The sequence below is a fragment of the Canis lupus genome, chromosome X (genome assembly GCF_048164855.1).
Source record: "Canis lupus baileyi chromosome X, mCanLup2.hap1, whole genome shotgun sequence".
In the NCBI taxonomy this organism is placed as follows: Eukaryota; Metazoa; Chordata; class Mammalia; order Carnivora; family Canidae; genus Canis; species Canis lupus.
In genome coordinates, this window is record NC_132876.1 from 122,065,297 (window position 1) to 122,137,385 (window position 72,089).

The 72,089-nt window shown below is 39.5% G+C and overlaps 1 long non-coding RNA gene across 1 annotated transcript; it reads left to right on the forward strand.

Annotated features, from left to right (window-relative positions):
- Positions 1 to 451: 451 nt before the first annotated feature.
- LOC140627395 (uncharacterized) lies at positions 452 to 39,393 on the forward strand. Its single transcript, XR_012026167.1, has 2 exons — positions 452 to 766; positions 38,351 to 39,393. It is a non-coding gene; the product is annotated as an uncharacterized lncRNA (long non-coding RNA).
- The last annotated feature ends 32,696 nt before the right edge of the window (positions 39,394 to 72,089 follow it).

Here is a 72,089-nt window from a genome sequence, read left to right on the forward strand (position 1 = left end):
TTATACAGTATTAATATTAATGAATTCTGATAACCAGAATGATTCTTTTTTAATAAACTGACATTCAATTAATCCGAGAAAAATGACTGTCATTTTTTAGCTGTGCAAGGCAGCACCTACCAAAGTTTTGCAGACATCAATCTCATGAATCTCAAGCCACTCTGAGGAAGAGGGCCCTGGTAAAATATTACTATTTACTGCAGACGTTCAATCTTCATTTGATGAGATGAAACTTGCGAGTCCATCGGTGAAAACCCCAGAGGCTGTAGGGACTAAGTATTCCCTTGTAAAGCGAAAGCAATGTCGCATTTGAAAGATAGTGTAACACCAGATTTCAAAGAGAGACATTCAGGGGAATGAAACGTATGGTATTCTTCAAAAATACCTTCTGTATTTTTTTTTTATTCAAATTAGCATCTGGCTAGCAGAACCTAACACTGCCTCCTACAACGTCAGATGGAAATTTTGTGGGGTCTTACGAAACAGGAGAAACAGGTGGAAGATGAAGGCAATCCTTGGTGAAGATCTCTTAGAATTCTTAAACCCCTCCCACGCCCCAACGCTGGGTGCGAGACAAGAGCCATGAGAAGATATGGGGCAGAGGGAGACCGTCTCTCAGAAGGTCTTCACTTCCAGGAAATCAACCCACCATGAATCCCCAGAAAAAGCAGAAGGGATGCTTTGTATTCCCATCTTGCAGAAAATGGAAATGGCTGAAGGCAGAGATAGGGCGCTGCAATTTCTCCCATCTTCGTGTCTGCGTCAAGTAAGTGGAATAATTATCGTAAAGCATAATCCCAACCCTCATGCAAACAAGATGCTATTATTGTCAAGAAGAAGATTGTATTGGGATGTGCTGTGCATTCTCTTTAAAGCGAATACATGGTTTTGGATACTATTTTTTGGGAAATCATTGCCTATAACGCGATCGGATTTGAAACTATGAATGAAAATAATATGATGTTATATACCTAAGAGAAGTGTCAACTTTTTAGCTTTAATTGCGTGTCACCCGAATCACCTTTGTAAGGCTCACAGGAAAGTTAAAATCTTTGTACAAAATGTGGAGGGGTTGACCCTAAAAATAGACTGATTTTGTTTCAGTGTGCCTCTGATAAGGTGAAATGTCGGGTATTATCCAATTATTTAAACATCTCACTGAACTGTTTATCTTCTGACTTCATGAGTTTCTTTCATGCGTGTCTGGGCTCCACCAAATTGAGGTCCATAGAGCAGTTACACTCTGCAAAATTCTGGACAAGCATTATCAATGTACTTTTTAGGGTGGGGGAGAAGGGTTCAAGCTCAGAACGCATTTTACTGCCAAAGAAATTAAGATAAAAGACTTTTCTAATCATCATCATGCTGTTGTCTGAGGATAAAGAATGACATTTAACCCTTTGAGCTTTTTGCAAGAAAGAAACTCACATTACTTAAATACAAGTAGAAGTAGCACCGAGTAGTGGCCCAAGTATTTTTCATATTTTCATATTTTTCATATCCCATGCATGGCAGCTCGGCCAACCTCATTACAAGAGGTTAGAAAGACTCCAAGCTATGTGCGTGTGGAAAAAACCTGCGGCAGGTTAGTTCCATTTGAGAATTTTAGGAGTCCCTCACAGGTAAAAATAATAATAATAATTCATTCATAAAAATAATAATAATAATAATTCATTCATAATCCATTGGCACATATGCTACGACAAAAGCCTTCTAAGTCCATGGAGATGATGTGTCGAGGCTTTTAATGGACAGAGGCAATCAGTGTGACACGACACGTCTGTGTATTTTTATAAAGGTATCAGATTGCAATGATTACATCTTGCGTTGCCTTTGCAGACATTTTAATCCACGTCACCTCGTCTAATATAATCACAGGTTACCACACATTTTAGCATACGTTTTAGTACATCGATAATATGTTATTTGCTTCACTGCAGATTCAGGCTCCAGGTAATAAAATTCTCATTACAACCAACAGTGCTCCTATAGCATAATTGCAGGTCCTGCAACTTGGTAAAGGGATCGTGGGGATAAATAAAGCAGCATAGAGAAGAGTGAGCTGCTTTTAGGTAGTCCTCACCGAAGCTTTCAGTCAACACTTCAGGAGAAAACAAACATACACTGGAGACGTTCCCTTGTCAGCTCCGAGAACCAAGGTTCAAATCAGACCTCTTATTTTCTAACCCGGCCTCTCTCAGGAGGGTACAACAACAGAGATAAAAGCACCATTTCATGTTTGTCATCACTGACCCTATTTCTACGGAGAGAATAGGCATGAAATGAAAAGGCCAGGAGATGAAGGAATTCTGGAATTCCTGGCTTGCCACGTCGTTAAAGAACATCCCCCAAAGTGGAACAGGTCTTTTTTTTTTTTTTTTAAAGATTTTATTTATTTATTCATGAGAGACACACACACACACACACACACACACACACAGAGAAGAACAGACACAGGCAGAGGGAGAAGCAGGCTCCATGCAGGGAGCCTGACGGGGGACTCGATCCCGGATTCCCAGGATCACACCCTGGGCTGAAGGCGGTGCTAAACTGCTGAGCCACCCGGGCTGCCCAGGAGCAGGTCTTCTATCTTGTTCTACCCTATGTATTCAGTTCTATTTAATCTATGTTTGTAACATCCTTAAGCATGAGGGAAAACTCGACGCATTTCCCCCTTTGTATCAGTCACTATTGGTGAGGCTAGCTGCTGTAACAAACAGCACCAACAGTGTCTTTGGCTTCACACAATCTCCTTTGCTCAAGCAAATTCCCATGTGGAAGTGTTTGTCGGATGGCTTACTTCTAAGCTGTGGCTCAAGGATGCAAGAGGTTCCCATCTGTCTTCCACAACACGTGGCCTCCAAGGACCCTGACATGGGCAAAGTACACAGAATGGAGGACCACACAAGGTGAAGGTATAAGATCCACCAGGTCTAATGGGGCATCTTCACATCCACCCCAGTTCCTTGGGCCAGAACCATCACATGGTCTCAAATCTTCAAGGAATGCTGGAGAATCTATGTCAGGAAGGAAAGTATTTGGGGAGCACAAGGCAATATCTCTTATTTCCACAAAATCTCTCCATCACCCAGGCTTTATATACATCTCAGGGGAGAACTTTGTTTCTGAAGAGGAGGTAACACATGCTTAATTCTTCTGTCAATCCCAACCATAGACTCTGCAGACCAGCATTCACAGCATCAGTCAGAACATATTTTTTTTTCCCCCGCATCAGTCAGAACCTATTAAGTAGAAATTGAAGTTCATTGTTATTGAAAAAGGATATCTGATAGAAATTAGGAATAAGAAGAATGGGAGGCCTTAGGAATTTGGAACCATGAGACGAACTATCTTTGGTGTATGGTTGCTGCGTCTCTTACAAGTGTCTTGGCTCTATTATCTCTTCTTTCTCCTCTTCCTCTTTTTCTTTTCCTTCCTCCTCCTCCTCCCTCTCCCCCTTCTTCCCTCCCCCCTCCTCATTGTCCTCTCTCTCCCTTTCTCTCTCCCTTTCCCCTTTCACTCAAATTCCTGACTCCATTCAGGCTATGTGGGAAATTTATTCTGGCCACGTATCTTGCAACATGACACTTGTAAAAGGACACTGGTGACACTCAGCTAAGGTCTGTGGTCCACTCCTGGCCGACGTACAAGTTCAAATTGTATTGACCATGAACTTATGGGCAGATCCATGGAGTAAAGCAATATAGATAATTCCGTGGCTGCCCCATTGCACATTATCCACAAATTGGACGGGAGCCGAGAGGTAAGGATTGGTTCTCTCATCTCCACGGATTGTTTGTACTAGTGGTAACTACATGGGGGGGAGTTCTCATGGAATATTCAGCTCCAGTTAGGGACACCTGTCCATTTCCTTGTCAAGCCATCTATGCCCACAAGTAAATGACATTTTATTTTATTTTTTTAGTTAGTTTTTTTTTTTTTTTGTAAATGACATTTTAATGTTTTATCACTTCACACGGAGTAGAACTGTTCTGCCATTTAGGAGAGCTCATGGATTTAACTGTATGCAGAGATAGTAGCGACTGAGCACAAATTCCACCCTGATGCCAAGAAATAAGTTTCACTCAAAGAACACAAGTAATTGATGGATATGTGGGTTTGTGTGCCATTTAGATGAGTCAGAGGGAAAGAATTCTATCATCAGTTAGCAGCCCAGCTTTGAGCTCAGGGAATATACTGCATGATGTGATTCTGGTAGGAATACAGACAAGAACTCATGGAGGCACACATTGCAGGAAAAGATCTCGTGTCATTTTCACTTGCCTTAGATACGAAGCATGCATGGAATGCAAAAATTCGTTTTTTCATAAGTTACTTTTTGGCTTGTAGACTTTCTTGTATGTACTTCTGTTTCAGGAATGTACCTAATTAAGGTCACCACAGTAGGAAAAGATCCTAACATTTGTCTTAGCGAAGGAAGACATACAAGATTGAGTTCTGTTGCCATCAAAGCAAACTGCTTTGTGAAGATTGTGAACCCTTTAGATGTGGAAATTGCTACTGGATAAGAGGAAGTTAAATTCAGAAATCCTGAAGACGCAGACCCATTTATCAAATACGCGGTCACAGACCTAGGCTGTACACTGTCACTCGAGAAAGGTTCAATACCGTGGAACAGATGCACGTTGGCTATCTGAATGTTTCCATAGCTTTGCAAAGCATTGACAAGATAATTCCTACCTTGGTAAATTATGCAGAATAGACCATATGGCTTTATGTAAGAAAGAGGAGAAAGGGTGATAGTCGTGGACAGAACACAGGAAACAGATCATTGATTCTCCAACTATAGTCCGCAGGCCAGCAGCATAGCATCCTATGAGAACTTGCTAAAAATGAGAGCTTCAAGCTCCATTCCAGAAGGTGGAGGTTCAATCCAACCATATATAATGTAGTGAATGCTACCGGTGATGAAGATGTACAGTCAAGTTTGAGAACCATTGCGTCAGAAGAAACAAGTAACCCTTGGCTTGTATTAGGAGAGAGAGAGAGACAATGAGTGAAAAAGAGAGAACACTACGGACTCCTAACTCTTCTCCTGGGGATATCGCAGCTATTCTGTGGTCTCCCACCTCCTGTCACTAACTATGAGGAATAAAGAACCATTCATCAGCGCCCAAGAAGGAAAAAAATCAAGGTTTCTTGTTGCAAAGCCTGGCCATGCTTTGAATGAAAAGACAAGTTGGAGCTGAGGCATCCCATCCTTGCCATTGAGGGTCAAACATGACTTCACTGATTCTGGGAAAGTGCCAAGCCAGGAGATTCAATGGCATCACACAATCAAGATGGCCCTCACTTATGGAACTGCACAAGCAGAGACAGGTTGGACGTGATTAACAGTTATGAAGAAACCTGGGAAGCCTCAGCTTGTTAGGAAGCCCCGGTCCTCTGATTACACCAAGATTGGAAGCCATTTTGATGCGATACCTTTGAGTATTATTTATGGACTCGTGAAGGCTGAATAATGGCAAATGGGAAAGTAAAAATCTTGGCCCGCTTCCAAATCCCCATTAAAGTGGAATGCTTAGTTCTGCCTAGACTGTTCTATTAAGGAGTAATCGTTCTTTCTCTCCTACTCTGCCAGACAGAGGAACCTTCCTCGGCTTTTCACAATACCTAAGATCATCGCTCCGTTCTACTGTTAAGGAGAATGACGGCTGCCTACAACGTAGGATGAACTCTGTGATGCTGAGGCAGCCGGGTCAGTCTGAGACCAGAAAGGAGCTCCGATGCTCACCGTGACTTCCATCGGCCAACGTTCTCCTGACAACTGTCCGTCTTTCCCCTCCAGCCACAAAGATCCAGGAGCAAGAAGTGCCTCGATTAAAGGAAGGAGTGCCCCACCACATAAGGTGCATGTTGGGGGAACAGGCAGAAGGGTACAAATAATGCCAGTTGTATGGGGGTGTTCACAGTAGAAATTTGAAGGAAACGAAATGACCAGGCAAGAAGAGCCCTAAATGGAGGTAATGAACTTGGTTGGTGGTCTTTGTGAGTTTTGTGAAAGGACAGAGGTCAAAGCCAGGTAGCTGTGAGCTGAGGAATGAAGATGGGGTGAAGGACAGGAGACAGTGCCTCAGACTCCAGATTCTAGACAAGTTCACCTCAATTATACATAAAGAGACCAGTCACTTGCTACAGGAACGTCACTATGCACCCTTTAAAGGATCAGAGGAAGTCAGGACAATGACTCTCACCTGTTGACGCTCTACAATGGATTGGGGACAACTGGGGCTTGCTAACCCATTTTAACTTCACAGCGCTGCCGGGTGGGTACTGTCATTGCTATTCCCAAATGGGGAACAAAATGAAGAGGAGGAGGAGGAAGACCAAGGCGAAGCAAACAGTTGAAATTCAGTGCATTGTGAAAACTGTCCACGTTCACAGGATTGTGAAGCACAAAAGTCTCCCTAAGCCCTGCTTTTACATTTGGAGACTCTATATGACAAAGACCATCATGTTAGTAAGGAAAATGTTCAAATTGGAAAAAAAAAAAAAAAGGTTAACTTTACCAGCGATTAATTTTCAGACAATGGATTTATAGGTACAACAGAGAACTGACTCTGGGGAAATTAGAAATATATTTTCTTTCTCATTCAAATCTCCAAGTGGATTAAATATATATCTAGATGCAAAATCGCGCTTGGGCATGGAGCAGTCAGATTGCCCCTGGACTGGAGGCATTTGCAGTGAGATGATAGAACCTGTCCCTGAGCTGCCTGGTGGGCCAGACGCAGAGGAAGCGGGGACCAGGAGTAGCCATGGCGGGCGATGCCTCAAGAGCGGCCCGGCCATGCAAGTTGATGCTCAGGGCGTCTATCCTGTCCCTGACGCCCAGTCTCCCACACAGCTGGTCTGATACAGATGACCTTTCACGACTCCTGAACCAAGAAAAAGTCCAACAGAACGATTCCCAGTGTTGACTGTACGTGTGCATCGCCTGGAATGGTTTACAACCTACAAGCTCGGTTAATGCAGGGAAAGTGGGTGAGCCCACCTCCGTGGTAGTTTTTACAGGTTCTTCTGTTGAGTAGTCAAGACCGAAAACCCCTGCTCTGGGCCTTTCAGTGGTCCTCCACATGTGGGCTTGGAGATGCAGATTCTTAGGCCCTTTCCCAGAGTGTTGATTCAACAACTCAGGGAAGAGAGCGGAGCTTGAACACGCCTTCTAGGCAACTCTGACACCAGGCGCATTTTACAATGCTGCTTCCTCTCCTTGCTGGGGTGCAAAGTGGGGTGCAAAGAACCTCAGCATCCCGTGGGATGTGACACAGCCGAGTGTGAAGGTCCATCCTAGACACCCTAGATTTGAACCTGGACTTCGCCAAGTACCTCAGGTGATTGCATATTACAGTTTGAGAAGCATGGCTCCCTCCTCCTCCTCAAGGGACTGGTACCTCACCCTCTGACTAAGCTGTGGGCTCCCAATAAGCTCATCCTACAGGGCAAGAGAGTAATGCCTGACATGTCGTTGGCTTTCTGCTACGATGGACGAGAGGTGAGGGTGTGCATGCACGTGGTGGTTCAACGGGGCGGCCTCTGCATGTTCACGCCTCCTTGCAGTATGTAGCGTGGGGCCCGCTACACAACAGCACCTGCTGCCTTCCTGCCTGACGGTGATGCCCGCAGGCAGCTGTGGTCGTAAGGAAGGGAGAAGCCCAGAACCTCTGATATCCTGCAGGTGGAGGGGGAATGGGACAGAAGCCGGACATGACAGGGTGGCCTCTCTCTCCTTCCGCTCAGGAGTCTAACTTCCTCCTACCACCTGGTCCAGACCCCTTGCAGACCCTGATTCCTTTTCTCTTTGAGGCTGCTCTTGGACTACATCCTTTAAGGCATCAGCGACATGTGATTTGCTTTAGAATAACCTGGAAATCCTTGTTTCCTCCCTTACCCTTGCCCTGACTGCCGTCCTTGACCTTCTCCTCCTCATCCTCCCCAGACAGCAGAACTCTAAGAGGCAGGTGACGACAGACGCAGTGAGCTGAAATAATAAAACCTGTCCTATAGTCCCCAGTGCCCGGATCCCGCTTCTGACTGGGCTTTGATCACACAGCTGACTCCACACAAGAAGCAGAAGTTAGACCAGGAATCCAGGTCTCCCAGCAAGCTGCGGGAGGAGACCTTAGCCTCCCTTTGGGGTGAGCACTTGAGCCCACGTCCTCAGGCAGCTCCCTGAGGGTCAGTAAGGCATTGCATGCTTTTACCGTAAGGAGATTTTTTGTGACTGGTGAGCTCTGTGAGATGGTTTGACACTCAACTTAGACTCAAATCTTGGAGACACTCATCTCCTGTCTCTCAATAGCTGGTGTTTTCTGTTGTGTGAAATGTCACCTGCACCCAGACCATGGGATCTCTGGTACCTTCCAGCACCTGTCAGATCCGCTGGAGCAGTTCTAGCCAGGGTGCACCTGGGATATGGTGCTGGCTCCTCTTGTCCACCCTCTTCGTTGTGGGGTTACAGAGGTCTCATTATGCCCGAGGCTGGGGCACCTTTCTGGGGCTCATATTCTCAATAGTTGGTGACCTCTTTTAATTTTCTGTGGCTCCCATATTGGGTATGTTTTAAGAGCACAGAGTCCTTACCGAGGTACCTTTTGTTTTGTGTTTATAGGATGAATATTCACTGGATACACTTAGTCTGAACTGTAGGGTTGTTTGCTGGGATTTCCTCCATAACCCATTTTTAGGAGGTCATTAAGAGCTTGTGGTTCATGTTTCTGAGAGTACGCTTTGGGGTGCTTGCGGAACCTGCCATCGTTATCTAGTGTCTGGGAAATCAGGGGGTCGCAAGATTGCTGTTTGTCCCATTTTCTCACGTGTTGGGAGGAGAGTTAGCTGTCACTTGCTGGGACTGTAGGTATCTCCTGGGCCAGTGGGATTAGAGTCCTTCTAAGTGGCTGGTGGTCTTGGCTAGTAGGCTGGTTAGGTTTCCATGCTAGTAGCCAAGCCATTTCCTCTGCAAAGTGGGACGTTTGGGCAGGGAATGTGACATTTAGGACAAAATGAGCTCTGTGACATGGCAACTTGCTCTAGGTGAATCTGATATTACAGCAAGTGTGGGTGGGTACCCTTGATTGTTCAGCTTCCACTTGTGTTGTTAGCTTCAGGAATAATAATAATAATTATTATTATTATTATCCTCTCTACATATCAAGAGGTACATGCTTAGAGCACCATGTCCTGGGATACTTAAACTGTTTGACATCTCTTGTACCTTTCCATGCCTATCTCTATAGAACATCTTTCCAGAGTTGGAAAGTCCCCCTGCAGGAACCCTGAGGTGTTAGATGTTGTTTTCAATCAGCTACACAGTTGTTCACAGAGACACACTCCTGACAGAGAGAGGAGAGTCTCCATCCAGAAAACAAGAAGACAAAACCATACAGAAATCATAACTCTTGCCCCTGTTACTCTTCCTCCAGAGAAATTCCAGCTCTTTGAAAACCTTTCCTCCTCCATCTCTACTTCAGGCACTTTAAACCCAAGCACAGCAATGTGTGTAATTATCGTGAAACTCGAAACTGGTATAGTTGAGCCAACCCTGAAGAAAGCAAAGACAAAAGCAGAAGAAAAAAAAAAAAGAACTGGTGTAGAAAAAAAATAATAATGTAGGACCTAGTGAATCCCAAATGTAATTTTTGGAGAAAACATAGATGTTCTCACTATATATTTAAAAATAAAAAAAGAAGAAGGGCAAAAGCCACAGTGACAGTTAAGAAATGACAAGGGGGAAATAGAAATATAAGAAATTCAGTGACATGTTCCAGAGCAAGCAAACAATACATTTAAAAGAAATAACTATGCTGGGGTAATAAAACTGGTTTAAATCAATCCAAAATCACATATAATCTGTAACTCCTTTTGTTTGAATAATATAAAGGATGGTTGAAAGGATCTCCACCACTTCAAAGATGCAGTTTACCCAGACGACTTCACAGGAAACAGTCTACCAAGCATTTACAGTAAACATGACTCCAGTGCTTTTTAGGCAGTAGTAGAAACTTTAAGAGAACTCGGAAATTTTAGGGAGTATAAATGATAAAATCACCTGAACAGATAGCACACACATGCATGTCACATTTAACATCATCTCGCCTGTGAAAGTGAACTTATTTCCTGACAATGTGACCTTGAAATCCCCAACTAGGGTTTGAATCTCTGTTTCTTCCCCTCCCTCCCTCCCTTGAATGCAACCAGGCCTGCTTCATATGCACTGAAGCTCTGTAAATAGGTCCATACGTGTTTAAAAATCATTACGCCTTCCTGATCATTCATTTCGCTCTTTTTTTCCCTCCAATAAGACCCAGTCTATCTCTGACAAGAGTCCTTATCTTTATATTCACTGGTTAGGAGATTCCAAGAGCCACCCCAATTCCTTATATTGTGTTGTTAGGCATTTTTCCCACCTTAATACTTTTCAACCTGTGTCTTGTAATTTTTGTGTGTGTTTGTCTTATTATTTAAACACATTTTAAAATAAAGAGCATATAGCAGGGTCTTGCTTCTTTATCATTCTGACAATCGGTCTTTTAAATGGGCTGTTTATTTCATTTCACACAATGTAATTAAAGTCTGATCTGGTTGTATTTCAGTGGGTCAGCTTGACTTCATTGTCTCTTCTGTGATTTGTCTCTCTGTTACTTCTTTTCTCATTCTTCTGAGCTTTTTGCTATTCCATTTTCATAGTTTATTATTTAAAAATAATATTTTTATTTGCTATTTCTATTTTTTTCAGGAGTCAATCCAGTGATGGCAATATCAGTCTTAGATGGTGAAGCTTGATTAAAAAAAAAAAAAAAGATATTATGTGATTTATTATGCAAGTTAAGAAACCTGTAAGAGTATAATTCTATTTACTTCCCTCAAGTCATTCCTGGTGCACTTGTGAAATACACTTGTGCAAATGTCACAGACCTTACAATATATTTTACGTTGTTTGGTCATGGTCTTAAAGCAAGGCTGTGTTTATTTAAATAGTGTGTGCTTTTACCCACATATCTACATTTCTGGTGATTTTCATTCCGTTCTGCAGAGCTACACCTCATTTTCTATAATTGACCTCCAGCTAGCCAGCTTCTTCCAGCTAGGTCTGCGGACAAATTCCACATTTATTAGAAGATGCCTTTATTTCACCTTATTTATGAAAGTAATTTGGTTATAGAGTCCTATATTTAGCTCTTTTCGGTTTTACTGTTTTCTTTATGCTTTTCAATTTCATTGATCCTTCTGTTGTATAGAGTCTCCTGTGATTTCTAGATAGTAAATTGACTTCACATAATTTTTTTCACTTTTAGAATATTTTCTTTTTTTTTTTAATTTTATTTATTTAGGATAGTCACACACAGAGAGAGAGAGAGGCAGAGACACAGGCAGAGGGAGAAGCAGGCTCCATGCACTGGGAGCCCGATGTGGGATTCGATCCTGGGTCTCCAGGATCGCGCCCCGGGCCAAAGGCAGGTGCCAAACCGCTGCGCCACCCAGGGATCCCAAGAATATTTTCTTTTCTATGATGCCCTAGATTCTCCTGAAATTCCCCTAGTTTTCACTCATAATTACCTTTTTCTGTTGCACTTTTATTTATAATAATTATCTTAAGCTCCTTTTCGTAATTCCAAAAGATGAGTAATCTATAGCTCTGTTTTTGGACTGATTTCTTTCTTTAATTCATTCATTTCAAGATTCTTTGATCATTGTATATATATATATTTTTTTTCCTAATATAGTTTCTAAAAAAATACTGGGACATGAAGTGTGTGTGTGCATGTGCACACGTACATGCTTGAGAAGGACTCTAACCTTTTCTTAGGGCACCAAAATGAGGGTGCAAGTGTTGAGACATTTTTAGGGATGGTTGTCTTTGTTTTTATTTTTTTAAAGATTTATTTGTTTGTTTTAGAGAGTGAGAAAGTGGGGAAAGAGAGAGGGAATGAAAGGGACAAGCAGACTCCACACTGAGTGCAGAGCCCCACACAGGGCTCGATCTTATGACCCTGAGATCATGACCAGAGTCAAAATCAAGAACTGGATGCTTAACTGACTGGGCCACCCAGGTGCCCCAGGAATGGTTGTCTTTATTTCTTCAAGAAGGCCTTGGGTTGGAAGCATAGGAGTCTAGGACTTCTCTTTGCTTTTATAACACTACCTCCAAGCATCTAATGCACATTGCACCTCCTCACAGGCTTTGAAATGTCCTGTCCACAATGAAGGAGGGATAGGACGTAAAAGACTCAAACCTAGCCTTACAACGATGAACACATCAAAACTGGTTAATGATTGAAACAAGAGTTAATGAGGTGATTCATATGCCCTGTAAACGGTAAAAAGATGTTCAGTCACATGCCTAAAAAACAAATTAAGATGTGTCAAGGTTCTCTTTAATGAATCACCTGTGTAACAATCAAAATTTCTTGTGAAAGAAGTCTCAATGAGCTGCCCAGTTTGCCCTTCCTAGTTGTTATGAGAATGTCCATTTCCCCTGGTGCTTTAGCAGGAGCTAAGCAGCTTTAGTGTTTTCTTAAACCTACACATTTCATTTTTAATAATTTTCCTACAGATGTATAGATATGAGACAATTATATAAACATTCATATTTTGCATTTTTTCCATAAAATAAAATGTTTTGAATCAGTACAAATGTATACAAAATGACTGGCTAAAATAATTATTAGTGGGAAACAGACAGAGTCTAAAATAATTGTATTAATAATAAGTTAAAGGGGCACCTGGGTGGCCCAGTCATTGAGCATCTGCCTTGGGGCTCAAGTGTTGATCCCGGAGTCCTGGGATCAAGTCTCACATCAGGGAGCCTGCATCTCCCTCTGCCTATGTCTCTGCCTCTGTCTGTGTCTCTCATTATTAAATAAATAAAATCTCTCTTAAAAAAGTAAGTTAAACTGATGGCCAAGTATCTACTGAGATAGTAGAGCAGACAAAGTAGAAATCATAAATCGGTGGTATAGGACTCAAGCATGCAATTTAGAGAATTAACAAGAATGTGACGACAAAGAATTCTTTGGTTTTTTTTTTTTAAGCTTATTTATTTTTTTGTAATCCCTACACCCAGTGTGGGGCTTGAACTCACAACCCTGAGATCAAAGGTTACATGCTGTTCCAACTGAGCCAGCCAGGCACTGCAAAGAATCCTTCATAAAGCCTGGAGAATATTGATGAAACTGCCAAAAAATGATGAATGGAAAATAGAAACCATAAATATGCATATATACATACACAAATGGCAGGATGATGTTAATGACAATTAGATATTAAGGGTTCTGAACATTTCAGTTGAGTCAAGAGCCTCAGGAAGAGAGAACATCCACTAAAAACATCGATATGGCTGTATAACTGTGCTGGACAAAGACAACAAAAAGGAAGATTGTGCAAAGGTTGCACATTTATATTTGAGGACATGCAACTGCTTTTCAATGTCTTGAAGTCAAGAAGAGCTAAATTGTGTTTTTGTCTTTTTATTTTTTAAAAGATTTTCTTTATTTATTCATGAGAGACACAGAGAGGCTCTCTCCCCGCAGGGAGCCTGCTTTTCTCCCTCTGCCTATGTCTCTACCTCTCTCTCTGTGTCTTTCATGAATAAGCTTTTAAAAAAATAATAAGGTCTTTTAATAATAAGGATAATTAAAAAATAATAATAATAAATAATGAAATAAATAATAAATAATAAGGTCTTAAATAATACGGTCTTTTAACCCTAAGCATAATTAAATATCCATTAATCCATACTGATAGAAATACACGATTGATAAAATAATGAATGAGAGAATAGACACATGTACTTTACAGAAGAATTCCACATAATTTATGTAGATACACCCTCAAGGAGGTGGATTACTCTCTACCCCTTACATGTGAGCCATGTGGGGACTTCCTTCAAAAGAACACTGTATAGAAAGTAGGGGAAATCAGTGACTTTGTAGTGGAGAATCCTGACATACACAACTTCAGCCAGCTGACAAAAGCCAACAGTACCAAGTAGTCAGGTTTAGGGTCTTGTACCCTTGACGTGATGGAATGGAAATGGAATTTAACCTCGACAGTCTTCCCTGAAACCTATAACCTTAGTCTAATCATGAGAAACACACCAGACAAATCCCATTAGAAGGACCTGCCATAAAACACCTGACTTGGACTCTTTAAGGTCCTTGATGATGTCAAGGTCATCACAAACACATGCCATCTGAGAGACTGTCAAGAGCAATAGAAGGATACATGACAACCGAATGTAATGTGAGGTCCTAAAACTCACACAAAATGGGTCATTATGTACAGACCTTAGTTAAGAATAATGTATCAAAGTTATTTTGTTCATTGTAACAAATATTCTATATTACCAAAATGGCAGAAACTGGGTTTAGGGTAGATAAGCCTATCTGTACTATTTTCCTCTCTCCCTCTCTCTCTCTCTCTCTCTTTTGTAAATCTAAAACCATTCTCAAATGATAATAATAAAATTTATTTTAAAACAATGGTAGGATGATAATGGGGCAAAAATTACAGAAGCCACAGGAAGAGGGAATTCAAGGAGGAGAGAAGTCACCTTTAAACATCATTCCAGATAAATCAAGCCAAAATGGGACAGATTTTAGGTTTTAGTAAAAGGAAAATCATTAAGGACCACTGTGAGACCAATTAAAAGCGATTCTGAGGTCTTTTTTAAAGCAATATATTACTATAAGGTAGAACTGAAAACCCATTTTTCCTCCCTTAATTGTTATCAATAATATTTTAAATGTCTTAGGTGCTTAAATTCTCCTTGAGGAATCTATTATGACATTTCTGAGTTTTGAAATTTTTTCATATGGATGGTTGTTATCCGACTTTCCAAAACCTCATTTTCCATTCAAATCTTTCCCCAAAATTGAGTCATCATGGGTCGCTAAGGCTCCTTTTGTCACAAAGACTGTTTCTTTCCAAGTGACTGTTAATAACTCCATCTACCGAGATTATTTTTAAATATCACAGTCCTTAAGGCTTAGTATTACCCACACCTACTTTTTCATTTGCATGATGTTACAGAGATTGGGAAATGTCAGGAGCTGCCAAATTAGCAGTAGATGCCTTGATCTTGAATTTAAGGGTCGCAGATCCAATTTATTACTCAGTCTGTCTGTGGGCAATTAGGTTAGTACATTTAAGCTGATATTAGCGGCCAGACGTGATTTCATTCTGCGTTTTTGAATTGCAGGTAGTGCGGTATCTGAGAAGGATGGATGGTGTAATGGGTGAAGAGGTGTGAATGGATCCAGGTATGGTTCACACTCATCCCCCCTCTGCTCCTAGAGATTTACTGCTCTTTCAGTGTGAACAAACAATATATCCAAGGACTGGTTTCTCCATCAACCCCGAGGGAATAAATAGGGATTAAATAAAAATAGATCAAAATAACATGGGTGTATTTTGTACTCCAGGCTGGAAATGCTGATTATTGGCATTCTTGTTTTTTGTTGTTTTTTTAATAAACACACACACAGACCCATGCACGTCTACACCTGGATTCAAACCTACCGCTGCCAGGATCCTGAGTAATATGGGAAGAGCAGGTGCATGGAGAGCCAGTTCATGGTCACTTGTTGCCAAAGTGTGTAGGGATGGATTTAGCATCACTGGCCAGCTAAATCACTTCTGGGAAATAAGCGTTTGGGGAAAATGAAGTTTATCTGGAATAAACTTTCGCTGGGAAAGCACCGCGTGTTGAAAGAAGTAGAGCTTCCATTATCTATTTGGGCTGGTTGGAGAGTTGGCCAAGTATGAATGGCATGTGGCTTCCCGTTGTGAGGTAGGATAGCGTGGCTCGGTTCTGTTCTCCTTTTCCCACGTGGTCCTCAGCCTTGCTCAATGCCAATATCCTAAGATGTGAGGATACATGTGAGAAGAGCAAATAAAGTACTTGCACACTCGCATCTGTCTGGACCTGGAGTCACACGTATTTCAAGGCAACTTCTAAGAACAAAGATCCTCAGTGCCTGGAATCCTGCTCTTGCCCGGTCGGTCGGTCTCAGAAACAGCCTTGTCCTTAGTGGTCATCTTGGGAATTCACAGATTTTTATTTAGAAGAGATTCTTGATGGCGGCAAACAAAATTTTTTTTATCACCAGGTAGGTCCAAAACCTCTTAGGGAAAATACTCTATACCTAACCCTTCTTTCTGTAGGGGTCAACTACGTAATAACCTACATAGTGAGCCAGGAGGGGTCACTATCTGTGATGTGCCCTTTCCCAAAATCAAGAGGGTGCCTGGGAATCGGGATTCCCACAGTCCCTTCCAGCACCAAATTTCACAGATGTAAATGCCTTGTATGGGTCTGAAATACATCGTTTTAGGTTGGGAATACTTATTTTGATTTTTTACTAATTTCCATGAACCGCTTGGTGTCAAAACAGAGTAACTGTTAGATCCTGCTGATAGGTGCTGCTGTAAACCTTTCAATTTATCATCCCTCACAAACCAAGCTATAATCAGTCCGGACCTCTACACCGATGCTCTGAAAACATACAATACATTCAGCAATTAAAAAAAAAAAAAGTGAGTGCAGAAGTAGAGAAAACTATCCTCAGCCTAAAATGTTAAGAATTATCTTGAGCCTTCCACATTTCCATGAAGGTTGCGGGATTCATACACAGGCTTTATGCTTTGTAGGCTATGGAAATAGTTAGGACATTTTGTGCTTCTATCGTGGCAGTATTCCTGCAAGTCATTTGGAAGTATTTCAAGATTATTCGGAACAATTTGCACACTTTTCAGGACAAGAGAAAGTCAGATAAATTTTGTCAATTGTGGTCGTATCAAGTAATGGAGACTTGATGCCTGGCCAGTTATGGGAATATATATTCAAGCTCCAACCCTATGCAATGGGCACCCGGTTAGTGTCTTTCCACTGCCTTGTGCCCATCTGTAGAAAGAAGTGACTATCACACTTCAAGATTATTATATAAATGAAATACGAAAGCTCTTGTGATCACATTTAAGAAATAGAGGTTAAAATAAAATTTAAAAAAACATCTTTTTTACCCTCTATCCCTCAGCCTTGATGAAAAAAAAAATGACGCTCTTTGCATTGTCAGGGGAGAAGTGTGTCAAATATTTACCTATCACAAAAGATAGCAGAAACAGGAAAAGATGGGAAATAAATAAGATATAATGTTGAATACGTGCAAAAATCCTACTTTATGAATTTTTGCCTCTTCTTTTTGAGAGAAATGCATTTTCATTTTAGAAAATTTGGACTACGAAGGATAAACACAAGGTGATAAACCAGCGCCCCAAAAGTACAGCCTAAATCAACCACAAACAGACAAAGATCATTTGTGATCATTTGTGATCTTATTCTTGACTTATTCTCTTATATTGCTTTTTCTGTGCATGGGGAAATAAAGAAAAATGGGCTATAGTATCATTCATAAGAATTTCAGGGGACTTTTTTTTTATTTACTTATGTTTCATTTTAATTCCAGTGTAGTTAACATACAGTGTTATATTAGTTTCAAGTGTACGATATTCAAGGCTTCCATACATCACCCAGTGCTCATCACAGCAGGTGCACCTCTTCGTCTTCATCACCTGCTTAACCCATCCCCACTCCCCTCCCCTCAGGTGACCATCATCTTGTTCTTTATAGTTGACTCTGGTTTTTTGTTTTTTCCTTTTTTTTCCCTTTGTTGATTGGTTTTGTTTCTTAAATTTGACATGAGTGAAATCATATGATATTCATCTTTCCAGACTGGCTTATTTCGCTGAGCATTAGACTCTCTCCATCCATCCATTTGTGTTGTTGCAAATGGCAGGATTTCATTTTTTATGGCTGGATAATACTCCAGAGTGAGTGTGTGTGTGTGTGTGTGTACACACCACATCTTTATCCATTCATTAATCAATGGAACTCGGGCTGCTTCTATAATTTGGCTATTGTAAATAATGCTGCAGTGAACAAGGGGTGCATATATCTTTCGGGGGACATTTTAAGCTCACAGTTTATTTTGAAGTAAATACAGATTCAGGCACACTTGTAAGAAATGATAGAGCTCCCGCACGCCCTTTATCCGGTCTTCGAAGTTTTTTGACTCCAGCACCCCACCCAGAGAATTAATGTCAATACAGTCGAGCACACCAGGATCCTTCCTGTTCCCCAGTGACAGTAACACCCGCACCCCTTCTCCCCAACCACCTTCTGAATCCCTGAAAACCACTCATCTGTTCTCTATTCTCATAATTCTGACATTTCAAAAATATTATCTAAATACAATGCATTTGGGTGGCAGTGGTTTCTCATTGCCAACCGGGAGGGCTGGTTCCTCACTCAGGCTCTGCTGGTGTGGGTGAGGGTGAAGCCACCAATTTTCATGGGCTGCTTGATTGGAGTGGAGTGATAATTTTCTTTAAGTATTGTCTTGCTCTGCTCCTTCTTTCCTGGTCCTCTGACTAGAGAGAAGCTCGTGGAGGACTTTTTTTTTTTTTTTAATCGGGTACTATTTCCTTTTCTGAATTGCTATTGCTTCAGCTCCCAGTGTGGGACATATGAGGGAAGGAAAAGGAAGTAAGAAAGGAGAAGGGAGAAAGCAGAAGGAATGATGGAAGGTAAAAGGAAGAAAAAGGAAGGAAAGAGGAAGGAGGGATGGAGGAGCAAGACACACACTCACCTCATTATTAGTCCTTGGGTTCCAGATCCCCTAGATGATCTGCCTTCCTTGTGAATTTCAGCATCTTTGTATATTTTATATGATGTCTGGTAGTTTCAGTAGCATTTAGTGACAGAGAAGGGAATGCTCCAATTCCCCCATCTTCCTGGAGGCAGATGTCCTCTTCAATATAGTCGAATGCAAAGAGAAATGTCCTTATTTTTCTTTGGACCTTTAATATAGACACACAGGCCCTTCAGAGGCCACCCATAGACTATTGTGCTTTCCTGAGATTGTAATGAGCACGTGCTTTGAAATGTAAAGATATTGTCATCCCATATTCCTATCAGATGATCTGATAGCCTGAGCTTGGATTAGTTCACAGGAGAACTCCAGGGAATCTTCCATGAAAATGGCTAGAGATGGACTATAATTATGATCTGTGCAAGATCACAACTGACTAGTGAGATGATGGTACACATAGTAGAGATACTGGAGCAAAAAAAAAAAAATATATATATATATATAAACCTACAGGTGCAGCGGGAAAATCGAAATTTATGATGAAATGATGGGATTTTGTGTGTAATTATTGTCTCTAAAAACAGTAATAGAGAACACAAAGAAACCAATGAAACATGAAAAACAGGAGATGGTAGGGCGCAGTGGGAATGGTGCATTAGAAATTCTGGAGAGCCACCCAGAAAAGTGACCAACAGGAGACACAACCTTGACACCTCTCAGGTAGCACACAAAATTCTCCAGGAGTAGGAAAAAGTGGCTCTAACGTGTACACGGTGACTTCTATTATCCTGACTTATGTTATCAATGTCTGGCATCTTCTGGACAAGCTTCTGGATTTTCCTCGGTACTCCACAGCAGCATACAAGAGAAGGTGCAGTTGTAAAGGAAATGCAAAAACTAGGCTTCGAGGTGCCAAGGTTGAAGACTTTATTCTATCCTTGCTCACCGTAACACAAGCGACAATCCAACGCTTCATTGCTCCATCAAAAATCCAGGCAATCCGTCTCCCTGATGGGAACAGGAATAGAAAGGATATAAAAATCACATAAAGAAAACACCTTGGAAAAAAAAATTATTACTAAAAGAAACACCATAGTCAAATACCGTAGCAAAATAATTACACAGTGTCCCCTGGGAGCAGGAATGGGAAGACAGTTATCTGAGGAAAACGCGAGCCACCTGGAAAGATATTTTAAAAGATAAATACAGTTGATCCTTGAACAACACGTATTTGAACTGTGCGGGTCCACTTACATGCAGTAAATAGGAAACCGTCCTGTAAATGTATTTTGTCTTCCTATGGTTTTATTTTTTAAAGATTTATTATTTATTTATTTATTTATTTATTTATTTATTTATTTATTAGAGAGAGAGAACAAGTAGGAGGGGGCCAGAGAGAGAGGGAATCTCTTTATACATATATCTAATGTATTACATATTTATTGGAGTTCAATTTGCCAACATATAGCATAACACCCAATGATCATTCGTCAAGTGTCCCCCTCAGTGCCTGTCACCCAGTCACCCCACCCCCCACCCACCTCCCCTTCCATTAGCCCTTGTTCATTTCCCAGAGTTAGGAGTCTCTCATGTTTTGTCACCTTCTCTGATTTTGAGGGAGAGGGAATCTCAAGCAGACTCCTCTCTGAGCCCAGAGCCAGACATGGGGCTCGATCTCCCAAACCTGAGGTCATGACCTGAGCTGAAACCAAGAATCACATGTGTTACCAACTGAGCCACCCAAGTGTCCCCTTCCCTATGGTTTCCTTAATCACATTTGTTTTCTCCAGTTCACTTTATTGTAAGAATACAGCATGTAACGCATAGAACATGCAGTGTGTGTTAATCAATGTAATTAAGTTATAAGCCTTCTGGTAAACAGTAGGCTCTTGTTAGTGAAGATTTCAGGAGGAGTTATACACAGATTTCCAACCATGGTGGGGGAGGGGGTAGTCAATGCCCAACTGTAGACTAAAGACATGAAAAACATCTAGCTATAGAAAAGGTATTCTGGAAAATACAGGCATGTGAAAAAATTGATCAGCAAATATAGCAAAAGCTCATTTGTATAAAGTTAAAATATTTTAAAAGTAACACATTTTATTCACACGTACTTTTTACACATTTCATGGAACAAAGAGAAACTTGAATCTCTATATTGATTTACGACATACTTTTAAGGGACGTTCCATTGTTATACAGATTTGCCCAATGGCCCTTTAGGTTTTACAAATCATCATCTATTAAAAGTTATTTTAATTAATTAATTTTTTTAGAGATGAAGAGCTGAAGGAGACTCCCCACTGAGCACAGAGCCTGATGTGGGGCTTGATGCCAGGACCCTGAGATCATGACCTGAGCTGAAATCAAGAGTCACCTGCTTCACCGACCAAGCCACCCAGATGCCCCATTTTCTATTAAGTTGTTTTAAAAGGGGCACCTGTGGGGCTGAATTGGTGAAGCATCGGGCTCCCTGCTCTGTGGGGACCCTGCTTCTCCCTCTCTTTCTGCTCCTTCCCCTGCTCAGGCTCTGTCTCTCAAAAGACCTTTATATGGCACAGACTGAATAGAACACCAAAAAGGAGCACATTTTATTCATGTATCATTTTCTAAACTTTTCATGGAACGAAAAAGAAACTTGAATCCCTCTTGATGATTTATAGATTTCAAAGGATATTCAATTATCACAGAGATCTATCAGTTGATCACAGAGATCAATTATCAGAGAATGTTTCCCTCTTTTATTCTTTACAGTATTTGTTTTATTTTATGTACACTAATGCTGTGGTATTTTGTGTCCAGATACTCACAATTAAAACTCTATTGTGGAATCATTTTTGGTCATTAGAAACTACCATTCTTTGTCTTGTTTGCTAATGCTTGTTTTATTTTTTCACTCAATTAACCTTTTTTCAATGTTCACAAAAGAAGCTTCTTTCTCTCTCCTTCCTTCCTTCCCCCATTGTTCTTATTGGATTTTGCCCATTCTTTTGTTTTCATTATTTGAGTCCCTTTGGGTTTTTTGCTTTTTATTTTGGAATACTTCTTTTGTGACAATAGATAAAACCGGACACCTCACATGTGTTGATGCGATGAGCATATTCTACATCAAAGACTTTTATTTCTGTAACGTGCATCAGTGTATATTTATATTTTACTTAATCCTCTATTTTCAGCATGCTTTGAATCACTGCCATCAAAAATGGTGAAATAAAGAAAATTCTACTTCCTCTGCCTTTTCAGACACCTCACCATCTGATTTTCATTGATTGTATTATTTTCCTAATTGAACTTAAGTCGCATATTTGAACCCTAACACCGCCAAGCATGTCTAATATATGCTGATCCTATATAAATAATCATGATCCTCAGCTGTTAAGAAAAAAGAGGAAGTCATCTTACTTGCATATTTATATACATCTTTGTATTTTAGCTGAAGATGTTTTCAAGCAAAAGGTGAAAGATACCACCTGTTTTCTTTCTCCTGCTAATAGTAAAATGTACAGAAAGAGACAAATTAAGAAGCATTACACAAAATGCAGCCACATATCTAAAATGTGTGCAATTTTCTGGAAGGAAGGAGGTCACAAAAGGCTAAGTTTTTACACAAAACATCCTTTGAGGCGATTAAGGGTTAGACTCTAAGATTCCCCCAAATGAAACTAAAGAGTACCCAGAAAACATAAGAGCATTATTTCATTGTGCTCTCAGTAGAAGCCAAAAATAGACAAAATCATCTCGGAAAGACGTGGTATGACGAGCCTCAGGGTTGATGGAGTCCATCCTTAGACACTGGAGACCCACGAAGTTCTCGAGAATTTGGTATCAGTAGAAATGCCAGTTTGGGCTATTAGGATGGTGGGAAGATGGTGGCCTAGAGGCTAGAGCTGAGGACCACAACGTTATGTCCAGGTCTTGCAACCTAATGGAATTTACTTGGTTAGATTTCTAAACAGCACTGGGACCAGCAACTCCACCCCCATTAATTGAACTAGAATGTCTACAATTGTTATTCTACGCATACCCAATCATTGTAGGTTAGGCATAAACACATTTTTCTCTTTCCATGGGACCATGGATCTGTGGAATTGTGCACCGGGATGTATTATTATATGTAGAGATTTCCTCTATCTCTGAATTAGATGGTAAGATTTGAGAGTTCTGAGCTGATGGGCTATACAAGAGATTTTGGGGTTTTTGGTTGTTGTTGTTTTTTTTTTTTTTTTTTTACAAGAGATTTTGGACTCTGGAGTTGGTAAAATAGGATAAGACTTCTAAGGATCTTCAGATGGGGTGAATATATTTTGCTCTTGAGAGGGCCTTGAATCCTTGGGGCCAGAAGATAAACTGTGATAGAAATCTAAAGATGTACCCACAAGATGGGTGCCCCCTATTATTCAGCCAAACACCAATCTAGGAATAACCTTGATGTTCTAATTATGTATATTAATCAACTGGTCTTACGATAGGGAGATTTTATCTGTGTTACCTAGGTGGAACCAATGTAAAAAAACAAAACAAAACAGCCTCTGGAAGCTGAGATTCATACATTCACCCCAGACTAATTGCCAACGAGTGAGCAGAATTTACTCTTCCAATTCTGCCCATAACCTGAAGGAGCCTGGAAATGGAATCTTCCCTAGAGCCTCTGGAAAGGAATCCAATACTACCCAAAATTTGATTTTGTTCTTATGAGACTCTATGAAGAAAACCAGCTAAGACACACTACATTCATCTATCTGACCCACGGGAATGCATGGATATGTGTAAAGCTGATAAAATTTTAGTCGTTTGTGATGGCAGCAATAGAAAATAATATAACCCTCTATAAATATTTTGTCCAGAAGAATTCACAAAATCTACAATGCCTAACCCATAAATATGTCTGTATTTCTTCCCATGTTGACGTTCTGCATGTCTATCTGTAAGCTGATTGGACCATATGTGTTCCTTCAGTTCTTTCCACACATCATTACACTGTCTTCCAATGTCGAACATTTTTTAGTTGAAAATTAAAGTCTACCTTTAATTTTTTGTACATATTGTACATATGTCATATTATTTTTAGAATTCTTTCTATCTTTGGAATGTATGGAACTTTCAGAAAATATTTCAGGTTCACGTTTTTCTGGCAGCAATACGATTTATCAGTCTGAAGAAGAAAGTCTTATTTCTGGGAAGTTTTCTCAATATAATTTTTAAATATTTATGTATGCCATTATTTCATTTATTTTGTTTGGGTACGCCAATGTGGGGAAAGTCATATCAAGATTTAATTACATATGTAAAACTGATCAACTTTTCTCCTAATTAAATGGTAACTGAAACAATAAATACAAATTTTTATCCTGTATTTTGGTATGCTTTTAGAAGCTTAATCATAATACTCGAGGCTGCAAGAATTCGGGGAAGACTGGCATTCAGATATCTTCATGTAGATTTGAAAGAAGCTACAGTCGATAAAACTTTCTGAAGAAAATTTAGAAAAACATGGGAACTTCGTTTTGCAAATCCTGCACCCAGCAGTTATAACGCTGGTATTGAGTATATACATGATTACATGAGCAAAAAGGATAATATTGTTTGAAATTAAAATAATTATAACATTTTTTCTTTTTTTATATAACATTTTTTCAAATAAAAAATAGACATTTGCACTGAATACTGGAAACTATTGTCCATCCATATAGTTATAGACATCCAATTAAATGAGTGTCTATTAGAACAGGGAGATACAATTAAAATTCAAAAGAATGGGATAGATTTGTGTCAGTTGATATGGAAGGTCACAAAGCTGCCTTTTTCCTTAAATATGTAGGGTATAGAATAATATGTATAATCAGAGTTAACAAATAGACATCACAAAAGGCTGTATTTTCATATTTCAAAGTTATTTCTCAACATTTGCATATTATCAACAATTTTTTTTGAAAGACTTTTTCATGATAGCCACTGTTTTATTTATTTGGCTACTGTTGTGGTAAAGGGCACAATTCCATCTGGTGTATCTATCTGTTACATAGAACTTGTACATATCTGCAGAGTACTCAGGTTTTCTGAAAGTACTATCTACAGAGACATTTCTCTACTTATGTTCTAGAAATTAAAAAAAATAATAATTAACAGGAGAAAATGCATGTCCATGCATGTGAGACTATGCGGTCACTTTGAAAGCATCAGTGTTTATCAAGGGATCCATTTTTGGAGAGTCTTGATAAACACTGTGTGTGTGTAGACAGCTTTAAAAATTGTATTTTTTAGCAAACATATTTAGCTAGTGCTATATTTCTTCTCGTTTAGTTTAAACCCATCATCCCTTGTTTTGCCTTCGAATCATTGATTATATTTATGATGTTACATAGTCTTGTGACATTGATGAAGGTCTAAATGACTAAGCATATAAGATATGGAAACAATGAGGACTTTGGATTATACACAGATCTGCATTTAATAATTCTATGTTTTTCTCTTGTGCAATTCTTGAAAATCCTTTTACATTTCAGAAATTCATTTTTGATTTGCAAAACAGATCAAGGTATCTCTCATGGGCTGAATTGTGTCGCCCCTAAAATTTGTACATTGAAGCCTTAGAATGTGGCTATATATGGAGTTTGGTCTTTAAAGAGGTGGTTAAGGTGAAATGAGGTCCCTTGGGTAAGCACTGATCCCATAGGACTGAGGTCCTTATAAAAAGAGAGGAGGAGGGATTCTCAGTGTCTGACTCTTGATTTTGGATCAAATCACGATCTCAGGGCTATGAGATCAAGCCTCACATCAGGCTCCACACTCAGTGCAGGGTCTGCTTGAGATTCTTTCTCCTTCTCCCTCTTCTAATACTTCATGTGTTACTCCCCTTTCTTTAATTTTGTTTTTTTTTTTATTATTGAAGTAGAGTTGACATACACTGTTACATTAGTTTCAGGTGTACAGTATCGTGATTCCACAAGTCTATATATTATGCTGTGCTCACCAAGAGTGTCACTACCATCCGTCATGATACTCTATTGCAGAACCATTGACTATATTCCCTGTGCTGGACCTTTCCTCCCCATGACTTACACATCCCATAACTGGGAACCTGTATCTTCCACTCCTTCACCCATTTTGCCCATTCCCCAATCTTCCTCCCCTCCTGACAACCATTTTTTTGTTGTCTGTGATTGTGGGTCTACTTCTACTTTGTTGTTTGTTTGTTTGTTTGTTTTTTAGATTCCACATATTAGTGATATAAGTGATGTAGATTCCACATTATTTGTTTTTTTAGATTCCACACGTAAATGAAGTCGTATGGTATTTGTCTTTCTCTGACTGACTCATTTCACTTAGCATAATACTCTATAGGTCATCCATGTTGTGACACATGACAAGATTGCATTCTTCTTTATGGCTGAGTAATATTCCATTATATATATAATATTCCATTATATATATATATATATATATATATATATATATATATATATAATTTTTTTTGCACCACATTTTCCTTATCCATTCATCTATCAATGAACACCTGGGCTACCTGCATATCTTGGCTATTGTAACTAATGCTGCAATAAACATAGGAGTGCAAATATCTTTTCAAATCAGTATTTTACTTTTCTTTGGGTAAATGCCCAAAGAAGTAGTGGAGTTATTAGATTATATGTTGTTTCTACTAGTAATTTTTTGAGGGACCACCATACTGTTTTCCAAAGGGGCTGCACTAGTTTGCATTCCCACCAATAGTGCAAGAGAGTTCCTTTTTCTCCATGCCCTCTCCAACCCTTGTTTCTTGTGTTATTGATTTTAGCCATTCTGACAAGTGTGAGCTAATATCTCATTGCAGCTTTGACTTGCATTTTCCTGATGATGAGTGATGTTGAGCATCTTTTCATGTGTCTGTTGGCCATCTGGATGTCTTCTTTGGAAAAAAAAAAAAGCCTATTCACATCCTCTGCCCATTTTTAATCAGATTATTTCATTTTTAGGTATTGAATTGTATAAATTCTTTATATACTTTGGGTATTAACCCATTATAGGTTATATCATTTGCAAACATCTCACGATCGGTAGGTTGCCTTTTCGTTTTGTTGATTTCCTCTCAAAATACTTATCTGCATAGAACTGATATAGATGTTGTGGGAAATTGACAGTTTTGATCTTTTATAAGTTAGTGAGCCACATTGTGAAGGATCCCTTTCTCTCCAGAGACAAGATTGTAAATGTATATGCTTTTCACATGTAAATTCCATAAGCCATATTTAATGTTATTTTGGTGGTGTCTCCCAAGGGAGCAGCAACTGAGATGGAAACAAAAAGGAAAAAAATCCACACATAAAAATAAAAATCAGAACACAAACGAATGCTTTTTCCTAACCTCTATCTTATCTATTCAATGAAAACATTTTTAATGATCAGTGTTCAGCTGTCTCCAACATGTTTGAAGAAAAGGTATCACTGTCTCTTTCTTTTGATTTTATTTTCACACCTGATCATCCCATGCCAAGGGTAATCATGAAGGAACTTAGAAATTAAACATTCAACTATTTAAGATTATTTCTATTTTTATGAGATGGTAGTGTAAGTTGGAAGAAATACTCTATCATGTCTTTAAGATATTTTTATGTCTGTGTCTAACCAGTGCCCACTCTTTTCTGCCCTACCGGACATGTTTTTATCCACCTCCTCTGTTCCAAGAGCACTCCCAGCTCCTATTCTCATTTTTCTGTAGATTTTCACAAGAGATGCAGTTTCTCATGGCTGGGCCTATTCTCCCCTCTCGTCAGAGAATCTTAAACATAGAACAAGAACAGAACTCAGATTCGAAAACAGCATGCCCTGCGCTAGTAAACTAAAAATGTGGGTAAATGGGAATAGTAGTACTTCTGCATGCAAACTTTTGTTTTTATTTAATGAAATTTGTACTAAGATGATACACATAAAACATATCAACATTTCACCATTAGAATTTAATGGTTTTTAGTTACTATTACCATAAAACCTAGTTCCATTTATTATAATTGCATAAGATACACTAAATGTTCTTTCTCTGATATGTAGGTTGGTTAAAAATCTCCATCATGGCTCCCAAGGAACAAAGTCTTCTATTTCCCTTATGAACTCGTGTTAAAGATCCTTATTCATTATGTTCTATAAAAATGATGAAGTCAGTGCATGGGGTTGCCTTATGTAAATTAATTTCACCTTGCCTCTTGCTTCTGAAATTATCATAATCTTCCCAAATCCAGTTTAGGCTGCCTCCTTTGTCCAGAAAGCTTTTTCTCACCACTTCCTTCCTCAAGGCCCCCATCTTGTGAGAAACCCCTTATTCCTGGGCTGACTTTATAAGACTAACACACATGTACTTCCTGCTGCTGTTGTTGTAATCCAATAAGTGTTAAGATTTCCAAAAGGTTTTGTCTGTTGACATCCACAGTTTGACTGCCTGTTGGGCATTTGACATTTGCTTAGTGAGACATCTGTTTAATAGATTGATTTTTTTCTTTTTCTTCTTCTCTCTCTTTTTTTTTTTAATCAGGGATCATTTTTTTAAATGTCCATCAGTATTCACGAATGGGCTGAGAAAAAGTAGTGAGTAGTTAAGCTTTTTGGTTAAGAACACAGGAAAAAAAAGTTTCCATTATGCCAGAATTAAAATCAAGCTCACGATATTAGCAGACAAGCTAGTTTTTCAAGGTTTGGGCAAAAGTGGCTAAAGAAACCAAGCCAACTGCAAGAATGTTTTCTGGAGAGATCAAGGAGCAAGAAAGGAGCTGTCCTCAGATGTTGAAAGAATGCAAAGTATTTCACTGTTGAATGTGCTTTCTTTGCTGAAGAGCCAGCGGGAGAGGGTGGTTTGTTTATTTGAAGGGAGCTTACCTCCCCTGTTTTGTCAAGGTGTCAGGTTTCATAGGAAGCTGAAGACCTTGTAGTGTGCCCTGTAAGACCCCTAAGTTTTTCACTGGATACTCTGTGCATTATTTCGTCTCTAGTATTCAAAGAAAATCCCCAACATCCTTATCTAAACTAGGTAAATGATAGGTGTTCAATATAACTCGGCTGTTAGGCCACCTCATTGGAGCTCTGCAGTCCTGCATTTGTGAAAAATAGTTGCAAGAGAATTTTGAACTGACACATGGAAAAAGAAAGGACAGCTTCACTTTATTTTGCTGGGGAATGCTTGATATTTGCATAATCGCCCGCGTCATCTACCAGCTAATATGATGATAATAGTATGATGGCTCTGCCAAGCCCTTTCCAAATCCGTGCCTATCTAAATATCATTTTGATAAAGTTGGTGAATCTGAAGAAAATAAATTATGACAGAATATATCACATTTATTTTTAATTAATACAGTTCTTGATTATCCAAAATATAACATCTGGTATGCATCTGGATGAGTAGAAAACATGATACCCTGTAGGTAAAGAGTCAATATAATTAGTAGAAGCCAAAGACACTGACGTGCAATTTGATTTTTTTTTTGCACACACAAAACTCTAAAATGCTAAGCCGTCAAGATTTATGCCTTGTGATAAGATGCATGAGTCCTTTGATCTTTACCTTTCTTGTAGAGTAGAGCTGGACAGGATGTGTGTAATAGTGTTCATATCGACTATTGGATACGCAAAACACACATCCTGAATATGCTTCACTTTGAATATCCTAAGCCACATGAACTGGTATGATCGTTGTTAATTTAATGCTATAAATACATGTAGGTATTTCACTGCATTGTGTCGCTATCATGAGGACACAGAGTACATGTTCGGCTTGCGTTTCTTAGATTAAATTTAAATAAGCCAATTAAGACAAACCAAATTATGTGTGGATGAGACGAGAGAGAAAAGACGTGACCATAGGGAGCTGATTATTTCTGATAATGGCATAAATGAAAATTGCATGCCTCTGACCAACTGTTTCAAGTCTTTGTCAATTTTCCAGCAGATGTGACACTTCAGTATATGTGGAATGGAAATGCAGAAATGTCATTTTTTAAAAAATATGGTGACTTAAAGAAATCATAATGTAATGTCAATAATTAATGTCAACTACTAATAATGTAGTTCCAAATATCGCTCCCACAGCAATCAAGACTTGCTTGCATAATCCGATGATCTTTTTTATGGACAATACGTTCCAAAAAGTGGAACGTATCTCCTGTCTCCTCTGTGTTCACATGCATATGTGAATTCAATATTGGTATTTTCACTACTGAATTTGAGAGTATGTGGAAGAGTACGTGCTTGATAGAATTGCATGTTACAAAATTTCTGCAATTTGAGTGACTTTTTTACTTGGACCAGAAAGATGCGTGGAATGACCTGATTATAGCGCAATTTCCTGTAGCGTTGTGCTACATTGAGAGTACTTACCACTCATTTCCCATCCTGGGAAGCCCTCCCCAAGGGATCTCCAACCCCTCCAACCCCTCCAACCTCAAGGACAAGCAGTCAAGGGCAGTGATGGAAAGAGACAGAAGAGAAATATTTGTTGGAGCTGCAACCACGAACCTAGAAAGTTTATAGGGCCCCATGAAAGATAGGTTATGTGTGCTTGCCCCTCACATATCATGCCCCTCTCTGGTATGGCTCAACTTCCATAATTCTCATCTCACACTTCATCCTGTCTGGACTTCTCATCACCAACTCTTACTCCCACGTGTGCCTTTGCAAAGATCTGCTTTGACCTAATGGGGAACGGAGCAGGTCAGAATCCACTTCCACATGGGAAATCACTCCACAAAGAGATCTTTATTTCTCAAGACATGGCATGGAGGGATGAAGGCTATTTTTTTTTAATCTTACATATCCCACTAACTGTGGTTGGACAAAGAACTCCTTGATTCTGTCCTAGGAAGTTTAAGAACAAAGTTCGACCTTATTACCTTCAGAGTTTAGGAACAACATTTTCTTGGGTGAAATGTCACAAGTGGTCCCAGCATATAAGCAAAGAGATTGTCAAGCAGAGATAGAATTTCCTTGTAACACCCAGTGGACAGAGAAGTGACATGAGTATGCTTGCTTCTCATCAATATTCAGAGTCTCCATGATAATTATTTTGAGACTGAACAGCCATGCCATTAAATAAAATCATTCCCCCTGTCTAGGTGATTTGTTTGGATTATATATACATCTATATATGTATGTATATTTGTATTATTTATATTTATATTTCTAGGTGATTTTGGGGGGTTACAAATACCCAAAGACACCAAATAAACATTCTAAAAGCTTCTCCACTGTGACTGACAAATTTGGAGGGAGAGGGGCTTTATATTTCTGTTATCATTCTATAGCTCTGGACGACACTTTAATCAATATATACCATAAATTTCTTTCTAGTTAAATATCTAAAGATGAGAATTTCAGAGCATAAAACGTACCGTAACCACCAAAATCCCTACCCCTTCTCTATACAGCTTACCTAATAATAAGATGGCAAATAATACTTTGCTCTTGTGTTTTTTAATACCAAATGTTCCGCCATTTATTCCAACAAGAATGTGCAATCAATTGTAATGTTTGCAAACAACGAAACAGCTTGCTTATGGCCTGAAAGCATTAAAATGTTAAAATGGTATATTAGATCATTTTCTCAAACACGGCCTATAACCTAGAATTTTATGTGCATGTAGTATTCTGTGGAAGTAAATTAGAAATAGGTCCTAGCTGTTACCTCATGCACAATTAATGAGTGTCGTTTTAGATGGCAGCTATCCCTAACAGCACAGTTCTATGTTAAGAAAATAGAATCTGAATCTCTCTTGGTGGAACTTAAATTGATTCACTTTCCATCATCTGTACGACTGTCATAAGGCTATTTCTTGTCCCTTCTGGAACCAGGCAAAAGTATATTTAATGAGCTCAAAACATTCTTCTCCTAATTTGTGGCTTTTCTATACTAATACATAATTTCTCATGTGTAAATATATTTAGTTAGAACCTTGGTAACTCTAGAGTCACCTGACATTTTATTATTGCTACAAAAAAAAAAAAAGAAAATGTGAGAGGAAACAAATGTTTTTAAAAATTACCTTTGTTCTAATTTGTTTTTACTTGTATTAGTCAGCGAGAGTTACCGTAACAAAACAGCACAGACTGGGAGGCTGAAACAACAGGCATTTATCTCTCACAGTCCTGGAGGCTGGAATTCTGAGATCCAGGTGTGGGTAGGATTGGTGTCCTCTGAGGCCTCTCTCCTGGGAGTGTAGACACCATCTTCTGCCTGTGTCTCCATGTGGTCATTCTTCTACATTCTGTGTCCTCATCTTTTCTTATAAGAACAGCAGTCCTACGGGATCAGGGGTCATGAACTCATTTTACCTCGGTCACATCTTTAAAGCCCTCATCTCCGGATATAACCTCATTCCGAGGTCCCAGGGATGAGGGCTTCAGCACATGATGTTTAGTGGGGACGCACTTCAGTTTCTAACACCAGACCAGTGGAAAGCTTGTGCTCTTAAATCCATCTACCTCACCGCCCATCAATGTGTCCTTGTTCGTATGTGAAGCCTGTGAACCCCCTGAGCCTATGCAAGCACTTCCTCAGGCTGTTGCGAGAGACAGCATTTCTGGCAATTCATTTCCTGTACTCCAGGGATAAACCACTCTTTTATTGGAAGGAACAGGAAGTCATTGTGATGGATCGTTAAGAGTAGTAACACGGAACAGTGTTTCTGGGGAGTTCTGATGGGCAAAAAATCACCCAAGACCCCGTTACAATGTAGGTTCAGATCAGTGGGTCTGGACTAAATCTACATTTCAAACAAAGTGGTCCAAAGCCTGCATCTTCTGTAGCACAAGACTGTAGTTATTTATACCAAACGCTAGAGGTCTAATGAAACTTTGGGGAGGTCCAACCAGCGAACCCCTTTCCCTGCATATTCTAATTTAATGGGTTTGGTGGCAGGACACAGAGCTGCAAATCTCAAGCAATCTGGACTACTATTTGCTGTGGGTTTAAGTAAGTTACTTGCCTTCTCTTTGCCTCACTTTTACCAGCTGTAACATGGAGCAGTCATGAACAATACCCACCTCAAAGCTGTGATGAGAATTAGTTCACGTAATATTTATAAAGCTATTTTTTTATAAAGCTATTTAAAAAAAATCCTGTGATATCAATATACCTATTGACATGGGGAACTCTTAGCCCTTATTCCTTAACATATTTTGCTCCTTGCTATGTTATTGCCACTACTTCCTTTTAATGAAATAAAGTCCCTACTGTTATTTACAATAAAAACCAAGTTATAGATTGAATCTTCAAGTATGGTTAAAGAGAAATCATCTAAGCAAGACCTTCATAATAGGATTTATAGTACCTACACAACAACTTATATTACCATTGAACATAAGAAATCATTTTATTTATTTTTTTAAGAATTTATTTCTTTTTCATAGAGAGTGCACAAGCAGGGGGAGGGGCAGAGGGAGAGACTCCCCACTGAGCAGGGATTCCAATCAGGAGGCTCTATCCCAGAACCCTGAGATCATGACCTGAGCCAAAGGTAGACACTAAACCTACTGAGCCACCCAGGCACCTCACAAAAAATTATTTTAAATATCCAATGTGTTAGGCTTTGTATAAGGCACTTATCAGGCTCACTATACCCGCCTAGCTTGGGGAGCTTTGTTAAAGTCATGAACTGTCATGACACTGTTTGTGGCAGCCCTAGAGAATGAATACGGGAACTTTGGAGAATGGTCACTTTCACAACAGGAATTAGACATCGATATTGTGTTTCTGAAAGAGCCCGGGTGTCCATCAAAACGAGTGGAGAAAGGAGATGTGGTGTATACAGACAATGGAATATTACTCAGGCATCAAAAAGGATGAAATCTTGCCAGGTGCAATGATGTAGATGGATGTACAGATAATACCCTACAGATCTAGGGTTATCCTAAGTGAAATGAGTCAGTTACAGAAAGACAAATACCATGTGATTTCACTCATAGGTGGAAGTTAAGAAACAAAACTAATGGATATGGAAGAAGGGAAGGAAAAACAAAATAAGGCAAAATCAGAGAGGGAGACAAACCATAAGAGAGTCTCAACTATAAGAAACACACTGAGGGTCACTGGAGGGGGTTGGAGGATGGGGTAACTGGGTGATGGGCATGAAGGAGGGCATGTGGTGTGATGAACACTGGGTGTTATTTGCAACTGACGAATTGCTAAAGTCTACCCCTAAAACTAATAATACACTGTATGCTAATTACTTGATTTTGAATTTAAATAAATAAATAAAAATAAGACTACATGTCCCCTAGCAGTCTGCATGGTATATCCTGCCTCAGCGTCAGGGTTTCACGGCCACCAGTTGAGAACCACTGGGATAGACCAACACATTGACAGGCAGGGTCTTTCACGCTAAGGCAGATTTTCCAGTGTTGGCTTTGCTGTCATTGGGGTTGGGTAATTGTTTGCTGCAGGGTAGGCTGTTCACCAGCATCCCTGACCTTAACCCAGTCAGTGCCAAAGGCAAATCCTCTTCTCCAGATGTAACATCTGAAAATGCCTCTCGACTTGGCCACACGTCGTCTGTAGGGGACAGGGTCACCCTGGGGTAAAACCATTATTTATTTCATGAAGTCATATTTTTTTCTTTAATACATCCAAAGCTCATTGTATGGAGTCTTTCAGAGCAAGGCAACTTCTGATTCCTTGAGCCGTCTACACAGCGACCTTTGTTCTTCATGAGCCACATTTAGAATCATCTAAGGACAGGGTATTTGCCACATGTACACATTGTACTTAGTGACTTAATTGATTATATTTAAATAATATATTTAAATATATTTAACAATATATTTAAAATATATTTTAAAGTGTTTAAATATATTTAAAAAGTATTTTGAAAATAAGAGTAATCAAAAAGCCAATTTGGCCAGCCAACAAATAAGAAAGTAATCATCTCTGAAAACATGTGTATTAACTAGTTGATGCGTGCCTCACCTGCTACCTTAATGTTAAAGGTTTAAATACCTTACATGATTTGAATTAAGTGTGATTTTTAATTAAATATTACCCAAAGTGACTACATGATGAGAATTTACTTTGCTCAAAAAAAAAAAAAAAAAAAAAAATGCCGGTAACATCAACATTAGCAGCCAGGACAACCCAGGGACAAACAGATCTGTGTGAACCATGAGAAAAACAAGGTCACTGTAGTTTGATGGTAACATATAACTTACAGGATCCATTCCGCTGGAGATCTCAATTTAAAATTTCATGAAAGAAGGTTTTCTGCTCACATGTCAAAGGCCGCTGCTAATGAAGGTGTATAATAGCAACCGGATAATGATCGAAATTTTGCAGGCATCACTTTCAACATCTGTTTTTAATTTAGATTTTCATTAATTGGATGGTGAGCTGTAATTTTTGGTTTCAGTTCGTGCTAAAAGTATATGCTGCCTACATAATTACTGATATTGTTATTCTTCCATCAACTTCATGAGCAGAAAGTCACCCGTTGCTGTCCTTTTTTCTCGTTGTTGTAATGGACCCTTTGGTCAAGGGATAGAGCACAGACCAAGACGGGGTTCAAAATTGGAAGGAAAAGAAAACCTGTCTGCTCAGAGACACGATTTCCCCGGCATTCCTGTAAAAATTAGGTGAGGACAAAGTGGAAAACAACACAGTTAAAAATTGGTCTTGCAATCTGTTTCTGATGTGCCAACAATCTGTGAGATTTCTACTAGGGGCAGGAAGGTTTTTTATCACATACACCCACATATCCCCATATTATAGAGCATCATCTTTACAGTCAGTTTCATGCAAACTATATTCCTCTTTATATATTGCTAGACATATCAGATGTGCATTGACTAGATACCTTTCCAATGAGTTAATTTAGCATAAAAATCTTTAGATAGGGGGCACCTGGCTGGCTCAGTCAGTGGAATGTGTGACTCTTGATCTCGGGGTTGTGAGTTTGAGCCCCACGTTGAGAATAGAGATTCCTTGAAAATAAATCTTAAAACAATTTTTAGATAAAATCATGACAGTCATGGAAGCAAAAGAAAAATAAGATATTTCTGTTTGTCATGTTTACATTACTTCATGTAAGCCAGTGTTCTGATTTATTTTAAGACCTGGGTCTGTACACTTAAATTTTTTTTTTCACACTGAAGGCACTATATAGATTTCTATATTTTGCATGCAGAAGAAATCTCTCAAAAAGTAGAACTTCAACTTAAACCATTTTGAAACTTATTTATGTAAAGCTTGTGTGAGAAGATGCCTTTTGTATGATCTAATGATTAACTTGCAATGTGAGGAAATGTGTTTGACTTTAAACCGTACTTTCCACTTTATCTGTTAGACTTTCTGGAAAATGCTAAGGGAGCCTCTGAAACCCCAAATCTGCTCCGCTAGAACATTTCTAAGAACTTTGCTCCAAACTATACATCCTCACTTTTCTCGCTAAAGCCAAGTTGACCAAGCAATCTTTGCTAAGCCATAGGACCAGCCTTATAAGCCACTATTTCTGTAAGTTGGCCCCACAGAGATCAAGCTTCTCCTACCTTCTTAGGATCTGATGCATGTAGAGTGCTTCATGAAATAAAGGGATCTGAGTCCTCTATGGAATGTCAGGTTATCCACAGCCAGACACCATACTTTGCATTTCACCTAGAAAGAAAATGAGCCAAAATACCTAGGCATCCTCTACATGCTGGGTGGCATTCAGTGGTGACCACAGGGGCAAGAGTCCACCATTGGGTTCATCACCCTACTTTCCTATACACTTTGCTACCCAGTGCATGTATTGTTGCTTGGAGTATATGTAACAGGTCATGGTGTTGACAGTGTAGTGGATAGATACATTACAGATCTATCTAATATAGTGCTATAGATTATTATAGCAAAATCCTAGTGCTGTGTAGGAAACATCATGCCATCTTTGCAAAATCTTCTCATTTCAAATTAGAATTGCTTGGTTTTTACAAAGTCCTGGTAGCGGCAGTGTTGCCCTCACCATCGCGGTCTAGCGATCGCGCTCTGGAATAACGTATCAGAACAAGATGTTCTCCAGCCCAGTGAGCAAAGACACCCAGAATATTGCATCAACAGGGTTCAGATTAAGCAGGTCCAACTCTTTTGCAGGAGGAAGTTGTTCGGACACCCAGGTCATAGCCTCATGGGCAAGAACCTATGACCAGTTGACAAAGTAAAGCCATGCTTGGGTGTTGCGGACATAGGACACTGCACGACATGCTGGAACCATTGGCATGGACTGCTCCTTAGTGCTGCTTGGGTCCCATTAGGACCCCAAAATGATGGGATGTGAGAAGAGAGAATGGTGCTTCATGCAATGTAGGAACAGAATGGATGTTCAGAAGCACAACTGAGTGTTGTTCATTGAGCTGAATTAAGCCCACCTCCAACCAGGGAGAAAGGCTGATCCTTTACAGAGAAGTAACTAGAGTAGTAGATTTGGTACCCAGATTCCCATTGGTTGCACAAAGGAGCCACAAAACCCAAGGCATGAGGGAGACTGTCTATTGCTAGAGAGCCCTGTAATCCCTGACGTGTGTATTTCCAAAGTGTGGACTGAATAAATGCACATTTACATGGATCTACCTCAACAGTGGCACATGTGTATGCCGAGAAAAGATATAGGGAATGAAACCATGGAGCACAGACAGAGTAAAATTTATTTGCAAACTGAATAAAGGTTGTATCTGCTGACTTTAATGTTCTGCATGAAGCCATGTTGAACACAATATTCCGAAAAATGTATAACGGAGACATGCCAATTTCTACTTTTCAGTTTTGCTTTTATTCATCCAATCAACCATCTTTCTTGTATATAGACCAAATGCTGCACATCTCATCCTCAAGTTGTCTTTCTTACAGGGGCACCTGGGTGGCTCAGTTGGTTAAGCATCTGGCTCTTGGTTTCTGCTCAGGTGATGATCTCAGGATCATGGTCTCAGGGTCGTGCAATCGAGCCTTGCATTGGGCTAGACAATCAGTGGGGAGTCTGCTTGAGAGTCTCTCTCTCTCTCCTCTATCCTACTCACATGTGATCTCCCCATCTCTCTCTGTAAAATAAATCAATAAAATCTTTTAAAAAAACACCAGATGTCGGGGCACCTGAGTGGCTTGGTGGTTGAGCATCTGCCTTCAGTTCAGGGCATGATCCCGGGGTCCTGGGATGGAGTCCCGCTTTGGGCTCCCCACAGAGACCCTGTTTCTCCGTCTGCCTATGTCTATGACTATGTCTCTCTGTGCCTCTCATGAATAGATAAATAAGATCTTTAAAAAAATAAAATTAAAATTTTTTTAAAAAGATGTCTTTGTTACAATTGAGACATAAAGTTAGCTAGTTTCTCATGCAAACTGCAATCCCTCCTTCTGTTGGACATAAAACAAAACAGAATGGTGTATGTGTGTGTTACTATACACACATGTATTTTTTTTCTCCCACCAAAACCCATGTACTAAATAAATACACAGCCTCATTATTTGACTGTGCTGGGATGAACTCTGTATTTTGAACAGAAGCTAGCTATTATCCCTCCAAACAATGGATCTCTATTGGGTTTGCTGTACTCAAAGTACCTCCAAGTGCCATGCATTTTTCTGTACAAGGAATGCATCATTTCATTTCCTCCACAAACCAAGACAGTACATTTCAAGTCTTTTAAAGACAGAATGGTGTTTTTATTTTTACCTTTTTGTGTTGCAGGGACATCGAGTCGAAATATGAGGCCACGTGTGAAATTATTTGTCTGAAGGAAGGTTTATTAAAACATCCCGCGTTCACAACAGCAAGACTTGGGAAAGCTTTTGTGAGCAGTTCTTGACACTTTAATACCAAACCCAGCTCTCCTTATTTCACTACGTAGCTTTTTAAAGTCAGACATGAATCTGAGTGCTGGAAGCAATCACACCAATTAGTGAAGCTCTGTGACATGTTTTGTGTTTCTTCTCAGAAAAGAAACGGGACACTGGAAATGGACACTAGCAACGACAGCACTCATCCCCGCTCTGCTGGGCATGCACGTCGTTAGGGGCTGTGCAACCACTGCTGTGCCATCCTTACGGGCTTTACATAAATAGCCTCCTGTTTTTTTAAATAAATTATATTATAAATTACGATCAATTATGAACCATCCAGCAAAAATGTTAATCATCCCCAAATCTCCAAAGGGTGCTGACTGTACCGACTTGAATCCTGAGCTTCCAATGGTAACCTGGTGGCTCCCAAAGTTGTTAGTTTGAAGAGGGTGTGTACCCACTGGGATCGATGGATGGATTGATTGATTTTTTCAGGTTTAATTATATATTTTAGAGAGAGAGTATACAGCATTGGGAAGGGCAGAGGGAGAGAGAATCTCAAAACAACTCTGCTGAGCTCAATGCAGGGCTCAGTCCCATGACCTTGAGATCATGACCTGAGCTGGAACCGTGAGTCCAATGATTGACTGACCAAACCACCCAGGCACACCCCGACTGGGATCAATTTATAATGAATCAAAGCTTACCTGAGTCTGTAGGAAGATATGCAACTTGCTCCTGGGAAGTCCTTTCATGTCGCCGATTAAATGTTCTTAAGAGAGCAAGTCAGTATTTTTAGGTGTGTTTAATCAATAGGATCGGGAAAAATTGAATTTTGTTTCCTACCTACTATATACTTATTATTAGACATTGCTGTACGTGTCCCCTAAAGCATCTCTGTACTATGTAAAGGGAAGTGAATTCCAATAAAGAAGTCAATGCCCATCTTAATTGTTTGGGGAGTTCTGTGAAACAGTTCTAACACGGTGGGCAATTACACTCTGAGTGTTGAGTTAGCGAAAGCATGGATTACGAAGGAAGTAGAGCAAGTAGTCCAAAGTAGACTCAAACTTTAATTTTAGTTTGGATTTGCTCTTTGGAAGCAGGACCATTCAGGAGCAGGGGCGTAATGCATAGTATGATGTACAGTTTGAGGTTTAATTGAAGCATGCATTTTCCTGCTAAAAGGGAATATGCACAAGGACACCTGGGTGGCTCAGTAGGTTAAGCATCTGCCTTGCGCTAAGGTCATGATCTCAGGCTCCTGGTATGGAGCCTCACGGGCTCCCTGCTCAGCGGGGAGCCTGCTTTTCCCTCTCCCCTATGCTTGTGCTCTGTCTTGCTCTCTCTCTCTCTCTCTCAAATAAAAAAAGAAATTAATACAAAAAATAAATTAATACATAAAAATAAAATATTTTTTTTAAAAAGAGGGACCATGCACAACCCATTTTGACTATTTAGGGGCTCAAATAGTTGCAGAGAGTGGAGAGATAAGGGAAGAGATGTGATATATAGGTGAGATGTGGGCTGCTGCCCATCGAGCGAGTCTACACGCGCTTGCACAAAACAGGTGAAAAATAAACACCCAGCCGTCATTTGGGGCTTGGAAGTTGAGGCAGAAGAATAGGGTATGGCCAAGAATACCAGAAAGCTGAGTCTCAAGTATAAAACAATAGTGCAATTGGGATTATTTCACAGCGAGAATGACCCCGGTTGACTGCTAACCCACCCCACTTCCTCATTTCATTGGATGATTTGGAATATGCACAATTTTTCCCCCAAAGCCAAATAAGCATCCAGCAAATGTTGATAGACGAATGATAGGGGGGTAGATAGATGACAGGTAGATGCATAGATAATAGAATGGACAGGTGATAGGTTGATTGATAAAATGAATGTCTCCATTAATAAAAGTGGTTTTCTTTAAAGCTCTTGCGGTAGGAAAGCCAATGATTATAGTGCAGCTGGAGAAATTACTATTTGGTTTAAAATAACCTGAATATTTATCTACATACCACACAAGTGAATTCTTCTGTTTGAGGGAGCCCTAATGCAATAAAGATCCGTGACCTCTGGATCCTGGAATGCAGAACACCCATGATCCAAAGGCCGACTAAAGAGAAAGAGGGCTTTTATATTTATATAGTATTGATTTTTACCAAGCAATAAAATATAAATAACCATTACAGTTTGGCTTTTAATACTTCCAGAAAACACTGTTTCTGTCCCTTTCTCTCCCTCTCTTTTTTTGGAAGAGTATTTGCCAAAACTTGACCACGTACTGGGTGGCTTAATAAAGCTATTGTATTGTGAGAATGATGTGTAAGAAAGCGACAGAGACATTTGTAAGAGAGCCTGTGTAGAGAGGTTCTACTGAGTTCCAGGCATTGCCCCGTTGCTAGGGGAAAAAGCAGAACACTATAGTGTGATTGATGGCTCCTCTCGGCTCTGATAATCCATTGAGTGACATAAAAAAGGAGTAAAATATACAAGCATCCTATAAAGAAATCATTCAAATTATGGATCTTTTGTACAGATGCTCAGTCACAAATGCTCCCCATAGACGATTTCACAAACCTTCTGGTCAACTATTTTTATTAAATCAGGTGAACAACTTATTAACTGTATTTTAATTTTAAATTAGCTTAATTTGATTACAAATATAAATGAATTCGCTCTAAGTCATTTCATAAAATATGAGCATGTATTATTACAGAATTAAAAGGAAGCACGTGGGAGCATTTTATTTATTTTTGTATTTTTTTTTAATTGAAGTTCCATTTGCCAACATGTAGTACAACACCCGGTGCTCACCCTGTCAAGTGCCCCCCTCAGTGCCCGTCACCCAGTCACCCTTCGTGGCAGCATTTTAAATGTGTTAGAAATAAATGTAAATACTCTAGATTCTGTTGTTCTTTCAAGTATCGATGATTGGATTTTATGTCAGATGACAAAATTTCTCTAAAATGACGTGCAATTTTATTTATAATTATTTTAATTTTTTTCTTATTTATCAGAGAAGTTCCAAACATAAGATTTGGGTGATTTTTAATTTTTTTAATTTTTATTTTTTTAAAGATTTTATTTATTTATTCATGAGAGACACAGAGAGAGGCAGAAACACAGGCAGAGGGAGGAGAAGCAGGCTCCATGCCGGAGCCCAATGTGGGACTCGATCCCAGAACTCTGGGATCATGCCCTGAGCTGAAGGCAGACGCTAACCGCTGAGCCAGCCAGGCATCCCTGGGTGATTTTTTAAATTGGTTTTTAAATGTTAACCCAAAGGAACCACTCAAAAGACTAACTCATGAGCTGACTTGGAAGAAATATCACTCATATTTCAAATCAAGTTGAATTTTAAAGTCCATATAGAGATATTTTAATGCTACAACTATATTTGGGTAAAGTTTTCTGGGTAGAAATATACCAAATTTAAATAAAACCTGTACATATTTTATGTATGCATGCATGTATAATATGTACATTACCTATATAGTATGAAAATGTTACCTTTTCATATTTTACTGGAGGTTTTTTCTTTATATATACTATATGTTTTTATCAGTATCCTTTTTTAGGTTCATGCAAGAAAGCTTGGAGTATTAAGGAATTAACGGAAAATACTAGAAATTATTAGGAAGTTTTTGTTTGTTTAAAACACATCTGTTCTACATCTTGGAGATTCTTTAGTATTTTTGAAACCACTTTATTGAGGCACGATAGCCATACAAAAAGCATAGGTGGTGGGTACACATTGATGGGTTTGGCAGTAAGGCCATCCCCGTGACACCATCACCACAATCTATGCCATGAATATTTCTTGCAATAATTTTCCTCCCTTCTGACCCATTTCTTGCAATAATTTTCCTCCCTTCTGGCCCATTTCTTGCAATAATTTTCCTCCCTTCTGGCCATCGGAATAAATGGATGTCAGCTAATTGATTCAGGAAGGGAACACGGTTTATCGAATGTCGTGGAAAAATGCTGCCAGAATTAACGGTCACTGAGGAGCCCTGTTCCCTTGAATCAGGAGCACAACGCGTGGTGTGGGTTTTCAGTGATGAACGGTGTGATTGAACGAATTAAAATGCGTTTCGTACGATGACAGCAGCTCTGAGGCGTTTTGCAAAGTGTGATAATGGATTCACCAAAATGAAAGGGGGAAAGTTACCTTTCACTGCTGTACGTGGCAAAAATAGGAACTCCAACTATGATTTGCTATGTCATCAAATACTCTACTGATAGTTAATCCTCTTGTTTTCACACACATTTTTGGTGTTTTTATACTTCCCGTTAGCAGACATAAAACTCTTGCTGCCAAACAAGTTATTTTAATTTGCTTTGCAGTAAGCACTCAAAACATTATTTTTCCTTAAGAAATACATTTCCCAAGATTTCCTAGCTTAATAATATTTTAAAACATAAATATGCATTGTGTTTGTATTGATCACTTTCCTGCCATTATTTAATAATTAAATCGCTTTTAATTTTTAAAGAATTATGCATAGTAACAGTACTTACGTCTTTTCCACCGAAAAGGTATCATTATTTATTGTAATAAAAGAATGCAGAAGAACATTTTTTCCCCAAGCTTTTATTTAAATTCCAGCTAGTTAACATACAACCCAATATGAGTTCTGGTGTAGAATTTAAAGACTGCAAAAGAACATTTTTTAATAAAGTGCCTTCTTGTCATAGGAAATAAAACACGCGTGAACACTATAATCTAAATACAATGGTTTTGTTAACAATTAATGTTGTAGCTTTCGTTGCTTCTTCCGTCACTTGCTGCCACCCATCTTAGTGATTTCTTGTGTGTATGTTCATTGAATTATCACTACTTTAGGAGGTTGGGTGGTACGGTTATTCCAAATCACAGTTAAGAAATTGGGGGCTCAGAGAGATTTTGCATCCCTCCCTGAGCTCACCCAACGTGGTAGCAGCAGAGTTGGGGAGAGAATGACATTGAGAAGAACGTTTTTGCATCACACCAAATACCCCATCCTCCTCCACCCCTAAACAATACAACCTGTATTTCACAAGGTCACCGTTTTTTTCTTTAAAAATATTCAATAAGTGGTCATTATTAAGAAAAACATCAGAAGTCATGATGGCCGTGTCATAGACAGTCGTTTAATTTTTACGTGATAGTTCTTCATAAAACATTACTGTAGTGTTCACTACCCCCCACCGTTTAGTCATGCCAGCGAAGTCAAAATGAGAGACTGTGTGAAGGAGATTAGCAATATGTTGATGTTAAGAAAGTCGAAATGAGGGGGGGAAAGATCACAGTGTGTCCTTTGAAAGTCGAGCAGTGAAGCATCCACTTGAGTCCTGTAGGCCCGCCTGCAGATGGATGGTCATCGGTGTTCCTGTTCCTGTCCCCTGTGAATCAGAGAGCATCCTGTCATACCATACTATACGTTATTATATAGAAAACCGATAAGCTAAAAATAGTTTGCATCTCCCACAGATGCATGTGAACTCTGGTAAGTACAGAAGACCAATCTGATGTTACCTTGGCCATTGCCTTAGGCCACATGCACCAGTGTTGCAGCAAACCTAGCAAACTTACTCTACTGTTACTATCTTGAATAGCTAATATAGAAAGCTTTCCCTGAAATACTCCCTGAAGCAAATTTACCATTCTGCTAATTTCTGCGTGGATGCATGCTATCGCTCAGACATGTTTATTTTACATATGTGTACGCATCTTTTGACATTTTTGAAAGTTGTATTTTACTGTGGATAATATATTTCACTTATACATGTTTGCAAACAAAGGGAACATATACTCTTTCCTATAATTTTACTGCATGTTTAGTATTTATTTAATTTATATTTATTTATATTATTTATATAAATAAATTTTCTCATTTATATTTATTTTATATTATTTATTTCTATTTATTTTATTATTAGTATTCATTTAATTTATATTTATATTATTTATTTATATAAATAAATTTTCTTATTTATATTTATTTTATATTATTTATTTCTATTTATGTTATTATTAGTATTTATTTAATTTATATTTATATTATTTATATAAATAAATTTTCTTATTTATATTTATTTTATATTATTTATTTCTATTTATTTTATTATTAGTATTTATTTCTATTTATTTTATATTAATTTAAATTTATTTATTTAATTTATTTTAATTTATATAAGTTAGATTTATAGTTAATTTTTAATTATTAATTGAATGTAATATATTGGAATTTAAGAGCAGCCCAGTGGCCCAGCGGTTTAGCGCTGCCTTCAGTCCAGGGCATGATCCTGGAGACCTGGAATTGAGTCCCGCGTCGGGCTCTCTGCATGGAGCCTGCTTCTCTCTCTGCCTGTGTCTCTGCCTCTCTGTCTCTCATGAATAAAATAAAATAAAAATCTCTAATTATATTTAATATATTTAATTCATATGTTATGTCAAATATTAATGATGGTATTTATTTGGTTGGATGCTAAAGCTTTGTTAATATTTGAATAAAAATAGTTGGTACTCATTCCTATGCAATAACGAATACTGTGCACAAATATAATACTGTTTGATTTCTATAAGGAAAAAACACATTTTTTTTTCTTGAGCATAGTTGACACAGAAGCCTTTTCTTTTTTCATGACAAAACAAACTTTAGAGGAAAGTCTTAATGCAATGTGTTGCTCGTGCTTTAAGCTGTTTTCCCCTTCTTTTCCTTCTATTGCTATGAAACCAGAATACTCTTGAATCAGGCAAGATGAAACACATTTTAAGGATACAAATGAAGAAAACATAATACCACACAACTTCTTTGTAAAATTTGGACTCGGATTTCTAATCAAATTTTACTATTGGAGTTACTAGGAGTTTGGAATGTAACTGAGTACAAATTGGTAAGTACAATTATTAATACAATAATCAACATGATAATATGGCAATATAGCAACAAGTGCACATTTTTGAGATTTTTTTCTACATTCAGGAGATTTAGCGTTTAAACTAGTAAGTATGCTAGTGTTCATTTTCAGAGTTATTTAAATATATTTTCAAACGCAAATGCGTATTTCAACGAATATGCATGCCAGTGTTATGAGCGCTTGGGACTATTATGTGTACCAATGCCTACAAAGAGATATGTTGATTTTTTATTTTGAACGAATAAGTACACTAGCATTATTTGCCGTTTGAGCTAAATGCACCAGAGCTTGTCTTACAAGCAACTTTCTATTTGAGTTAAAATTGTAACTACATTCGTTAGTAGTAAAAACTAATCAAAGAAGAACATGGTGTTATTTAGAAATGTGAATGTGAATTTTCATTTGAATCAGTGGGTACACCATTGTAATTTGGAGTTTGAACGATTGTGTTATCAACACTTGTTTTAGGAGGTATTTAGTTTTTGAATTTTGAACAAATGAAAATAACGATTTTATATAGAATGTTAAATAATAAACATACCAGTATTTGTTATTATAGTTATTTGGATTTCGGAAGCTGAATTATAATTTGAGTTCATGAGTGAAGTAGCGTTATTTGGGATTAGAATTTTTAGGTAAATGATTATTATTTGAAAATTTGAATAAGCGCATCAGAATTATTTAGGATTTGAATTAATAACTGTAGCAGTGCTTTTTTTACCGGAGATATTTGAATATTGAAATTTGATTTGAAACATGAGCTAATAAGTAAACCAGTGTTATTTGGAATTGGAATTAATATTTGTAACAATACAATCCTACCTGCGGTCTTACTTATATTTTTGGATTTTAATTTGGAATTCAACTAATGAATGTATTAGTGTTATTTAGAAAGGAGTATTTGTCTTTTATTCCAATTGAATTTAGATCAGTAAGTATACCAGCATTATTTCAATTTGAGGCAGTAAATGCACAAGTATGTGTTATTGGATTTATTTGGATGATCAAATTTGAATTGAAATTTGAGCTAATAATTAATCACTGTTATTTGTACTTAGAGCTAATAAGTGTAGGAGTCCTTGTTATAGGCGTTATTTGCATTTCGAAATTTCAACTGGAATCTTCAAATGGAAGTTCCAGTCTGTTACCTGGAATTTAAAATTTATGTTATAATTCAGTCAACAAATACACCAGTGTTATTTGTTATTAATGTGAATAAGAACACCATGGCTTCTCAGGTTGTTTAACCTTAGGATAAGAGTTTAAATTTCAAGTAGATGTATATAATTGTTAATTGGAATTTAAAGGAATACATGCATTTGGCAGTGCTGGTTATTTAAATTTATTTGAATCTTAAAATTGTTACTGGAATTAGAAGTAGTAAGAAAATGACGGAATTTGGAATTTCAGCTAATACGTGCACTGGTGTTTGGTTTTATGTTTTCATTTGGGAAATTTGAATTAGAATTTGAATACATGGAGCACAATTATTTTTAATGTTAGCTAATCAAGGTACTAACACATTTTATCAAAATTAGTAAGCCACTTTCGTTTTGTATTTGATCTAACAAGTCAACTAATGTCATCTGAAATTTGAACATGTCCATATTCTATAAACGTATGTGTGTATGTGTGCGTGTGTGCATGTCTTGTTTGGAATTTGAGTAAGTGCAATAATTGCTTGTTACAGGAGAAATTTGTATCCTGGAATGTTAAATGAAATTTGAACGGATAACTACAGCAGTGTTGTCTGGTATTGGGAGGAAACGTACCTGTTCTTGTTACGGGTGTTATTCAAATTTGGGGATTTATTTTTTCAGTTTTAATTTTTTGGATTACTCAGTTGTGGACTTTACATGGAATCTGAGTCGACACCAGCATTAAGAAAAATTCAAACTACAAAGTGCATCAGCAGATTTCTGGAATTTGGAATTCTAACTGAATATTAAACTAGAAATTAGAGTATCTATAAGTAAGTACGTCAGGGTTATTTTAAATATTAGCTCTTAAGTTCACCAGTACTTGTCATCCTTTTACTTTTTTTTTTGTAATTTTAATTGGAACTTAATTATATTCATGTTACTGGCAATTAGAACAGATAAATTTACCAATGCTCATTATTACTGGGATTTGGATTTTGGATCGTAAATCAGAGCTTGAATTCATAAAAGCACCAGCGATATTTATAGTCTGAACCAATAATTATGTCATTGCTCGGAATCCGAGATATTTCGATATTCCAGGTGGAATATGAACTAATGAGCACAGCAGGGTTAATTGAAATTTGAACCTCATATGTGTACTGATGCTTGTAGCCAGATTTATTTACACTTTGAAACTGAAATGGCATTCTAGATATAAGCTCACCTGAGCTCGTGCTCAAAGTTACCTACGTGTTGGCACATGACCTAACATGCCCATCGGTGTTATTCGAAATTTGAAGTAGTAAGTGCATTAAAGCTTTGTCTCTGTTTTATTTGCGTTTTGGAATAGGATTGAGTTAGGGATTCATAAGTAAGACAGTCTGACTAGGGATTGGACCTGGTAAGTACACTTGTAGTTTGGGATTGAAATTGGAATGTGAATGCATGTGTTATTTGATATTTAGATGAATAATTACACCCGTATTGTAATGGAGATACTTAGGTATTGGAATGGGAATTTCGATGTGAACTATTAAATGCACAGGTGCTACTTGGGATTCGAAGACAAGGTTGCTGATTGTTATCACAATTCTTTGACTGGTGTATTGGTAACAATGTCGACTCATAATTCCAACAGCATTATTTGGAATTCCAAGTAAAAATGTGCCAGGACTGGTTTTCAGTTCTGTTAGGATTATAGAAATTGATTTTAAATGAGTCAGAATGAATATGTACTCCACTGACTGTCATAGGATTTATTGAAATACTGGATACGGGACTGGAATTTGAAAATAGCTGTACATCAGTGTTATTTTGAATCTGTGTCTGTTATCACAGATATTAGATTTTAGAATTTTATTTGAAACTTGAGCTAATAATTATACCAGCGTTATTTGAAATTAGAACTAATAGTATTCCGGTGCTTGGTACAAATGCAATTTCTATTTCAGAATTGGAATTGCAACTTAAATAAATAAGACCGCAGGTGCTTTCTGCATTTTAAGCTGATAAATACATTAGTGTTTGTTAGAGATATTAATATAGAATGGAAATTAGAATCAGTATATAAATGAATATGTACAGCAGTGTTATTTGGAATTCAAATAATAGGAGTGTCAGTATTTATTTTCACTATTATTTGGATTCTGAAATTTGAAGTAGAATTTGCAATAATAAACACACTAGTGTTATTTGAAATATTTGGTTAGCATTATAATTTGAACTACTAAGTACCATGATCTTATTTAGAATTTGAGTGAGTAAATGTATTGTGGCTTGCAGATTGAGTTATTCAGATTCTGAAACTTGAATGGAAATATGGAATAAGGATTCTGAATTTACGTGGAATTGAACAGGCAAGCCCATTAATCCTGGTTTTTTAAAGATGTATCTGTCATATAGATCTTGATTTGGAATTGTGATTATATGCCTATAAATGTTATTAAGAATCTGAATGAAAAGTGCACTTTTGAACATTATGGGGGTGGGGGTCGTCCTCATTTTGTGAGATAATTCCCTAATGCACTGGCTGCTTATAGAATTTTTAGCCAGTACAATTAAGCTTATTTCTTTATAGCATCCAATCTCCCAGACCATCCATTGAATTGTTTCTATCAATTGGCTTCTGTGGGACTGATAGGTGTCTAAACATTGACATCATATTACAAATCAATTTCAAGTCTTGCCAAAACACCAGGATTTTATTGAGACTTTAAACGTGATCCTAGGTAGTGATTTGAATCCCATGCAAAATCATCAAAAAACCTGGGAGCTCAATGACCAATTAATAAAGGGAAATAAGGATGTGATCTAATGGGACATTCAAATAGAAAGATGTGAGTCTCAAAGGATTAAGAGAGACCCTTGGAAGAAAATAAACATTTTTTAAGCCAATTTTCACTCTGTGTTTTTACCAAACAGATTCTTACGATGCTGTGCAAATTCAAATATATAGTGATACGAGTTCCATCATTCTAGCTAACAATGACCCCAGGAGGAACTATCCACAATGCAGTCTTCACATAACCATGGACAGACAGGCCATTAACATGACCTAAACGATGTCAAGTATAAGGAAAAACACATTGGTTTTCACACATTCTTTTTTTGTGTGTGTGGAATAATTCTCAATTTTTAAAGATTTTACTTGGGGCCAGCAGGTTAACATTCTCAAAGGGTGTGTTTTGAGTCGTCTTTTATGCTTACAAATGGCCCTACAGTAACAGGATCACTTGTACTAGATTCTTCCAATATTTTCCAGGTAGTGTTGAGTATCAAAGAATGATCACGGGTGAATAGCAAAAGATAGCATATGTAGGGATGATCATCAAACATTAGCTCTCCAATTCTGTATGTTACGTGAGAAATATATCAATAAAGGGCATCCAAAGAATATCTCACTTTGCTTCCTTCATGGGATATGAGTGCATGCAAATAGCAATTAACAATTTGATATGAACGTTGACACGAACGCGTGACATGCCAAATGACGCACGCTACGTGCCCTCTATCAAAAACGATATCCAAGATGCTCTTCTGGGAAGAACCATCCAGAATGTGTGTTTTTGCACACATTTGTCTACACGATTAATAATACATGTCCCCAAATGCTAGCAAACAGCTCAGTCGGGGATATGATAGCACTAAGAAAACAAAACTCTGTTCACTATAAAAATAGACGATTCACAGTTATCTAGACTGAATTTCAAGAGCTGAAAATACATTCAGATAAATATCTGGACAGTTTTGTATATCATCAAGCCCCAAATTTCTTTCCCGTAAGTCATATATTTCTGGCTTTCTCAAATCTATATATAGCACATTTACTTTAAAAATAGATTCTGGAAAGAGAGGCAGAGTTCTGTTTTGATGTTGTCTCTCCGTGAGAAGTCATTTAGGGATAGATTAATTTATTTAAGACGTTTTAAGAAAAACAAGAAAGACACAATTGCTCATGTCACAAAAGACAGATCATGCATTTGACAATCATGCCAATGACTGTTGTCACCTAAAATCTTAACAATGGAGCTTTTTTATCAGCCTGAGAATCCATAGTGCTCCACAGAAGGAAACTCTAACAAACCAAGAAAACATATTGAATCGTTTCCTGTAGCAATCATAATGATGTTCGAATATAAAAGATATTAAATGCAACCGAAAGGATCAATACTCAACATTTACATATAAATTATCTTCTATCTCCTCATCTTCCCCTTTTCCTGTGGCTTACTTGATCAAATTGATTATTCTTTTCTACTTACTAAACATCTACTGGGTATGAAACAAGTGTCACATACTGAGCTAAAACGGTGGAAAATCTAGATAGATCAGACATGATCTTCTTGCCCCAAACGAGACCGTCATCATTCGCCAGGACATAAAATCATGGAGACCTTCAATGCCCATGGATTGATTTGTCTATGTCAGTGTGTGTATGGAAACATTGTAGAGAAGCTCCAAGGTCGGGCTAAATATCTCTGACGAAGGCACAGGGAAGTGGAAAGAGAGCCAAGAAAGGATAAGATTATGACAGCGGAAAGTAAGTCAATTTTCTCCTTCAGATGGCTGCAATTGTTAGCGAAATTGCATTTAGTCCCTGTCTGTGAAACTCAGCCATCAGGGAAGTGACCATACTCTCCCCTTACTGACGGGATGGCACAAAATCAGGATTTAGATAAACAGTCTCCCCTTATATTCTCTAAAGTTTAGTTGCAGACACGGGCAGGAAACATGTAACGCATACGTATTTCTACAAGTTTATATCTTCATATTATCACAACAGAAGCAAAAACAACCCCAGATTTGGGTAAGAAAACACCTGGGAAAGTCAAGAAATGATTAAAATTAGGTGGCATGTTTTAATCATTCACTATCTCTTTTACTGACTTGGAAAATTGAGTGAAGGAAAACACTTATGTTTGTTGGATTAAAATTGAGTAAGGTGCGAAAAAATAACCGCAGCTTGCGGCTGTTCCTGATTTTGAGAGAGCGGGAAGGCGCTGGTGTAAGTAAAATAATAATAATAATACCCAATAACTCTTAGGGTGTGCTCCAGACTTTAATCCACACCAAGTTTTGATCAATCTCTGTGAGAGGGGCAGCCCGGGTGGCTCAGCGGTGATCCTGGAGACCTGGGATCGAGTCCCACGTCGGGCTCCCTGCATGGAGCCTGCTTCTCCCTCTGCCTGTGTCTCTGCCTCTCTCTCTCTCTGTGTCTCTCATGAATAAATGAATGAATCAATGAATCAATCAATCTTAAAAAAAAAATCTTAAAAAAATATCTCTGTGAGAGAATTCTAGTAACGGTGGCACGCACATTCTAAAACTACACGAGAGTCCTTAAACTCGCCAAGACAGCCATTAAGTTACCCATCGTGATCAAAGTCACCTGTGCAGGATTCCACGCTCCTAGTCCCTTGCCGGCGTTAGAAATGAGAACATGCAAAGTTTCCAAGGGAGCCCAGGTGGGGACTACTCTAAGATCTGTTGGTATTTAGGATCTCAGCAGTTTTTTGTTTGAAATCAGGGATGTAGAGAATATTTCCTTTCGGACAGCATGCACCTTAGCTAAGTCAATCGGTTTGAAAAGGAATAAACGTAACCGAAAACATGTGGGTTTCACAAGACACTCAGTGTGTCTTATAAATAATTCGGTGGGGCATGAAATCCACTGAATGCTGAGGTTATTTCCAATATGTTGCCCGGTTTGATGAGTCACAGGATTTTCGGGAGAACAAACAAACAAAGAAAGAAAAAGCCCGTGCACATAGTGTGTACAGAGGCTCCATCCTACCTAGGGAATACGGGAAGAAGGGTCAGTAGTGACCCACGACTTTTTTCAACAAAGGTATGATTTTGACTTCTGATTTGCCCAAGATGCCGTGAAGAGCAGGAGCAGATTTGAGCCTTATTCTGTGTATAAGTAGAAAGAAGGACAGAGAATTATAATCCATATATGACAAGGGACACAAAACATACATTATACGTATACTTCCCTTTCTGCCCAAACCTACATTCGCTTTTTATTATTATTATTATTATTTTCTGAGGCATTTAGAACTCTGGTAAATAAATCAGAAACTCGATGAAATCCCACACATCCCAAACAGTATAAGGTTGCCTCACCAGAATCTGTTTCTTCTGTACCTCCCCGGATGAACGGATTGGAAACACTAAAATTCCTAGCGTGATGTTTTACGGTGATTCTGAACTGTTGCCAAGTGGGCATCGGCACGGTGGGGACTCAAAATTCGGCCCGCTGCTTGTTTTTACAAAGTTCTGTTGGAACCCGGGCACGGTCATGGAGCACAGCCCTTCCAACTATTCATAGACTTTCCACAGTTACCGTTGTACTATAACAGCGCAGTTGAATAAATGAAAACAGAGAAATATTTACCATGCGGCCCTTTACCCAAATAAATTAATTAAAGTTTGCAAACCCCTGTGATTAGAGGCTAAGAGACACACAGTCTACGGGACTCAAAAATGCATTTATCAGTAATGCAGGCCCACGGGGGTGTGTACATATCCCACACACTTACATTTGCTCCTCTATAACAATTACATTTGCTCAATTAATTGTAACATTGACATGTAATATTACAAAAAACATGCATGTATGTGATTGGGGGAAGGTGCGAAAGCCACAACCCAAATAATAAGACTTTGGTCTTAGTAGCACTTTTTCATATAAGTCTAATCCTATGGTAGAAGTTATTGAAAGCTACATTCATTGAAAAGCACATGTCTATCATAGATCAACATGTACTTTGTTCATGAGATGGGTAAACGACCAGCAATAAGGACCCCAGATCATCACTATCGGGAATCTGAATGTGGTTACCTATTATGCACCCTATGTTTGTGTAGAGAGACGGCCATTTATTTATAAGGTGGGATGAAAGCCCACACCAGACGCGCCAGATTTGCAGACGTCTTGATCTTGGACTTCCGGCCACTGCAACTGTGAAAATTAAATGTTATTTATAAGCTCTCCAGGTATTCTGTTACAACAGCCCCCACCCTCCCAACAGACTCAGACATTACCATAAAATCATTTGAGAATGATAATTAAATAATTTTTAAAAAAGATTTGTGCAGCATGCCTTGTCTCACACAGAAGCCCTGTGCCCGTATGATACTGGGCGACTTCCTCCCAAACGCCTCTTGCAAAATGTTCTGCAGAAAAGACAGCTCCCATTGCTGGCAAGTCACTGAGCCCAGATACCTCTGGTTAGGATTAAAGGGATCCTGACTTCTTTCTCAGGTCACCTGTTCCTTGCATCCCTGCCTCCCTGAAGAAGTCCCTCAAACAGACGTTTTCTTTCCTTTGCGTAGTGAGAGCCAATTCTCCGAAGCTTCCTCTCATTTCCTTCAGTGATTGCTCTCAGAAACAATGTCACAGATGCTTCCGTTGCTTCCCCAAGAGGGCCGAGCCTGCTAACCTTATAGGAGAGGCCAGTTAATGTGTGGGACATGACACATATCCCCTTCTTCTGTGAAGCAAATCAATCCTTCTACTCATATTTGCCAAAACTGCTCACAATTCCATTTTGATGGCATTGCTTCATTGTGCTTCTCGATTAGATCGTGTCTCAGTTGTCCCAAGACACCTGATCCTGGTTGAGGAAAACCGTGTAAAATGCGGGATTCTATAGAATAACCCATGTGGGCTTGCACGGAAGGTCACTCGGGTTCTGTAAGCACGAGTTTGGATGGAGATGTTACGGCTTTGTTTCCCTGAGTAGGGAAAAACAGTGGATTATCTGATTCCAGATCTGCTTTCGAGGGAGCCCTTGGGGGAGCCAAGATGCACTGACCTGTCACCAGATGACAACGTTGGTGCCCTTGCTAATTTGATCTTGGAGAATACTCACTGACTGATAACCTGAGTGAAAATGCCCACTGCCCTGACAATCCATCAGCGCGAGAATTGTGTGCGGGACAAAACAGACATTCAACTCCAAAGCATTGGCAAACCACATCCGCTCATATTTGAGCCTTCCGAGGGAGGTGCTTATGGATTCCCAGATGCGTTCCCTCCATGGAGCTTTCTAAGCTTCCTTGCCAAATGCATTACTTCCCCAAATTTTGCACACCTGGGCAACCTCAAGCTCTTTCTTTCCCCACAAACATTTCCCCCAAATCTCCTTTGAGTTTCTGAAGGGTCCATTCAGTTTCTCTCCTTATTTTTATTTATTTATTTATTTATTTATTTATTTATTTATTTATTCATTCATTCATTCATTCATTCATTCATTATTTTTTATTTTTAAATTTTATTTATTTATTTATCTATTTTTATTTTTCTTATTTTTATTTAACTGTGATTTGTTTTATCACGCACAACACTACAGTGCTATCGGAATTAAATTTGCTCCCTCTTCTGCTAAAGAATATGCAGACTACCGTTAATGGAACCAAACCTCTATTCTTGGCACCAATGGCGACCAGTCTCAAGCTTCACATCACGTCATCACCATGGAGAGGCCTGTTCTTTTCGTTACCATGACTTGATCTCTCCCTTGACCAGACGGGGGTGGGCTGGGTAATCCTCGACTTGCACCAGAAGCCACATAAGTTTGAAATGATATTAGTTAAACCATGTGCAAGGAGTGCTATACATTCACGCAACAACTTCTAGGATCCCGAGATATTTCTCACGTTGCCAGGAGATGGATGGGCTCCATCCCACCACTGTGATGGGACAAAGCATCACTAACCACATCATGTTCGTGCATAACAGGAAGTCCGTTAATGTTGAGGAAATGCCGGATGTAAAATTATCAAGTCAAATTATCAAGTGTGATTGTGCTTCAGCCAAATCCATCCTAAATTTACAGGGAAGATGAGACCACGTGCAAACTTCCTCAATAGCCCTTGAATGTGGGATATCACGGTGAGATGAGGTTTCTTGTACGATGTCTCGTTGACTTCTCATCTACACCAGCATGAAATTCTAACTTGACTTACATCTTATAATTGTGTGAATTATGGGGAATAGTCCTGATGATCCTTACAGCTACTCTTAGAGGTTTTCACATGTGTAAGCAACGGTTGCTTCCACCCTTGGAAGAGAAGTCTTAGATGGTCCTTAGAACTACTCTCATGGTTTTTTCACATGTGTACGTAATTCTATTTATTGTTTCCACCCTTGGAAGACAAGTCTGGAGCTCTGAAAGCATCCAAGTTAGCCTGCAGATGGAGAGAAGCTTTTGCGATTGTCTTGTTGCTGTTTTAATCCTGCAATTTGTATCTGGAGGCCCTTGGCTACTTTAAAGTTTAACCTGCTCCTTTTTCAGTTGTGTCCCTGGCATGATGCCGGCTTGTAGGAATCCTTATTTGTATCATTTCTCTAATAAAATTCTCATGAATGAAGAGCTCTTCATCAATCTCCTTAAAAAAAGAAAAAAAAAAAAACCCACTAACCTGGATGTTGGTTTTCTTTCTTCACCAAAACTGCATTTGGCTTGTCCTATTTTAAAGTAAGAAACTTCCTTCTCAGGAGAGGGCGAGCTTACAAAGTAACCGTAAATTACAGATAAAATGAATTTCAGCAGTACATCCCCAGCTTTCACTAATAAAAAGAAATATGGTGTTAATCTTTTTACAATTAGTCCATCTTCCCATAGTGATGGGAGGCAGGAGGAAGTTATCATGTTTTACAATGTTCTGTGTAATTCTGGGATCCCATCGCCCCTTGTGAAACTTCCCACGTTGAACATGGAACAAAGGACATCCTGAATTTGGGAGGTTTCTGTGGTGATTTCATGCTACCCCCTGACTATTTGCCTTGATGAAAGAGTCTCCCTTGTACATTGAAATATGTTCACTATAAAAGTTGATGGACATACACGGATCGCGTAGTTTTACCTGAGACAGAGGTAAAAATGGACGTCGAGGAGGAGTAGAAATTGTTGCCAACATGCACGTGTGAAAGTCAACAACATTGCCTTCACACTTGGTATTTGTGAAATCCTTACATTTGTCTTCAGTAAGATTCAGGGAGGCACCGTGTGGGGATCCTGGTGGTAGGAACCTACCAGCAGGTGATACACCTGCAACCAACAATTCCTGAAAGTGTATCTCTCCCTCATGACTTTGGAGTTGCAAGCCTTTGGAGCTACCGTGTGTCAGCCTAGGCACCTAGCTCAAGGGCCGTCTGGAGGTCCAGCTTCAGGGCCCACACTGGGCCCAGGCCAGGTCTCTCACATGCACCTACTGACACCCCAGTGGCCTTGGCCTTGGACCTGTGAGGGTCAAACCAGTAACTCTCACATGCTCCCAAACTAGTCCTCACCCCTTCATGCTGCTTGGGTTTTGCTACTAAGCAGATGGCGTCCTGAGTTCGGGTAGAGTGGCATGAACTCTTGTGGGGAAGATGGCCAAGGTTGTGTGCACTTTTCAGCCAGAGCTGAGAAACCAGAGACCTCAAACATGGAGCTTGACAAGCTCCCCAGAGGCCCTGGCCCTCAGCAAAGACATCTGACACCATCACATCAGTGGGAAGGTGAGCACCAGAGTCCAGGGATGCAGCGGGTGGGGACACGTCCTTCTGGGAGAGCAGGCCTAGCGTGTGGCTTCCCCAAGTACAAGTGCAGGGCCTTGGAACAGGACCGCTGATCGCTGGGTCAGAGGTTACAGCTGGCACCCCGAAAACTGAACCCTGCTACTCCCAAAGCACCTCTGCTCACCTGGAAAAGAACTTTAAGCAGGACATAGTCATAATCTGAGCCTGTGGACCAAATTTCAACAATTAACTCCTCACATTCGCTTCATATCTCCTTCTGGGCATGAGGTAGACTTGTACTGAGCCATGATTTTCCTTTTCTTCCTTTTTTTTAATTAACAGACTTTATTTATTTATTTTTTTTGGAGTATTTTTAGATTCATAGCAAAATGGAGACAAAGGTTCAAAGGTTTCCCATATGTCCTCTGCCCCCACACATGCACAGTGTCCCCCGTTAGCAACATCCCCCACCAGATGGTACGCGTGTTACGTTTGATGAACGTACATGGAGACGGCATCATCACCCAAGGTCCGTAGTTTGTATCAAGGCTCCCTGTGGATGGTGTACGTTCTATGGATTTGGCAGATGTATAAGGGCATGTATCTACCATGATAGCATCCTGCAGGATTTTTCCGCGTGAAGAAGAAATCCTTTGCTCTCCACCTGTCCATCCCTCCCTCTTCATCCGTCTCCCTAGGCAACTCCTGATCTCGTTACTGTCTCCCTATTTTGCTCTTTCCAGAAAGTCATACATAAGGGTGAAATCCTACAGTATGTCTCGGCTTCTTTCACTTGGTATATGTCTTAGTTCCCTCATGTGTTTTCATGACCTGAGAGCCCATTTCAGGTCATAAAATGGGCTTGACCTGAAAGCCCATTTCTTCTTAGTGCCAAATAATATTCCATCGTCAGGATGGAGCACAGTTTATTTTTCCATTCACCTGAAGAACGTCATGGTTGCTTCCAACATTTGGCAGTTATCAACAAAGAAAGCTGCTAGAAACTTCTGTGTATGGGTTTTTGCATGCCCACGTGTTTCCAACTCCCTTGGGTAAATATCATGCAGGGAAAGCTGCTAGGATTTTCCCCTGGAAGAGTAGGTTTAGTTTTGTATGAAACTGCCACGCTGCCTTCCAAAGTGGCCGCGCCATTTTGCATTTCCACCAGCAATGAAGGAGTGTTCCCGTCGCTCTACATCCTCACCAGATTCTGGTGCTATTCCTTGTACTTTCCTAGCAGAGGCCAATCTCGGGTGTCTTAAATATGTCACAAGAACGTGAAATGGGAGTTAGGGGTTGAGTTGGCTGCACGTTAGGGTCAGGGGAATTATGAGCACCACCTTGTCCCCACCTTGACTCACATCGGATTCTGAGTTGCCACGTCCATGACCAACAACCTCCCATCGTGTTGGAGACACCAAATCTCAGAGCCTCCACATGACAGCACAGTGTAGCCTTTGGAAGCATTACAGGTGACAACAAGCAATGAGCGTGGGTGACAGGTGGCTTGATCTACAAATTCACGTTGCAAACTTATTTTCTTCGTAGAGAGCTTTTACTAAAACGGTCTCTCAAATACGTAGCTCACTCCATTTGCTCGCATATTCTTCCTGACTGGCCACGGAATCGTCGTCTCAGAGTAAATAAAATGGTTTACATGCCTGCTTCTCTTTTGTTGGTTATTTCTCTTTAGAAAAAGAGTGATGGACGTATAAAATGGGCATTCACATCGTTGCCACTTGCTAAGGTGAGCATTATATACAAAGCACAATATCCCTTAGACCTACTAGCAAAATGCTGCAAAATAGGAAGGGGTCATTTTCTTTTACCTTAAGGACAATTAGTGCCAACTTGATAACTGAACGGTTCACGTCCTTGGGGGAGCACATGGTCATGAACATAACCTAGAAGTAACCATTAGAACACGATTGTTATTATCTTTGCAAATATAATGTGGCCGTAACTTAATGTATTTACACACTTCTCCAACTGTGTAATGAACGTCTAATGCTGTCCGTTTCAAGGGAGACCTGCGCCCTTAATTTTCTAATGATTAAATATAATTTTTGAAACATGATGTTTGTCTATTGCCTCATGGGGGTGTCCTTTGTGATATTAAGGTGACATATTTCCACTTAGAACAAAAGAAGTTTGAGATCATTTTAGTAAATAATGTTATTTATGAAACAAACATGCAGATCTCCGCTTGTTTTAAATTAGTATTATCTGTTCTTTGTAGCTCTTTATAGATTTCGACATTTTCCTTCTAATCACCACGTGATCTAAATCTGCATATATTGTGCACTCACGGTTAAATCGTACTTGTTTTGTTTTTCCCGCTCATTTCTAGTAGGAGAAAATATGTTTGAATTTGTTAGTTTTTTACCATTACTGTGTTATTGGTCGATGCTAATTAAAGGACATAGGAGTGAGATAATTTTTCTCTGAGGCATTATGTCTTTGGACTTTACAATTTTTTTGGTATCTAAGCTGGAACCAATTTTTATTGAAATATGTTTCTTTATGTAAATATGTATCTTTGGGGTGCCTAGTTGGCTCAGTCGGTTAAGCATCTTACTCTTGATTTCAGCCCAGGTCATGATCTCAGGGTTGTGAGGTCGAGCCCCACATTGGGCTCCAGGCCAGGGTTGGAGTCTGCTTGGGATTCTCTCTCCCTCTCTCTCTCTGCCCCTCCTCCTGCTTGCACTCTTTCTCTAAAATAAACACATCTTCAAAAAAAAAAAAAACATATTTTCAACCTTCTCAAGAAGCTTGTGTGTATATGTGTGTTTGGGCACTTATGCATAAAACATAAGTTAAAATTGTAATACATAGGAGCATATACCCCTATCTGCGTCAATATCTATGATTCTATCTCCTTAAGAACAGACCATCGGGGGCATAGATAGGTTAGGCTTATTTTCAACTTTTGTTGATGCTGCTAAAATGTTTTATAAAATCGTTACTCCAATTGGAATGTAAAACGCAAGCATGGGTGGGATTTAGCCATTCCATACTTTGTTGGTAGGTAGCCCTTGAGATTATCAGTCTTTTTAATTTCGGGCACCCTGGTAGATTGGGTCTGAGTATAGCTTTCATCCACAACACGTACATGATTCCAGACGGCATTCTGATATCTTACCTTGTGAATCACCTACTTACTATTTTTTTTAATTAAGCAGTCTTTTTCTAATTGATATGAAATCATACATTTTCCCAAATGCTGGCTATGAGCCCTTTGCTGACCATATCTAACAAGAGATATTCTCGTAAATATGATCTACTTTTTAGTACGTTGTGTTTTCATCATCTAACAGTGGGGGATTGGAAGCCAAACATTTCAAATCTTAAAAGTAATCGTTCAATTTATCATTCCTATAGTCCTTTTCTGTAACGCTGTTTTTAAACAGAAAAACAAAAAGCTGTTTTTAACAGCTTTTTTTGTGGCCAAAAAAACAAAAAACAAAACAAACAAAAAAAATACAATGCATAACATGAGATCTACCTGGTGCAGGTAGATAGAGAGTGCAGTATTTTTACCTATGAGCAAGTTGTAAGGTAGACCTGTAGAACTTGTTCATCTGGCCTGATGGGAACCGTACCTGCATGAACAGCAAGTCCCCAAAGCCCTTTTGTGTGTGTTCCTTTGATAAATCTTCCTCTAATGCTTGTTGAAGAGAACAGCCTTCAATAATATCTTCCATGACAATACGGTGTTAGCTTTCATGTGCACATCTGAAACTCATGTAGATTTTTTTTTTTCCACCCTGTGGTTTGAGGTAGCTCTTTTGTTCATTTGTTTGTTTCTTTGTGTTTTTCGGCAGGGGTACCTGATATTCCTTGGATTTTCTTTTTTTTTTTATTTATTTATTCATGAGAATACACAGAGAGGAGAGAGAGGGGAGAGGCACAGACACAGGTAGAGGGAGAAGCAGGCTCCATGCAGGGAGCCCGACTTGGGATTCGATCCCGGGTCTCCAGGATCAGGCCCTGGGCTGTAGGCGGTGCTAAACCGCTGAGCCACTAGGTCTGCCCCTTCCTTGGTTTTCTAAATCAATTTGCTTTCCTTATGATCTGTATGCTGCTATCTTTGTCATATATTTTTTCCTTTTTTTTTTTTTTTTGCCTATCTTTGAGTAAAAAATTCAGTATCTTACTGAGAAACTCATCGTATTATTTTCTTTTAAATAGAACATCGTTTCCCCCCTATGGCATCTATACATCTTTTTTGTTGTTGTTGTTAATCTGTTTCTTATTATGTATTTTTATGTATATCTAACCTTCCTGGCGTTCATATAGCTTCTCGGATGTGTGTTTGATTTCAGTTAAGTGTTAACAAATTCTCAGAGATTATCTTTTCCAATCGGATTCTCCCCTCACCCCATTTCCATATGTCATATGTATTTCTCTATGTATAGAATCATCCTTTTTTCTCTCCTCTTCTTTAGTTTATTTTGTCTCTGGATGCTTCTTTCCAGTAATAATTCTGTCTTCTGCTCTAACTCATTACTTATCAATCCATTAGTTTTGTTTTCAATCCTAGAATTTCTACCTAATACGTTATGCTCTCCGTTGCCCTGTTGATATTCCTTGGCACCTAAGTTTTTGAATCGACTAATCACGGGCATTGATAACTCCTATTCTGATAGACGTGATAGCTGGATTTTGTTCCAATTCTGTTTCTTCTCTCTCAATCTTGACTTTCAGCCATTTGTTATTGCTTCCTCTTACCTCTGGTAATTTTGACAAAATGCTGGCAATGTTAACATGATGTTGAGAAATAAAATGGTCTTTTGAGAGATAAAATGGAAAAATAAAATAATGGATGGTGTTAGCTTCCTTCAAAGAGGGTTATTTTTCCTTCTTGACCTAATCGCATCATATAGGCAGATGTAAAGCTGGTTTTGATCCATTGTTAAGACTCACTGACATAGCCCATCAGGGTTCCAAAATAAAGGTTGGGATTTTTACCAGATCCCTGCTCCAAGGCATGCTCTCATGCTGTCCTTCACCTCTAGGGAAAGTGCCAGTGGCTTTGCTCAGGTCCTCAGACTCTCAGCCAATGCTTGTTTCAACTGCCACTGGCCAATCAATAATGCTCTGAGGGTTCAGTTGGTGCCAGATGATGAGCTAACCTCTATTGGTCTCTGTAGTCCTCACCATCTTGGTATTTCTCAGATACTTTCAAATGGAAGTCTTTTAAAATGTCTTCCTTCTTGTATGGCTTTTCCACAGAAAAGCTCTTATAACTCAAGACAATGCAAAATAATACTAATGATAATAAATAATAATTTTTAAAAATCTCCATGCTCTTGGACACGTGGCCCAAACTCCCTCCCTATGTGATAGTGAGGTCTAAGCTTTCACCTGTTAGCAAATGTATATATTGTCCATTACCTATATGAGTCTGACTTTTACAGCTTTGGGTTGGAGTTCTGTGAATATCTAACTACTACAGATTTTCCTTCCTTGATATTGAGTCGATGACCTATTTTATTTTTTTCAGTCTCTGTTGCTCTTTGAAATGAGAGCAAATCAACTCCCTGATCGTTTCAGTCCACCATATTGATCAGAAGTTATCAATCTGATTGTATTCAATTTGTTGGACTCAATTGTATTTTGCGCTCATTTGAATTTGAACGTAAATAAATGTAAGTATGTTAAGCTTACTTCTCCACTGGAAAACTCAGTAATTAAATTACACATTTTGAATCCCAGAGCTAATTGGATTCAATCAAGAGAAGGAGATTTTGCACCAATCTTCTGAGCCATAAATATCTCCATGGATTTGTAACAACTTTTTGTTTCTTTATTCAGCACATACACACAAATGCATTTACAGCTTTGCAAAATGGTGACTGTGTCTAGGAAAAGGTTGAACAAGAGAAGCAAATAGTGCCACTATTAACAGTCTAGTAATAAAAAATATTTGAGGAATAACTGATGATTCCTCAATCCACAAATGTACATTTGGTACAAAGTGTATTGCAAAATATCTTTCACAAATTTCCTATATTTCCAAAATATAGGGAAGTCTATGGATTTCCCACTCTAGGTTAATAGAAAAATCAAACTCTTTCACGCCCATGTTACAGAATATAATCATGGTAGAAGGCCAGAAGTGATGCATACATCTCTGCCTCTGACATCCTAATGACTGAGAACTTGTTCAATATATTTCTTCCATATACTTCTTCAATATATTACTTAAAATAGTTTCATGAATGATTTCACTTTCTTTTTAAAAGCTTGCAGAAGACAAAAAAATAGTTTAATGGCTGGCATTAGGCTATATAGTATGCATAATGATCATGTGTATTACTATTTAACCAACCTTCAATTTTTGAACTTTGATTTCATGCCATGAAATTTCTGACTTGAAATGCTGAACGTTTGAATGCTCCTGGTGGGTGAGAATTTGAAGCCACAGTTTAGATGATATGTATTTGCAGACAACATGCTGTTGGATACTCTTTTCCCCACTCCTGTGCTCTTGTTTTTAACCAGCAAGTAAGAGCTTCTCATCACAAGGACAAAAACATTTTTCTTCTTCTCTTTCTATATGATGATGGATGCTAACCTATTGTGCTAATCATCGCATGACAAATGTTAAGTCACTGTGCTGACCTTAGGTAGCACTCTATGTCGATCATATCAATAGAATTGAAAGAAAAAAATTCCCCAACAGTGATGTTTTTTCTTATCTTGGTACGTTCTGCAGCTTTGTTATTATCACACAGATAATAGAACTAGTCATTTACAAGTTCTTTCCTAAGCTGAAAGTACCTATGCTGCATTTAAATTTTACTTTTTGTTTGCTTTTAAATTTTCAATGTAAAATACCCAGAAGTAGAAATCTACTTTTTTTTTTTTTTTTTTTTTTTTGAGGAAGGTCCATTCTGTTTTCCAGCAAGAAGTTACATACTGGATGATGGAGGTGTGGACCATATAAAAGATCAAAATCCAAAAGCATTAATAAATCATCAAAAGGTGAAAGGAGCACTAACTGTGGACCAAACATTTGAATGTCTGAGAAAAAAAGTGAAGGAAGGGAAATGTTTGAAGTTAGGCCAACTCTCATCACTGACCTAAAGAATGCTGTGGAGCTCGAGACACTGAGTTCAGGAAATAAAACAGAGTTATTAGTTTTTAAGTCTCTATAGTTGACACAAGTTAACAAAAGCCTTTAACACAGATCCTCCTTTGGTAAACTTTAAAGTCTCTGAGCACAAAACAGTTGCAACTTGCTGGGAATCTTTCAAGTTCAAGTAGCTTTATTCTCAGAGATGAGAACCTCTCTAGGTCATGAAGTGAAGCTAGGCAAGCATGCACTCAAGGATTCCTGAAAATGGAAAAATAAATGCAAAACCTTTGCCGGAAGTCATACTTTGAGCTTTCATATTGTTCCAAAGATGAGCTAACTCTGTCTCTTTTGTGATGCGAATTGTTTAATTGTGTGTATGTTTGTGCGTTCTTCCCAGGCCCAGGTAAAAAAACTCTTTCCTATGACACCCTTGTGTCCACAAATGAAACAAAATTAATGCATGGACTCTAAGACAAACTTATCAGGGTTTGCAAAATATTTTGCTTGTTTTTTTTTTTTTTCCATTTCCACAAAACCTAAACATGCTAGTTTCAGAATGTAACAAATGAAAACTTGATTATTACCATTCACTTCAGCCAGGACTTGCATTTCACTACAACCAGCTGTTCGTTTACATGTATCTTCAAGATATCTCCCATGAAAACCGGCAGATTTTATATTTTGAGAGATCCTAGAAATACTTCCAGTGTGTGGAGTATTAAATTAAAGCAGAGTAACATTTAGGATGATAGTTTTTTTTTTTTTTTTTTTTTTTTTTTTTAAGGAAATAGAGGGAGTTTGTGAATTTTAAGGTGGTTTTGGAAGACTGGAAAGCACATTTTCTTTTTTAAAAAGATTTTATATTTAAGTAATTTCTGTATCCAATGTGGAAGCTCAAACTTACAACCTTGAGATCAAGAGTCCCATGCTCTACCAAGTGAGCCAACGAGGTACACCGAAAAGCATTTTCTACTGCAAATTTCCTTTTTTTTTTTTTAAAGATTTTATTTATTTGTTTATGAGAGACCAGCGAACAGTAAACATCAGAGTGGAATTAAAAGATCCCAAAGATAAAGTTTCCTTGTGAAAGGGAAAATAGTCAACACTTGGAGGGGATGCAGATTCTCAAACACAAATAATGTTGCCCACCCACTTCCATCTAAAAAGTTGACTTTGGAAGGGAAAGAATTTTTGTTTTCTTAATGCACACTGTGGTAGTCTACATTAATTTAACACTCTTAGAAGGTGTTCAATTAACATCTGTTGAATGAATGTGAAGTCAAATGAGACATTTGGCAGACAAATGTGCGAATATTGTCACTTTTTGAACACCTACTAATTTATAGACATAGTATGCCAAAGTAAGGTAGGGTTTTATTTGAAGGTTCTACTTTCTATTAATTGTATGAGCCTGGAAGATGCCAATTCATGATATATGAAAAGGTAATAAAGATTAAGGAAAAAAAAAGAAAAAAGAAAAAAGTGGAGATTACAAGTGCTGATATGAAATAATTGGCTGTATAAGCTGAGAAAATCATCACTGAAACCATGTATACATATAATCTCTATATTAGACAGAACATCCATATGGCATATAATGTAGTATATTTTAAATAACATAGAAAAATGATATCTACATATTGATTACAGATATGTCAGTACATTTATATTATAAAAGGTAGTAGTGAAAAACATAGGAAAATGAATCTAGAAAAAGAGCAAAGATAACTAACAAGAAGATACATATAGACTATGTAGAGTCCTCATTGCTCCTCACTCTTTACGGGCACCTACACAGTTGACAATCTTACCAAATCTTTCTATTCCTCATGGCACTGACCTTCAAAAGCATGGCGTCTCCTACCTTATACCGATGGTATCTGAACACACTGGAACTCCATGAATGTCAGCTCTTCTTCATTCCAATATCATAGTACTCTTCTCCGTGCTGGACCCATTCACTTGGCTCATGGCACCTCACAATCAACATAAACAAATTTTCAGCTTCCCCTAAAACTAGCTTCTGTACTTGAACTCATTCCTTTTCCACGCAGCAGAAAGCCGACGTAGTCATTGTCAAGTCTTGTTTTGGCTAATATCTTTTACTCGGTAATGTGGCAAACCTGCCAAGCCTCACTCATTTGTGTGTCTTTAATCTCACCTATTCTCTCCTTATCCTTAAATATATGCTTAGTCCAAACTTTGTCATCCTTTGCCTAGACTAAAAATCATAGCCAGCCAATGCATGTCTCTACCTCTGTGAAATAATTTGCCTAAATCTGCTATAGCCTGCCGCACACATGCCCACACCCTTGTTGAAAATGGACCATGTTTCTCTGTTTATCAAGGAACACATTTGTAATTATTAGCACCTGAAATGCTTCCTCATCAGCACATTGCAGACTCATCTGAAAAAAAACAATTACTGCCTCCTGATGTCTGCCCATTACCACCTAGCATAGGTGTGAATTTGTAACAGATGTTGTCAGTTTCTTGAAAGTTCTTTCTCTATTTTTCCCGCGGATGGAGTCATCCTCATAATTTAGAATCAGGCCGTTCTTCATCACCTCTTCTGGTCAACATTCACACATAAGCCCAAGCAAATGCTACCTTCCTTCATTTCTGTTCCTATGACAATACGTGTATTTCTGTTTTTTATACTAATTATGACCTTATAACTGCCAACGTACTATTTCTCTTTAATACATTGCACCACACCTGCTCCACCGGGTCATGGGGTTGCTTGTTTCCATCTTGAGATGTTCAGCCCTTAATGCCCAAGATACAGAATAATGACGAATTGGTGGATGACATCTGTGAGCACCACAGACAGGTTTGCATTTCCATGTATGACGACCTGAATTCAGCTTCAGTGAAGCTGTTGGTAATAGATTTGACTTTGAGCAATCGAAGATTCTGAAAACTATTTCCATCATTTCTATGTGGGGGATTTAAAAACAACATGGACAAAAATTGATGATGATGATGATGATGATGATAAATGGAAGAATTCTGACCAATCCTATTTAGAAGCAACATGGCATTTTGTGTCCATTGTCCTACATTGAACTCCGTGGCAGACCCTATTCATTTTCTTGAGCTGTGTTTGCAAAACTAGAGCTCCCCACACATTCTCATGGGCTGTTATCCTCTCACGCATAAGAGATTTCTTTCTTTTTTTTTTTTCCTTTTTTGCATAAGAGATATCTTACTCTGTTAGAAAATGGTGAGGACAGATGTTGGTGAGGATGTGCAGAAAGGGGAACCCTGTTACACTGTTGGTGGGAATGCATGCTGGTGCAGCCACCCTAGAAAACAGGATGGAGGGGCCTTAAAACGTTAAAAAGAGAGCTACCCTAAAACCCAGCAATTGCACTAGTAGTATTTATACCAAGGATACCAACATAATGACTCGCGGGGGCACCTGCACCCCAATGTTCACAGCAGGAATGTCCACAATAGCCAAACTATGGAAAGAGCCCAGATGTCCATCCATAGACAAATGGATAAAATAGATATGGTGTCTATACTCAGTGGAATACGACTCAGCCATCAAAAAAGAATGGCATGTTGCCATTTGCAACAGTGTGGATGGAAGCAGAAGGTATTAGGATTGGTGAAATGCATCAGAGAAAGACAGTGATAGGATTTCAATAATATGTGGGATTCATGTGACAAAACAGATGAACATAGGGGAAGGAAAGGAAAGCTAAAATAAGAGGAAATCAGAAAGGAAGAGAGACCAACAGGATTTCAGTAATATGTGGGATTCATGTAATAAAACACATGAACATAGGAGAAGGAAAGGAAAGCTAAAATAAGAGGAAATCAGAAAGGAAGAGAGAACAAAGTGAGGGTTGTTGGAGGGGAGGGAGGTCGGGGGATGGGGTACCCAGGTGATGGGCATTATTAAGGAGGGCGCGTGATGTAATGAGCAACTGATGAATCCTAAATTCTACCCTGAAAACTAATGACACACTCTATGTAAACAAAATGAAGTTTAAATAAAATCTTGAAATTAAAAAAAAATAATCAAAATCCATGGGGTTATAAAAGAATCCTGCAGCGGCCCCTTTAAGAAAGGTGTTTCACCCGGTGGAGCATCACCAGGGGCTCCGACAGGTGGAACTGGAGCTGGACCACGCTGCAGGGAGGAGCTGGGTCTCGCGTGACCTCGCAGGCTCTCACGTGACCTTACAGACTTGTGTGGTCTCGCAAACTCACGCGTGATCTCATAGACTCGCCCGTGATCTTGCAGACCCGCTTGTGATCTTGCAGACTCACGCGTGGTCTCGCAGAGTCTCGCGTGGTTTCGTGGACTCTCGCGTGGTCTCGCGGACTCTCGCGTGTTTCCGCAGCCTCTCGCGGGACCTGGGGACCCGACGGAGCACAGAGCGACGCCCAGGATGCAGGGAGGGGGAACTGAGAGCTCCTGGCGTCCAGGTGCGGCGCTCGCGGCGTCGGAGGAAGGACAGCGCGCATCCCGGCCAACCCGCAGAGGCGCGGCCAGGTGAGCAGGCTGCTGACACGCCCTGCCATCCGGAACCTTCTAGAAACCCGAGCTGCAGGGCCGCCCCGTGCTGTTGCCTCAGCCCTGCAGGGATCCTCTGTACCTTGTGCACCTGTGCGAGCTCCAGGGTCGCAGCGCGGGCAGCTGGCGGCGGCCAGGTGGCCCAGTGCGCCCCCAGGACGCTGATTTCACACAGGCTTCTGGAACCTTCCCCGGCGGAACAGCGTCAGGCAGGGGGCCGCTGAGCTCTCCTGTCCTCGGGACACCTGTGAGCCATGCACAGCTGCATGCCTGTCCTGGGAGCTGGACACTGCACCTGCAGGCCTGTCCTGGGAGCTGCACACTTGCACCTGCATACCTCTTCTGCGAGCTGGACGCTTGCACCTCCATGGCTCTCCTGGGAGCTACACACTCACATCTGCATGCCTGTCCTGGGAGCTGGACACTTGCACCTGCATGGCTCTCCTGGGAGCTGGACACTTGCACCTGCATGCCTGTCCTGGGAGCTGGATGCTTGCACCTGCAGGCCTGTCCTGGGAGCTGGACACTTGCACCTGCAGGCCTGTCCTGGGAGCTGGACACTTGCACCTGCATGCCTATCCTGGGAGCTGGATGCTTGCACCTGCATGCCTCTTCTGGGAGCTAGACACTGCACCTGCAGGCCTGTCCTGGGACCAGACACTACGCCTGCAGGCCTGTCCTGCTGTGCTGGACACTTACACCTGCATACCTCTTTTGCGAGCTGGATGCTTGCACCTGCATGCCTCTTCTGGGAGCTAGACACTGCATCTGCAGGCCTGTCCTGGGAGCTGGACACTGCACCTGCAGGCCTGTCCTGGGAGCTGGACACTCGCACCTGCATGCCTGTCTTGGGAGCTGGACACTACACCTGCATGCCTGTCCTGGGAGCTGGATGCTTGCACCTGCATGCCTGTCCTGGGAGCTGGACATTCGCACCTGCATGCCTGTCCTGGGAGCTGAAGATTCACACCTGCAGGCCTGTCCTGGGAGCTGGACACTCGCACCTGCATGCCTGTCTTGGGAGCTGGACACTACACCTGCATGCCTGTCCTGGGAGCTGGATGCTTGCACCTGCATGCCTGTCCTGGGAGCTGGACATTCGCACCTGCATGCCTGTCCCGGGAGCTGAAGATTTGCACCTGCAGGCCTGTCTTGGGAGCTGGACGCTTACACCTGCATGCCTGTCCTGGGAGCCGGACACTTGCACCTGCATGCCTCTTCTGCAAGCTGGACACTCGCACCTGCATGCCTGTCCTGGGAGCTGGACACTTGCACCTGCATGGCTCTCCTGGGAGCTGGACTTGCACCTGCATGCCTGTCCTGGGAGCTGGACACTTGCACCCGCATGCCTGTCCTGGAAGCTGGACACTTACACCTGAATCCCTCTCCTGTTGTGCTGGAACATTTGCACCTGCACATGCCCCCGTGAACTACACTCCACCCCTCAACCCTGCTCTGGGAGCTCAACCCACCAATCATCCTTTCCTGTACGAATTCCAGCCCCCAGACCACGCATTATCTCCAAGAGGAGCTCTGACGGTCACCTTCTCCGTTGTCTTCTCTGTGCTGCTCCTCCACAAATGCCCTGCAGTGAGTGTGACATCAATGATTCATCCCGGTTTCTCACCCTAGAAAGTAAAAAGGGAGTGTGTATTTTTATTTTTGTATTTCTTAATTTTTTTTGCAAAAAAAAAAAAAAAAGATTCCCCAAGAATGATTTCGGGTGCCAACGTGGAATTTCAAGGTTGGTCAAGTTTTAGTTGGAGTCAAGTCGGAAGCTTTATACAGTTAGGATCCTTAAGGTCATTTTAATCACAGAGCCAGTAAAGTTTGATTTGGTAATGTTTCACAGTAAAACCATTGATGTTACAAATGGGAAAATGTTCCCCATGAAGGCCAGGAGCAAAACATGATTTCTGCTCGGAGCGAGGATGGCCGGCAGGAGAGGCCGTAAATGTGATACTAAAATACTTGATGTACAGAATAATTCATTAAGCCCTGCTATTTCCAAATAGAAGAGGAAGGGAACATTTTAATTTCATGCTATTACGTGCGGTAACAGATGAGCCTTAGGATTTAACTTGAAATGTGCTTCTTTATTCTTATCTACGGAGTTAAGGAAACATGAATGGAAAATAATTCACACTCCAAAAAGGCTATAAATTTCTCTTTAAAGGCCGGGACAGTTAAGTGTTTAAAAGACTGAGAGTTAGCTGCAGGAGCAAACTCACATTTACCTTACTTACCATCATTTCTGAAACCTGTAAGAGTAAAAAACAGAAAACAAGGAAACTCCATCGAAGACGGAATTGGGGTGCACCGTCACTTCTGAAACCCGTAAGAATAAAATTCAGGAAACAAGGAAACTTCATCGAAGATGGAATTGGGGGGGGGACCGTAAAGGCCCAACAGCAGGTTGTGGGACACGTGTGCAGGAGTCACATTTATCAAAGTCAAAGGGCGCACTGCAGACCCTCCCATTTTACATCCTTCCTTCCAGAGAGAAAGTGCACACAAGTGGCGGGGTGGGGACAGAGGGAGAGCAGATTTCCCGCTGAGCGCGGAGCCTGACATAGGGCTCCATCCCAGGACCCCTGAGATTATGACCTGAGCCCAAGGCACACGCTTAACCCACTGAGCCACCCAGGTGTCCCGCAAACTCTCCCATTTTCTAAATTATCACTCCCTGTGCTAGTTGAGAAAATCGTTACCCTAATGGTTGGTTTGTGTCCTAGAAGGCTCAAGATTCTGCTTTGAGGATGGAATGGGAGGAAATGGGATAAGCAGGAATATCCATAAAACATACAATTCAATCATTCCTCCTCCTTCCCTCCATCCTTTTTTGACTTTTTAAAAGTCATTTCTAAAAAATAAAAAATAAAAAAAAAATAAAAGTCATTTCTAGCACATTAGGCTTTAAGTGGTCCAATGCTACAGGGCCCTCAAGTAGCTGTATTGAACAAAACATACCAAACCCCAAGCTTGTTTTTTTCTACACTTTTCCATCCTGTACGGTGGCCTCATTATGTACCATGTTCCCGCATCAAAACGAGAGTTTACGTTCCTTATCTGCTTCTCCACTCATCGCTGTAGGTCGACCATCCAAATACACCCTGAATCTCACTCCTTCCTATGAGGTCCACGGCCACCATCTTGCCCAAGTAGCAATCCCTTCTTCAAGACCATCAAAACTAAAATGAAACAAACAGAAAAAGGCCATCAACAACAACTCCTGAGCAGCCTGTTAATTGTCACAAATGCCCACCTCACCACCAAATCTTCCCCTTCGACTCCATACCACAGCCTGAATTCCTCACCTGTCCCACCACCAACCAGTGATTTTGACCACTGTGATGTCTACTTCATTCAGCTGCCTCTCTTCCTTCCCATGCGGGTGGGAAGTTGGCCACGTTGACCCCGGAAGTCTGGCACATGGCCCAGGCTGAAGTCATCAATGGGAGAGTCATTGGAGAATTA